The 66,518-nt window shown below is 43.6% G+C and overlaps 1 protein-coding gene, 3 long non-coding RNA genes, 35 other non-coding genes and 1 pseudogene across 39 annotated transcripts; 39 read left to right on the forward strand and 1 right to left on the reverse strand.

Moving 5' to 3' along the window:
- The first annotated feature begins 66 nt into the window (after positions 1–66).
- Positions 67–1,037, forward strand: LOC116365978 (uncharacterized). The gene is made up of 3 exons (XR_004208219.1): positions 67–215; positions 403–625; positions 913–1,037. It is a non-coding gene; the product is annotated as an uncharacterized LOC116365978 (long non-coding RNA).
- A 438-nt stretch (positions 1,038–1,475) lies between these two features.
- Positions 1,476–2,026, forward strand: LOC116365979 (uncharacterized). The gene is made up of 3 exons (XR_004208220.1): positions 1,476–1,528; positions 1,643–1,757; positions 1,968–2,026. It is a non-coding gene; the product is annotated as an uncharacterized LOC116365979 (long non-coding RNA).
- A 259-nt stretch (positions 2,027–2,285) lies between these two features.
- Positions 2,286–7,668, forward strand: LOC116365981 (zona pellucida sperm-binding protein 2-like). The gene is made up of 6 exons (XM_031818309.1): positions 2,286–2,330; positions 2,498–2,628; positions 2,958–3,147; positions 7,120–7,261; positions 7,373–7,469; positions 7,545–7,668. The coding sequence occupies exons 2-6, from the start codon at positions 2,604–2,606 to the stop codon at positions 7,616–7,618; spliced, it is 528 nt and encodes a 175-aa protein (XP_031674169.1). The 5' UTR covers positions 2,286–2,330; positions 2,498–2,603; the 3' UTR covers positions 7,619–7,668.
- A 7,036-nt stretch (positions 7,669–14,704) lies between these two features.
- trnaf-aaa (transfer RNA phenylalanine (anticodon AAA)) lies at positions 14,705–14,778 on the forward strand. Its single transcript has one exon. It is a non-coding gene; the product is annotated as a tRNA-Phe (tRNA).
- A 612-nt stretch (positions 14,779–15,390) lies between these two features.
- trnai-aau (transfer RNA isoleucine (anticodon AAU)) lies at positions 15,391–15,464 on the forward strand. Its single transcript has one exon. It is a non-coding gene; the product is annotated as a tRNA-Ile (tRNA).
- A 612-nt stretch (positions 15,465–16,076) lies between these two features.
- trnai-aau (transfer RNA isoleucine (anticodon AAU)) lies at positions 16,077–16,150 on the forward strand. Its single transcript has one exon. It is a non-coding gene; the product is annotated as a tRNA-Ile (tRNA).
- A 756-nt stretch (positions 16,151–16,906) lies between these two features.
- On the forward strand, positions 16,907–16,979 carry trnaf-gaa (transfer RNA phenylalanine (anticodon GAA)). Its single transcript has one exon. It is a non-coding gene; the product is annotated as a tRNA-Phe (tRNA).
- Positions 16,980–17,857: 878 nt separating this feature from the next.
- trnai-aau (transfer RNA isoleucine (anticodon AAU)) lies at positions 17,858–17,931 on the forward strand. Its single transcript has one exon. It is a non-coding gene; the product is annotated as a tRNA-Ile (tRNA).
- A 1,706-nt stretch (positions 17,932–19,637) lies between these two features.
- Positions 19,638–19,711, forward strand: trnai-aau (transfer RNA isoleucine (anticodon AAU)). Its single transcript has one exon. It is a non-coding gene; the product is annotated as a tRNA-Ile (tRNA).
- Positions 19,712–20,467: 756 nt separating this feature from the next.
- On the forward strand, positions 20,468–20,540 carry trnaf-gaa (transfer RNA phenylalanine (anticodon GAA)). The gene has a single exon. It is a non-coding gene; the product is annotated as a tRNA-Phe (tRNA).
- Positions 20,541–21,671: 1,131 nt separating this feature from the next.
- trnai-aau (transfer RNA isoleucine (anticodon AAU)) lies at positions 21,672–21,745 on the forward strand. The gene has a single exon. It is a non-coding gene; the product is annotated as a tRNA-Ile (tRNA).
- A 1,706-nt stretch (positions 21,746–23,451) lies between these two features.
- On the forward strand, positions 23,452–23,525 carry trnai-aau (transfer RNA isoleucine (anticodon AAU)). Its single transcript has one exon. It is a non-coding gene; the product is annotated as a tRNA-Ile (tRNA).
- A 1,033-nt stretch (positions 23,526–24,558) lies between these two features.
- trnai-aau (transfer RNA isoleucine (anticodon AAU)) lies at positions 24,559–24,632 on the forward strand. The gene has a single exon. It is a non-coding gene; the product is annotated as a tRNA-Ile (tRNA).
- An 82-nt stretch (positions 24,633–24,714) lies between these two features.
- Positions 24,715–24,787, forward strand: trnaf-gaa (transfer RNA phenylalanine (anticodon GAA)). The gene has a single exon. It is a non-coding gene; the product is annotated as a tRNA-Phe (tRNA).
- A 1,131-nt stretch (positions 24,788–25,918) lies between these two features.
- trnai-aau (transfer RNA isoleucine (anticodon AAU)) lies at positions 25,919–25,992 on the forward strand. The gene has a single exon. It is a non-coding gene; the product is annotated as a tRNA-Ile (tRNA).
- A 1,706-nt stretch (positions 25,993–27,698) lies between these two features.
- Positions 27,699–27,772, forward strand: trnai-aau (transfer RNA isoleucine (anticodon AAU)). Its single transcript has one exon. It is a non-coding gene; the product is annotated as a tRNA-Ile (tRNA).
- A 1,033-nt stretch (positions 27,773–28,805) lies between these two features.
- Positions 28,806–28,879, forward strand: trnai-aau (transfer RNA isoleucine (anticodon AAU)). The gene has a single exon. It is a non-coding gene; the product is annotated as a tRNA-Ile (tRNA).
- Positions 28,880–29,635: 756 nt separating this feature from the next.
- On the forward strand, positions 29,636–29,708 carry trnaf-gaa (transfer RNA phenylalanine (anticodon GAA)). The gene has a single exon. It is a non-coding gene; the product is annotated as a tRNA-Phe (tRNA).
- Positions 29,709–31,261: 1,553 nt separating this feature from the next.
- On the forward strand, positions 31,262–31,335 carry trnai-aau (transfer RNA isoleucine (anticodon AAU)). Its single transcript has one exon. It is a non-coding gene; the product is annotated as a tRNA-Ile (tRNA).
- Positions 31,336–31,417: 82 nt separating this feature from the next.
- trnaf-gaa (transfer RNA phenylalanine (anticodon GAA)) lies at positions 31,418–31,490 on the forward strand. The gene has a single exon. It is a non-coding gene; the product is annotated as a tRNA-Phe (tRNA).
- Positions 31,491–32,091: 601 nt separating this feature from the next.
- On the forward strand, positions 32,092–32,164 carry trnaf-gaa (transfer RNA phenylalanine (anticodon GAA)). Its single transcript has one exon. It is a non-coding gene; the product is annotated as a tRNA-Phe (tRNA).
- An 879-nt stretch (positions 32,165–33,043) lies between these two features.
- On the forward strand, positions 33,044–33,117 carry trnai-aau (transfer RNA isoleucine (anticodon AAU)). Its single transcript has one exon. It is a non-coding gene; the product is annotated as a tRNA-Ile (tRNA).
- Positions 33,118–33,199: 82 nt separating this feature from the next.
- Positions 33,200–33,272, forward strand: trnaf-gaa (transfer RNA phenylalanine (anticodon GAA)). Its single transcript has one exon. It is a non-coding gene; the product is annotated as a tRNA-Phe (tRNA).
- Positions 33,273–33,873: 601 nt separating this feature from the next.
- trnaf-gaa (transfer RNA phenylalanine (anticodon GAA)) lies at positions 33,874–33,946 on the forward strand. Its single transcript has one exon. It is a non-coding gene; the product is annotated as a tRNA-Phe (tRNA).
- Positions 33,947–34,391: 445 nt separating this feature from the next.
- Positions 34,392–34,465, forward strand: trnai-uau (transfer RNA isoleucine (anticodon UAU)). Its single transcript has one exon. It is a non-coding gene; the product is annotated as a tRNA-Ile (tRNA).
- Positions 34,466–35,065: 600 nt separating this feature from the next.
- On the forward strand, positions 35,066–35,139 carry trnai-uau (transfer RNA isoleucine (anticodon UAU)). The gene has a single exon. It is a non-coding gene; the product is annotated as a tRNA-Ile (tRNA).
- Positions 35,140–35,221: 82 nt separating this feature from the next.
- On the forward strand, positions 35,222–35,294 carry trnaf-gaa (transfer RNA phenylalanine (anticodon GAA)). Its single transcript has one exon. It is a non-coding gene; the product is annotated as a tRNA-Phe (tRNA).
- Positions 35,295–36,847: 1,553 nt separating this feature from the next.
- On the forward strand, positions 36,848–36,921 carry trnai-aau (transfer RNA isoleucine (anticodon AAU)). Its single transcript has one exon. It is a non-coding gene; the product is annotated as a tRNA-Ile (tRNA).
- An 82-nt stretch (positions 36,922–37,003) lies between these two features.
- On the forward strand, positions 37,004–37,076 carry trnaf-gaa (transfer RNA phenylalanine (anticodon GAA)). The gene has a single exon. It is a non-coding gene; the product is annotated as a tRNA-Phe (tRNA).
- Positions 37,077–37,677: 601 nt separating this feature from the next.
- Positions 37,678–37,750, forward strand: trnaf-gaa (transfer RNA phenylalanine (anticodon GAA)). The gene has a single exon. It is a non-coding gene; the product is annotated as a tRNA-Phe (tRNA).
- A 601-nt stretch (positions 37,751–38,351) lies between these two features.
- trnaf-gaa (transfer RNA phenylalanine (anticodon GAA)) lies at positions 38,352–38,424 on the forward strand. Its single transcript has one exon. It is a non-coding gene; the product is annotated as a tRNA-Phe (tRNA).
- Positions 38,425–39,977: 1,553 nt separating this feature from the next.
- On the forward strand, positions 39,978–40,051 carry trnai-aau (transfer RNA isoleucine (anticodon AAU)). Its single transcript has one exon. It is a non-coding gene; the product is annotated as a tRNA-Ile (tRNA).
- Positions 40,052–40,133: 82 nt separating this feature from the next.
- On the forward strand, positions 40,134–40,206 carry trnaf-gaa (transfer RNA phenylalanine (anticodon GAA)). Its single transcript has one exon. It is a non-coding gene; the product is annotated as a tRNA-Phe (tRNA).
- A 1,553-nt stretch (positions 40,207–41,759) lies between these two features.
- On the forward strand, positions 41,760–41,833 carry trnai-aau (transfer RNA isoleucine (anticodon AAU)). Its single transcript has one exon. It is a non-coding gene; the product is annotated as a tRNA-Ile (tRNA).
- Positions 41,834–45,078: 3,245 nt separating this feature from the next.
- Positions 45,079–45,152, forward strand: trnai-aau (transfer RNA isoleucine (anticodon AAU)). Its single transcript has one exon. It is a non-coding gene; the product is annotated as a tRNA-Ile (tRNA).
- Positions 45,153–46,631: 1,479 nt separating this feature from the next.
- trnai-aau (transfer RNA isoleucine (anticodon AAU)) lies at positions 46,632–46,705 on the forward strand. Its single transcript has one exon. It is a non-coding gene; the product is annotated as a tRNA-Ile (tRNA).
- Positions 46,706–47,738: 1,033 nt separating this feature from the next.
- On the forward strand, positions 47,739–47,812 carry trnai-aau (transfer RNA isoleucine (anticodon AAU)). Its single transcript has one exon. It is a non-coding gene; the product is annotated as a tRNA-Ile (tRNA).
- Positions 47,813–54,763: 6,951 nt separating this feature from the next.
- trnai-aau (transfer RNA isoleucine (anticodon AAU)) lies at positions 54,764–54,837 on the forward strand. Its single transcript has one exon. It is a non-coding gene; the product is annotated as a tRNA-Ile (tRNA).
- A 3,730-nt stretch (positions 54,838–58,567) lies between these two features.
- Positions 58,568–58,676, forward strand: LOC116365983 (uncharacterized; annotated as a pseudogene).
- A 2,042-nt stretch (positions 58,677–60,718) lies between these two features.
- On the reverse strand, positions 60,719–61,278 carry LOC116365982 (uncharacterized). The gene is made up of 3 exons (XR_004208222.1): positions 61,122–61,278; positions 60,920–61,016; positions 60,719–60,842 (listed from the first exon to the last, which is right to left on the reverse strand). It is a non-coding gene; the product is annotated as an uncharacterized LOC116365982 (long non-coding RNA).
- Positions 61,279–66,518: the final 5,240 nt, after the last annotated feature.

Genomic DNA, 66,518 nt, shown 5'->3' on the forward strand with positions numbered 1-66,518 from the left:
TTTGCACTCAAATTGTGTATTAAGACGCCTGACTGCATCACTCGTCTCCCTTACAGAGCCATATTCAGGATGACCATACTTTGTCACTTACACCACCATTGAGCCCATGCTTGAGTTGCTGTGGATCGAGGAGGTCGCACACGAGAACACCAGCTATAAAGTCCTCTTCCCTATCACAACACCTCCGATGGCCAGGCCTCCACAAGTTCGCAACTGTGAGTCTGGTTTAGTTAAATAGTGCCTATGGTAATTTGGGATGCCTGGGTTGTTCGTTAGGCACAAAACAGAAAATGTACTGAAACGGGGAGGCAATACCTGGACTTACCCAATAACAAATGTCAATTTTCAACTTCCATTGTACCGGCATTTCAAAATGGTTTCCTTTTGTTTGCCAATGAACAGACACGCCCATAGACACAGTTCCTTGAGCAGGCAGTGTTTTGTGCTTGAGTTGGGGACCTTCAACCTTGATGTGGAGCTGCTGAACATCACCTTTCCCACCATGGTGCTAACTGTTGCAGAGTGCAACGCCAGGGGCTTCAATGTTCAAGAGCAGAGATCCCGGACAACACCTTGAAGACCTTCAGGATGGAGGTGCCCTCTCAGACCGGTGGTCTTTAAGGAGGTGTGTTTCTGTTAAATGCAAAGCCACACGCAGTGATTTGTTCATGCCCTAATAAGTGGGCCACCAACAAAATATAAATAATGGCACAAATGTACTTTGTATCCCTCATTTACTCAAGTGTTTCCATTATTTTGGCAGTTGTATGCATTTGATTTAGAGGAATGAGGGCAACATTACTATAAGTATATAGTTTGTTTTAATAGTCCCCATATGTACTTAGTTGTCACTTGATGTTGAATAGAGTTCTGTTGCAACAATGCTGACCAATGCTTTTAACTTCACTACAGAGAAGGGGGGAACAAGGTGTCACAACCTTCACTCTTCAGCTGATCTACGGCCTGGTCATCTTTCCAGAGTACGCTCCTTTCTCTCACTCTGCCGTTGTGGACGCTGTACTGCTGGACATTGTATGCCTCTGGACTACGCCAAACTACTGTTGAATGGTTTCCTCTCGTTAATGATTGCCCTGAAGGGAAATTGGCAGTGAAAGACCAACTAGCCATACTGTAGGGTTTTCCTATGCGGTCTTTCTACAAAGAAAATGTTAAGCTTTAGAGTATTTGGACCCAGTTTCCCCTGTTTCCTGATTTGCCAGGATTGTGTTTATTCAGTCCCACCGTAGCAAAACATTTTGCAATCTAAACAAGGGTTTCTTCTTGGACCAGTTGTGCTTAAATAATGAACACAACCCTGTTTGTCCTTGCAGTGCCACCCTCAGTCACTGGCAACTGTGATCAGGAGAACTTCCACATCACTGTGGACTACAGGAACCAAGAGCCCTTTTTTGTGGTCTTGGTTGGCAAGCGGCTGCTTAATCATGAGTTTGCTCAACAGTATTTAACAGAGGGCGACACAGACTTCACCATCACGTTGCCCTTCTCTTCGCCGGACGCAGTGTTTGAGGTACGACGCTCTCCCAAAACATGTTAACCTAAATTGCTGCAGCTAGCCTTGCATTCCTTACCCTGTATATATGCATACAATATTGGACTAATGAACTCTCCCATTGGTTCCCAGTCGGTTCACTCGTCCTCTGTCAGGAGCAGACTGGATGTGGCTCTGTTGAATCCTTACAACAACATGACCATCAAATACTTTTCCCTGGCTTGCAGCTTCCTCAAAACGCTGACTGGTTGGTTCTCAAACAATTACTTACGATAAATTGTCGTTTAACATGGTTACCAAACCTGGGTTCCTTGCAAATACCGTGAGTCTAAATGGTAGTGCCAGATGGGCATGGTTTGCATTTTTGGTGCTATTCCATTGGTTCAAGCTCAATAAGTGTAACAAATACAGAACCCAGGTCTGATGGCTACCTGTCTTTTGCTCCCCCACCTCCAAGAGTGTTTCTCTAACGGAACGATGACTGCGCTGGCAGTGAAGGTGGAGTCTGCTCCCGGTCTGAACCCCGGTCAGCTGACCCTGAGCGACCCCGCCTGTGGTCCCACCTACAGTGACGATCGCTTCGCCTACTTCCACTTCACTGTGAACTCCTGTGGCACCACCAGGAAGGTAAAATGACTATTACCCTGAGGTGATGGGTACTGTGTATTTATGGACTGTTTGCTTCTGCAGGCTGTAATAAGCAATTCCCCTCTACTACATAGTTTATCAACAATGTCATGCTGTATGAGAACGAAATCTCCTTGCCAGATGAACTTGAGGTGAAGCTGAATGCCACGACGTCTTCAGAGGAGGAATATCAGTAAGTGCATTACGCATCACAATTGTAGCTATTAGCTTTCATAAGGTTTATTTTTCTTCATCCATTGCTCAATACTTTGTATACAGGGAAAATGTGCCTCTACTACCAGTGTCCACTCCACTGCTTGACGTTTCCCCTATTGAAGTTGCTCACATCCCTCTTTTTAGGTTAAAGGTTTCCTGCTACTATGTGGCCAACATCACTCGCACATTGGCCTTTCTGACCAGGCCGCGTGACAACGAGCCTTTTGCCGAGACTGGGACGGGTCGACTAATGGTCAGAATGAGACTCGCTCAGGGTAAGCGTGCACAAATTCAGAATTTCAACTTGACCCCTAGCCTCTAAAAGAATCTTGGAAGGTCTCCTTTACAAAACCATTCCCAAAAATGTAAGCTTGTGATATATTACTCTTGCGTTCTGAGATCTACAGGTGTGGCTATGTAGTAACGGTGAGGAGCTGATTTGGGAATTTGTCAGAAGCCTCTAGTGGGGGGTGGATAGTGTTGGCTATAAATGGCTTGTGTTCATTGGGGCACAACAGGATATGATAAATGAGCATTTCTTAATGGACAAGTTCAGATGGTGCCCACTGAACACGACCCCCGGTTGTCTTGTTCTGTGTTCCAGATGCCTCGTATAACACGTTCCACCAGGAGGAGGACTATCCAGTGGTGAGGTACCTTAGACAGCCTCTGCACTTTGAGGTGGAGCTGACCACGTCCTCTGATCCCAAGGTAGCGCTGGTGCTTGACCACTGCTGGGCCACCCTCAACGAGGACCGTGACTCCCGACCCCGGTGGAATCTCATCATTAATGGGTAACATGTTGTTTTTGGGCCTAAACAAATGTTATTCCACAGGTGTGGTTCCTGAGTAATTAGCAACCTATCATGCTTGGCAGGCCATTTACTTTAGCTACCGTGGCTATGCCCCCATCCATAGGTCGAGTGGTCACAATGCTTAAAAACGATGTGAGCCATGTGTGGTCTGTCACAGATCTCCACCCAATTTCACATGCTTGTTATCACTGAGTGGTCCCTGCAGCGTATCATTGGAACGGAACGTATGCTGCATCAAACGACTCTAAACCGCGTTGTCTGACATCATCTAAACGATGTTTTGTAGTGTTGAGAAATAAAGTTCTTCACAACTTTATTCCAGCTTTGCTTGTAAAATATATCAATGTTAACGTTATCATCTAGTCTAAATAACAGGTTGACTTGTTTTACAGTATGATGCGGTACAAGAGAGCCATGTAAGTCTAGTATAGAAAGTATGGCAGCCATGTTTGTCAAGCAAGAACTCCTAGAATGCTGTTCACTGCGCCCGTTGCCTGAGATCTTAACTTAGTTTGGCCACTTCAGCATGTGATAATGTTTGTACTTGTTACGGCGTACACATGACAAGTAGTTTACAGGTAACTATACAAAACGCCAATTGTTGTCACCTAGCACGAAAGCGAAACAGAGTTGCAAGATATAGCACAATCCATTATTGGGGGTTAAGTCCTTGGAAGGTATTGTGAAGAGGATGATGCAGGAAATATTACTAAGATCTGGGAATTTATCAACAATAAATGGTGAGGCAGACAGTTTTTCTAAGCTATATACCCCTGGAAAGGGAGGTCTGATCTGGCAACCCTGAGGTACCATAGTTTACACTCTGATGCCGTGTTCAAATCAACTGACGACTTCAGTGCATTCAAGACAATGGGGGTACTCCAGTTGAGATCACCATAAGTCTGACAGACGCTTACGTGATAACCCGACTGCATTGTATGGTGTTAGCTCATATTCAGTACCACCTTCAAGTGTTATACACATGTGTCCATTACAATCTAGGCAAGAATCAGAAAGCATGAATAAAACGCTAAGTACATTATACCAATGGTACGAAGCAGTAGAAACGACAACACGTGACACAGAAAATAAGGCACTTTGATAGGAATACACGCATGTCCACAGTTATTTGTAAGGAAGGCAATAAATGTTCAAGGACTGTATACTTGATCTGGGGAAGTGCTTGGGCTTTCTTTTGAAGGAAAGTTTGTCCGGCTCATTAAATTCTCAAATATAAATGGTCTGCAACAGTGAAATGGGCTACTTTTGTGAATGAATGAGGCAAAATTAGAAGTTGAAACGGCCTCTAGAAAATTAGCAGGTAGTGTGCCTTGGTCTGAGGTCAGCGCCGGTTAAATGTCCACATGTTGGAACGGTGAGTGCATTCTGACATCACGCGCATAAAATCAACTCCCACTGGGGTGACTGTTGAAGATATTTGGAACTCGTGTGTGTGTGTGTGAAAAGGTTAATGTTGGCATTACCTACACCTTTTTACTCAATGTTATCCTTTTGGTTTGCTACAGTACAGTGTTGTGCCAAGCTGATGGTCAGTCGAATGGAAATCAAGAGCGGCTGGCAAGCTTGGCTTGCCTTTCCGATTGGTTTCATACAACTGCTCTTAACACTGACTGAATAGTTGTTGGTTTTGGGTTGAATTCAGGCACAAGTGACCTCTTGTGTTTTAAAACAGTTATTGCACTAAACCTAAAGGATGGTTCAGATGCCTGTGCAGCATGGATGTTTGAAACTGAATAGGATCAGTTGACAGGATCCCCAGAAGTTGATGCCGCTTTCAATGGAATTTCCTGTCCTAGAGGAATGCGCTAATTGGAAGTTGCTAAACATGAACAAATACCACGGTCAAGTGTAGCAGCATCTTGCTAACCTTATTTAGCTAGCTAATGTTCATATTTAAAAAAAAAAAATGTTACTACATTTTTTTTATTTGGGTGAGCACTATGCCACAGATGGACATGCTGGCCTAATTTTTATCTCAAGAATTTAAATTGGGTTACTATAGAAAGATGACTTTATCCTACCTTGTAATGGGCTACAATGACTTTGCCCATGATTATGCACGCTGCAAATGACACTTTATTTTGCGGGTGCCTTTTCAGTATCTGGCTGCATGTTACACCAAGCAGTGTAGTGAAGCAACTTTATTTGTCAAAACCGTTCATTTGGGGGATCGGGTTTGCTTTGAAATCATGCAATTTTATGAATTGGTATCAACCTAAATTTGGCCATGTGGACACGGCGTAACTGTTTATTAAATCAGCAATGTCATAGCAGTTTAAAAAAAACAGGCTGAAATGTTTTGTATATCATAGGAAAAGACACAACATTCACATGGCTGTGCACAAAATGGGTTGTTCAGATTTGTCACTTCAGCTGCAACTATATCGTTGTGCAAAATCCTTACCATCGTCTGTCAGCTCAAGTGATTTGTACTGGTGTGGGTGTTTCTCTTAATGTAACGTCTTCAGATTTCACAAATTCCTTTTTGCTAATATCTGGCAGTTAAACCGTAAAGGATAAACCTCCCAAAGATGCAAATTAAAAAAGTAGGCCTAAACTGTCAATGCGTAGGTTACTTTGTATAGAGCTGCGCCCTTCACAGAAGTCCTCCATGTGGGTGTGGAATTTATTTTGTGACCAATTTTTCTCCAACAGCGGAAGAATTGCTCTGGCGCATTGCATGAAGTACTTGTGTTGCAAAATATGATTGCCTTGTTGATGATACTGACTGTCTATTCGGCAACTTTGGTTAAACCACGATCAATATTCTGGTCAGACTACAGGCGACCTTTCTGGATCATTTAGAATTTTAAGAACCATTTAGAGGGACATCTCACCTCATGTCAAACATGTATATTCTATTCCATTGACATCTGTCATTTAACAAGCCATTGCAGTAGACCAAAATAAATATTGTTGACGGAAAGCCCAATTTCTGTTAAAATAAAATAAAAACGTAGGATTTGGGGTGCCGAGGAAGCGGTTTTAAAGTTACCGTCTCCCGACTTAAACTCTAGACGGTAGAAATCTATTAAATTGATAGTCAACTTAACTTTACATCGTATCCTCCTTGCAGCTGCAAAAACCCCAGCCTTATGATTCAGTACTATACAAGTTGGTTTAATTGAATTACTAGCTAACTAAATAACACAGGCTAAACACACAGGTGACACAATGACAGCTTGTTACAAGGTTTCTCTTCACACCCCCCACCGTTCCGTAAGGGACGCTTATCATTGATACATTTTTGAACACAAGAACCGGCACCAGCTTGGAGTAAAAGCATGAATGTATTTGTGGAAAGGTAGGTGGTTGGTCTTCTCTCTGATTGGCTACATGAGGTTAATGTTGGTTGTCCGTGGCTCCAATGACTAGTCTTGAACAGAACTACAGGATGGATTTTCCTTTCACACGTTCTGGAAGATAGGCTAATCAACCCTGTCGCTGATTCCTCAGTGGGTGATGAGTAGGATGGTTTGGATGTGGTAGCAGAATGGTCTTTAAGTAAATTTTCTAGGTTAGGAAAGTTCCAAACGTCTAGCTTGCGCCTCACGGTTTTCTGGTCTAATGTTACTTTCTGTTACCATTCCTTTTATGCACTCAGAGATTAGCTATAGAAAATGAATGTCATATTGGTTTTTATTTTGTGATTTTTACTAGAAACGTGCTTACTCTACAGGTAGGACGTCTCTAGCCTTTACATTGTATATGAAATATGTTTTTTCAAGACAAAGGTGATTGTTGGGTAAAGCCTGTTAGCAAAAACATTCCTTTAGTTCATACTGGAGGGGGAGAACCCACTTCTGCTGTAAATTGATCTGATCCTCACAGGACATTCATGACACCACCACAAGACTTTGTACACAAGGCGGTTGGGGTTTGCAGCGTTTTCTTGTTCATAACTTAGTCCCTCTCTCTCTACACTGGCAGCTGTGAGAACCCCGAGGATCCATACCGTGTGGTCTTCCACCCGGTAGAAGTTGACGCCAGGGTCCACTTCCCCTCTCACGTCAAACGCTTTGAGGTCTATATGTTTTCCTTCGCCGAGGATGCGGTTGAGCAGAGTGGCCAGGTAACAAAGTTCACCCAACAATCTTTATTCTTTAATTTTTGTCAGTGGCAATCATCCCTTTAAATTTTTTTTTATTTAAATAACTGACACCATCAAATCTTTGATTCCTAGGTCTTTGTCCATTGTGATGTGGTCATCCGTGATGCCAGTAGTCCCACTGGCGGCCCCTGTAGTGGACAATGTGTGAATCAGGACAACCTGAAAAGAGGTAGGTCTTGTTTTATGCTTTTCAGACCCTGGCAGACCATTACTGAACTAATAGGTTCGCTCTCTCTCTCAACAGGTCAACGACATGTCAAAGACCTCTTTGAGGAGCGTCATGTATATGTTTCTTCTGGATACATTCTTTGGGTGTAATGTATTGTTCTAACATGACAAATAAAGTGTTCTATATAAAACAATCCTAACCGTTGGAGCTACCTTAACACCATGTCGTAGGCTTGTCATCTGACATGTATCAATCAACCCTTTTGTAAGCATGGAACTCAACCATCCACCGGAGGGAGATAAGTGTTGAACACTGTTGCAGTGTTGGTAATTTTCAACTGAAATTACAACTTTTCTTGATACCTCTCACTAGCTTGGTTTCCATCCAATATGGACATTTCTTCTTCAATGATATGCATGTCAATCTCTCATGGCTCAAATGGGAAGAGCATGACTTCATCGCTACTTGTTTGTGTAAGAAGTGTTGACAAGCTGAATGTACCGAGCTGTCTGTTTTAAACTCGCGCACAGCTCGGACACCCATGCATTCCCCACAAGACATCTCTTCACAATCTCCAAGTCCGAGCTACGAAGGTAGAGCCATGAATACATTGCAATCTATTCCGCATCAGGATAAGATTTCAACACACACCGTACGGAACAGCGGGGGCTGAAGACACTCCTTAAAGTTGCGAGCTTGCACCGTGGGACGGTTTCATTGCTCCAGACCACCACAAGGGGAGTTTGCGCAATCATTATGCATTTGGGTCCCAAAGACTAATTTTGACACGAGCCACACTTGCCTTGTGGCGCTCAGCGAAGATTGCTGACAAAACAGATGGAAGTTGTCTTAACGAGTCAAGCAAATGTACAATTTGAGAGGAATGTGATAATGTAGAGACGTGGCTATATATATATATATATATATATATATATATATATATATATATAAAAAAATATATATTTGTCACAGTTAAATTACAAAAATCTCTTAGCTTGTGTTAGGAGAATGAATTTGTCTTTCAGGGACTATTGAGAACCAACAAACCAGGATGTTGTCTTGTGAAACAGTGGCTGTAAAGCATCTAGCTGGCTAAAGCATTGACTGCACAAATGTAAGCTTGCCTTGCAATGCAGCTAAAGTAACATGGCTAGCTATTTACTTGCTTGAGTCGGATTAAAAATAACTGCCGCTCTGGGTATGGACCCTAAAACGTAGTTCTGAACTAATATTCATACCAATCAATGAACCTCAAGTCTGAATGGCATTAATGAAGCCTAGAGTAGAATATACCTTTTATTGTGCCAAGGATGCAAGACCTATATACACACATGTATTTTAGTTAATACCACGTATGAGATTCCCCTCTTGTAGCCTGTACATTGAATATATTCACCAATCATGTACTCTTCCTTGGCAAATAAAAGTGTGGTTCTGGTATGACAGACACTTTCAGTCATATCAAACGATGCGGTGTCTGCATGTATGTATTACAATTGTACACTTCAAAAGTGTTTACTGCTCCTGGGATATCAATGTTTACACATTGTAACTATACAATAGACTAAACATGATTGATTTGTAATTCATATATACAGGAAAAAAACGTATGCATATCTAACTCCATTAATCTGAGGACACAGGATAGTATTCCAACCAGTGGAGAATGTGAAACACTTTATTGAAAGAAGTGCATTTTATAATATTATACGAGTTCAATCTTGGGCGGGCAGGTGGGTAGAGCGTTGGACTAGTAACCAGAAGGTCGCAAGATCAAATCCCTGAGCCGAGAAGGTAAAAATCTGCCCCTGAACAAGGCAGTTCCTAGGCCGTCATTCTTATCTGACATGCCTAGTTAAAGGGTAACTACACCCCAAAATAGATATGTCTTAATTGGCTTCCTGCTATATTGGCACAGATACATAGATGAGTCTTATCTTCTTATGGCTTCTTATTATCTTCTTGTCCAGAGGTGCCCAGAGTAAAATGCCTGCTACTCAGTCCCAGAAGCTAAGATATGCATATATTAGTATATTTTGATAGAAAACCCTCTGAAGGTTCTAACACCGTTTGAATGATGTCTGTGAGTATAACAGAACACATATTGCAGGCAAAAACCTGAGAAAAAAATCCAACCAGGAAGTGGGAAATCTGAGGTTGTTCGTTTTTCAACTCATTCCCTATTGAAGACAGTGGGATATTGGTCATGTTGCACTTCCTAGATGTCAACAGGCTTTAGAACCTTGTTTGATGCTTCTACTGTGAGGTGAGGGCGAATGAGAGGGGAATGAGTCAGAGGTCTGGCAGAATGCCTTGAGCTCGTTCACATGAGAGCGAGCTCTGTTCCATCGCAATTCTACAGACAAAGGAATTCTCCGGTTGGAGCATTATTTAAGATTTATTTTAACAACATCCTAAAGATTGATTCTATACATTGTTTGACATGTTTCTACGGACTGTAATCAAACTTTTTGACATTTCGTCTGCTCCTAATGAACACGCTTCGTGAGATTGGATTTGTTTACAAAACTTCAACTTGCATTTCTTTGGGAGACCGCACAGCCCTCTGTGCTCGCCAGAGGTAGCCTGACTGCCATTAGGTACCGAGATGAGATCCTCAGACCCCTTGTGAGACCATATGCTGGTGTGGTTGGCCCTGGGTTCCTCCTAATGCAAGACAATGCTAGACCTCATGTGGCTGGAGTGTGTCAGCAGTTCCTGCAAGAGGAAGGCATTGATCCTATGGACTGGCCCGCGCATTCCCCAGACCTGAATCCAATTGAGCACATCTGGGACATCATGTCTCACTCAATCCACCACAGACTGTCCAGGAGTTGGCGGATGCTTTAGTCCAGGAGGAGATCCCTCAGGAGACCATCCGCCATCTCATCAGGAGCATGCCCAGGCGTTGTAGAGGTCATGGTTTTCCACTTTAATTTTGAGTGTGATTCCAAATCCAGACCTCCATGGGTTGATACATTTGATTTCCATTGATCATTTTTGTGTGATTATGTTGTCAGCACATTCAACTGTGTAAAGAAAAAAGTATTTAATAAGAACATTTCATTCATTCAGATCTAGGCTGTGTTATTTGTGTTCCCTTTTTTTTGAGCAGTGTATATTAGAAAGATTGAAAATGTATAGGGTGAAGTTGGCAATGATTATGTAGAGATATTAGAAACAGTGCAGCATTTTTTTAAAGGATTTATTTAAGAAAGGGGAGGTGGATGAGGGGTGTGTAAAGGAGATATTGGATAGTGTGGATGTGCAAATTGATGTAGAGGATAAACATGTGTGATGGGGAGATAACAGTGAATGAAGTTAAAAAGATGCGATCTAAGGGTTTACAATAAATAAGAGTCCTGGAGTAGATGGGATAATTGCAGAGTTTTATAAAATATATAAAAGTTTTTAGCACCTATATTATTGGAAGTTTATCAATGTTTCAGAATCTATGGTGACAGGGCTGATAATGATTTTATATAAAAATAAGGGGAGCAAATTGAAACTGGAGAATTATAGGCCAATTAGTTTATTAAATTCAGATTATAAGGTTTTAACTAAGATACTGGCAAATAGAATGAAGCAAGTTTTAAATGATATTATAGCACCTACACAGAATTATAGTGTGCCTGGTAGAGATATTGCTGATTTAATTGTATGTGATAAATAAAATAGTTAAGCATAGATTTAAATAAAGCTTTTGATAGGGTGGAACATGATTTTATGTTTAGGGTAATGGATAAATATGGTTTTGGTAATACAATAATAGGATGGATAAAATTATTTAAGGCGGCAAAAAGTAGGGAAATGTGTAATGGGGTTTTTACTGATTATTTTATTCTTGAGAGATCTGTGAGACAGGGGTGCCCTTTATCAGCTTTATTATTTGTTTTATCTTTTTCTGAAAAAAAGATCTTATAAATTGTGTACAGACTCCACAAGGAGGTTTTAGTTTGATTCATCAAGACGCAGATGATACCACAATAACAGTTAGAGATGAGGGAAGTGTAAAAAGGGTGATGGAGTGTTTTAAAGTATATGGACAAGCATCAGGTGCAAAGGTTAACATGGAGAAGTCAGTAGTAATGAGTAAGATTAATGAGGGGAAATGTACTTTTAAGGTGGTAAAAGATTATTAAGATGTTAGGAGTGAAGGAAATGGAAGCTAGGGATTTGACATGGAGTGGTGTAATAAAGTTAGGAAGGTGGTAAATATGTAGAGGTGGGTAGTCTTTGAAATTAAAAGGGAAAGTAATTGTAATAAATTCATTGATGTCAATTTTTATTTATGTAATGAACGTTTCGGATATGCCAGAATGGGTTTTATCTGAAATGAATAAGATTTTAGTAATTTTTTTATGGGATGGGAAGGGGGTGAAAAATCGCTTGAAGTTGGTAGATTTAAGTGTAAGGAAAACAGCAATTAGAGTAAAAATGGAAATGTTAGGTAATATACTTTTGTTTTATAGAGAAGTGTTTGAGGATTGGGGGCAGTTTTTACCAAATATTTATTATGAATGTACCATTTTAGAAAATATTTTAAATCAGCCTATATTTTTAAATCCTAAGTGTAATATGTTTTGTAAATATTTTATGAGGCCTGGGATGAGGCAGATATTAATTCCCGGGTTCCTTCCATTTCAGGCAATATATGATAATGTGTGAGTAGATGAGATAGTGGGGCAAAAATTATTTAGTCAGCCACCAATTGTGCAAATTCTCCCACTTAAGATGAGGCCTGTAATTTTCATCATAGGTACACTTTCAACTATGACCGACAAAATGAGAAAAAAAATCCAGATAATCACATTGTAGGATTTTTAATGAATTTATTTGCAAATTATGGTGGAAAATAATTATTTGGTCACCTACAAACAAGCAAGATTTCTGGCTCTCACAGACCTGTAACTTCTTTAAGAGGCTCCTCTGTCCTCCACTCGTTACCTGTATTAATGGCACCTGTTTGAACTTGTTATCAGTATAAAAGACACCTGTCCACAACCTCAAACAGTCACACTCCAAACTCCACTATGGCCAAGACCAAAGAGCTGTCAAAGGACACCAGACCTAGTGAATGACCTGCAGAAAGCTGGGACCAAAGTAACAAAGCCTACCATCAGTAACACACTACGCCGCCAGGGACGAAAATCCTGCAGTGCCAGACGTATCCCCCTGCTTAAGCCAGTACATGTCCAGGCCCGTCTGAAGTTTGCTAGAGAGCATTTGGATGATCCAGAAGAAGATTGGGAGAATGTCATATGGTCAGATGAAACCAAAATGTAACTTTTTGGTAAAAACTCAACTCGTCGTGTTTGGAGGACAAAGATGTGATTTTGGAGCATGCGGGCATCGATCCCACTACCTCATGAATGCAAAGTATTTGAGCTAATTCCCCAGCCGTTTGGAAATTCCGCAAGAAGCAACCAAGAGGGTCCAGTCTTGTCAGGCTATGCTGTTGGTTGACTTGTTAGTTTATGCGCCAGCACTTGCAGAGGCTCGGTGCATCTCAACAATTGCGCCCAATAGCTAGTGGCCGGTTAGCTCAGTTGGTTAGAGTGTGGTGCTAATAAAGCTAATAAAATTGAGTCACATGCATGTAAATTGTCATGGGTGCCACAGAATCTAAAGGTCCATGGTTCGATCCCGGGTTTCGGAATTTGTATTTGTTCTTTCTTCATGCTCTGCCTTCAAGGGAACTGTCCACAGCTTTGTTTGTGGGCCTCAATGGTGTGTGCTACGCTGCTCCTCTGAAAGTAAGTAATGTCTTGCATTTTCATCTGACATTGTGACATCAGTATTACATGAGAGTTGCTTGTCATTGTTACAGGAAAGTTGCTTGTCATTGTTACATGACAGTAGGTTGTCTTAGGACAAGGCTGCATGAAGTGTGAACTGGAGCTTTCTTGGATCCATAAAACAATGTGATTTTGGAGCATGCGGGCATCGATCCAACTACCTCACGAATGCAAAGCATTTGAGCTAATTCCCCAGCCGTTTGGAAATTCCACAAGAAGCAACCAAGAGGGTCCAGTCTTGTCAGGCTATGCTGTTGGTTGACTTGTTAGTTTACTCGCCAGCACTTGCAGAGGCTCGGTGCATCTCAACAATTGCGCCCAATTGATAGTTCCCGGTTAGCTCAGTTGGTTAGATCGTGGTGCTAATAACGCCAAGGTCATGTGTTCGATCCCCGTACTGGCTATGATGTACTTTTTGACTGTCAAAATTGTGAGTCACATGCATGTGAATTGTCAAGGTTGCCACAGGATTGAATTTACTGAATTGCCAAAATAGCTCAGTTGGGAGAGCGTTAGACTGAAGATCTAAAGGTCCCTGGTTCGATCCCGGGTTTCTGCATTTGTATTTGTTCTTTCTTTATGCTCTGCCTTCAAGGAAACTATCCACAGCTTTGTTTGTGGGCCTCAATGGCGTGTGCTACGGTGCTCCTCTGAAAGTAAGTAATGTCTTGCTTTTTCATCTGACATTTTGACATCAGTGTTACAGGAAAGTTGCTTGTCATTGTTACATGACAGTAGGTTGTCGTAAGACAAGGCTGCATGAAGTGTGAACTGGAGCTTTCTTGGATCCACAAAAAAATGTGTTTTTGGGGAATGCGGGCATCGATCCCAATACCTATAGCATGCTAAGCAAACACAATACCAATTGATCAAATTCCCCAGCTGTTTGGAATTGCCACAAGGAGCAACTAAGAGTGTCCAGTCTTGTCAGTCTATGCTGTTGGTGGACTTGTTAGTTTGCGCTCCAGCACTTGCAGAGGCTCGGTGCATCTCAACAATTGTGCTCTGTAGCCAGCGGCTGGTTAGCTCAGTTGGTTAGAGTGTGTGATACGCTGCTCTCTGAAAGTAAGTAATGTCTTCTTTCTCATCTGACATTGTGACATCAGTATTACATGAGAGTTGCTTGTCATTGTTACATGACAGTTTCTTGTCATTGTTTACATGACAGTAGGTTGTCATAAGACAAGGCTGGATGAAGTGTGAACTGGAGTTTTCTTGGATCCATAAAACAATGTGATTTTGGAGCATGCGGGCATCGATCCCACTACCTCACGCATGCAAAGTATTTGAGCTAATTCCCCAGCCGTTTGGAAATTCCACAAGAAGCAACCAAGAGGGTCCAGTCTTGTCAGGCTATGCTGTTGGTTGACTTGTTAGTTTACTCGCCAGCACTTGCAGAGGCTCGGTGCATCTCAACAATTGCGCCCAATTGATAGTTCCCGGTTAGCTCAGTTGGTTAGAGCGTGGTGCTAAAAACGCCAAGGTCATGTGTTCGATCCCCGTACTGGCTATGATGTACTTTTTGACTGTCAAAATTGTGAGTCACATGCATGTGAATTGTCAAGGTTGCCACAGAATTGAATTTAGTCAATTGCCAAAATAGCTCATTTGGGAGAGCGTTAGACTGAAGATCTAAAGGTCCCTGGTTCGATCCCGGGTTTCGGCATTTGTATTTGTTCTTTCTTTCTGCTCTGGCTTCAAGGAAACTATCCACAGCTTTGTTTGTGGGCCTCAATGGCGTGTGCTACGCTGCTCCTCTGAAAGTAAGTAATGTCTTGCTTTTTCATCTGACATTTTGACATCAGTGTTACAGGAAAGTTGCTTGTCATTGTTACATGACAGTAGGTTGTCGTAGGACAAGGCTGCATGAAGTGTGAACTGGAGCTTTCTTGGATCCACAAAAAAATGTGTTTTTGGGGAATGCGGGCATCGATCCCAATACTTATAGCATGCTAAGCAAACACAATACCAATTGATCAAATTCCCCAGCTGTTTGGAATTGCCACAAGGAGCAACTAAGAGTGTCCAGTCTTGTCAGTCTATGCTGTTGGTGGACTTGTTAGTTTGCGCTCCAGCACTTGCAGAGGCTCGGTGCATCTCAACAATTGCATCCAATAGCTAGTGGCCGGTTAGCTCAGTTGGTTAGAGCGTGGTGCTAATAACGCCAAGGTCATGAGTTCGATCCCCGTACTGGCTATGATGTACTTTTTGACTGTCAAAATTGTGAGTCACATGCATGTGAATTGTCAAGGTTGCCACAGAATTGAATTTAGTGAATTGCCGAAATAGCTCAGTTGGGATAGCGTTAGACTGAAGATCTAAAGGTTCCTGGTTCGATCCCGGGTTTCGTCATTTGTGTTTGTTCTTTCTTTCTGCTCTGGCTTCAAGGAAACTATCCACAGCTTTGTTTGTGGGCCTCAATGGCGTGTGCTACGCTGCTCCTCTGAAAGTAAGTAATGTCTTGCTTTTTCATCTGACATTTTGACATCAGTGTTACAGGAAAGTTGCTTGTCATTGTTACATGACAGTAGGTTGTCGTAGGACAAGGCTGCATGAAGTGTGAACTGGAGCTTTCTTGGATCCACAAAAAAATGTGTTTTTGGGGAATGCGGGCATCGATCCCAATACTTATAGCATGCTAAGCAAACACAATACCAATTGATCAAATTCCCCAGCTGTTTGGAATTGCCACAAGGAGCAACTAAGAGTGTCCAGTCTTGTCAGTCTATGCTGTTGGTGGACTTGTTAGTTTGCGCTCCAGCACTTGCAGAGGCTCGGTGCATCTCAACAATTGCATCCAATAGCTAGTGGCCGGTTAGCTCAGTTGGTTAGAGCGTGGTGCTAATAACGCCAAGGTCATGAGTTCGATCCCCGTACTGGCTATGATGTACTTTTTGACTGTCAAAATTGTGAGTCACATGCATGTGAATTGTCAAGGTTGCCACAGAATTGATTTTAGTGAATTGCCGAAATAGCTCAGTTGGGATAGCGTTAGACTGAAGATCTAAAGGTTCCTGGTTCGATCCCGGGTTTCGTCATTTGTGTTTGTTCTTTCTTTCTGCTCTGGCTTCAAGGAAACTATCCACAGCTTTGTTTGTGGGCCTCAATGGCGTGTGCTACGCTGCTCCTCTGAAAGTAAGTAATGTCTTGCTTTTTCATCTGACATTTTGACATCAGTGTTACAGGAAAGTTGCTTGTCATTGTTACATGACAGTAGGTTGTCGTAGGACAAGGCTGCATGAAGTGTGAACTGGAGCTTTCTTGGATCCATAAAACAATGTGATTTTGGAGCATGCGGGCATCGATCCCACTACCTCACGAATGCAAAGTATTTGAGCTAATTCCCCAGCCGTTTGGAAATTCCACAAGAAGCAACCAAGAGGGTCCAGTCTTGTCAGGCTATGCTGTTGGTTGACTTGTTAGTTTACTCGCCAGCACTTGCAGAGGCTCGGTGCATCTCAACAATTGCGTCCAATTGATAGTTCACGTTTAGCTCAGTTGGTTAGAGCGTGGTGCTAATAACGCCAAGGTCATGGGTTCGATCCCCGTACTGGCTATGATATACTTTTTGACTGTCAAAATTGTGAGTCACATGCATGTGAATTGTCAAGGGTGCCACAGAATTGAATTTAGTGAATTGCCAAAATAGCTCAGTTGGGAGAGCGTTAGACTGAAGATCTAAAGGTCCCTGGTTCGATCCCGGGTTTCGGCATTTGTATTTGTTCTTTCTTTCTGCTCTGGCTTCAAGGAAACTATCCACAGCTTTGTTTGTGGGCCTCAATGGCGTGTGCTACGCTGCTCCTCTGAAAGTAAGTAATGTCTTGCTTTTTCATCTGACATTTTGACATCAGTGTTACAGGAAAGTTGCTTGTCATTGTTACATGACAGTAGGTTGTCGTAGGACAAGGCTGCATGAAGTGTGAACTGGAGCTTTCTTGGATCCACAAAAAAATGTGTTTTTGGGGAATGCGGGCATCGATCCCAATACTTATAGCATGCTAAGCAAACACAATACCAATTGATCAAATTCCCCAGCTGTTTGGAATTGCCACAAGGAGCAACTAAGAGTGTCCAGTCTTGTCACTCTATGCTGTTGGTGGACTTGTTAGTTTGCGCTCCAGCACTTGCAGAGGCTCGGTGCATCTCAACAATTGTGCTCTGTAGCCAGCGGCTGGTTAGCTCAGTTGGTTAGAGTGTGTGATACGCTGCTCTCTGAAAGTAAGTAATGTCTTCTTTCTCATCTGACATTGTGACATCAGTATTACATGAGAGTTGCTTGTCATTGTTAAATGACAGTTTCTTGTCATTGTTTACATGACAGTAGGTTGTCGTAAGACAAGGCTGCATGAAGTGTGAACTGGAGTTTTCTTGGATCCATAAAACAATGTGATTTTGGAGCATGCGGGCATCGATCCCACTACCTCACGCATGCAAAGTATTTGAGCTAATTCCCCAGCCGTTTGGAAATTCCGCAAGAAGCAACCAAGAGGGTCCAGTCTTGTCAGGCTATGCTGTTGGTTGACTTGTTAGTTTACGCTCCAGCACTTGCAGAGGCTCGGTGCATCTCAACAATTGCATCCAATAGCTAGTGGCCGGTTAGCTCAGTTGGTTAGAGCGTGGTGCTAATAACGCCAAGGTCATGAGTTCGATCCCCGTACTGGCTATGATGTAATTTTTGACTGTCAAAATTGTGAGTCACATGCATGTGATTGTCAAGGTTGCCACAGAATTGAATTTAGTGAATTGCCGAAATAGCTCAGTTGGGAGAGCGTTAGACTGAAGATCTAAAGGTTCCTGGTTCGATCCCGGGTTTCGTCATTTGTGTTTGTTCTTTCTTTCTGCTCTGGCTTCAAGGAAACTATCCACAGCTTTGTTTGTGGGCCTCAATGGCGTGTGCTACGCTGCTCCTCTGAAAGTAAGTAATGTCTTGCTTTTTCATCGGACATTTTGACATCAGTGTTACAGGAAAGTTGCTTGTCATTGTTACATGACAGTAGGTTGTCGTAGGACAAGGCTGCATGAAGTGTGAACTGGAGCTTTCTTGGATCCATAAAACAATGTGATTTTGGAGCATGCGGGCATCGATCCCACTACCTCACGAATGCAAAGTATTTGAGCTAATTCCCCAGCCGTTTGGAAATTCCACAAGAAGCAACCAAGAGGGTCCAGTCTTGTCAGGCTATGCTGTTGGTTGACTTGTTAGTTTACTCGCCAGCACTTGCAGAGGCTCGGTGCATCTCAACAATTGCGCCCAATTGATAGTTCACGTTTAGCTCAGTTGGTTAGAGCGTGGTGCTAATAACGCCAAGGTCATGGGTTCGATACCCATACTGGCTATGATGTACTTTTTGACTGTCAAAATTGTGAGTCACATGCATGTGAATTGTCAAGGGTGCCACAGAATTTAATTTAGTGAATTGCCGAAATAGCTCATTTAGAAGAGCGTTAGACTGAAGATCTAAAGGTCCCTGGTTCGATCCCGGGTTTCGGCATTTGTATTTGTTCTTTCTTTCTGCTCTGGCTTCAAGGAAACTATCCACAGCTTTGTTTGTGGGCCTCAATGGCGTGTGCTACGCTGCTCCTCTGAAAGTAAGTAATGTCTTGCTTTTTCATCTGACATTTTGACATCAGTGTTACAGGAAAGTTGCTTGTCATTGTTACATGACAGTAGGTTGTCGTAGGACAAGGCTGCATGAAGTGTGAACTGGAGCTTTCTTGGATCCACAAAAAAATTTGTTTTTGGGGAATGCGGGCATCGATCCCAATACCTATAGCATGCTAAGCAAACACAATACCAATTGATCAAATTCCCCAGCTGTTTGGAATTGCCACAAGGAGCAACTAAGAGTGTCCAGTCTTGTCAGTCTATGCTGTTGGTGGACTTGTTAGTTTGCGCTCCAGCACTTGCAGAGGCTCGGTGCATCTCAACAATTGTGCTCTGTAGCCAGCGGCTGGTTAGCTCAGTTGGTTAGAGTGTGTGATACGCTGCTCTCTGAAAGTAAGTAATGTCTTCTTTCTCATCTGACATTGTGACATCAGTATTACATGAGAGTTGCTTGTCATTGTTAAATGACAGTTTCTTGTCATTGTTTACATGACAGTAGGTTGTCGTAAGACAAGGCTGCATGAAGTGTGAACTGGAGTTTTCTTGGATCCATAAAACAATGTGATTTTGGAGCATGCGGGCATCGATCCCACTACCTCACGCATGCAAAGTATTTGAGCTAATTCCCCAGCCGTTTGGAAATTCCGCAAGAAGCAACCAAGAGGGTCCAGTCTTGTCAGGCTATGCTGTTGGTTGACTTGTTAGTTTACGCTCCAGCACTTGCAGAGGCTCGGTGCATCTCAACAATTGCGTCTAATAGCTAGTGGCCGGTTAGCTCAGTTGGTTAGAGCGTGGTGCTAATAATGCCAAGGTCATGAGTTCGATCCCCGTACTGGCTATGATGTACTTTTTGACTGTCAAAATCGTGAGTCACATGCATGTGAATTGTCAAGGTTGCCACAGAATTGAATTTAGTGAATTGCCGAAATAGCTCAGTTGGGAGAGCGTTAGACTGAAGATCTAAAGGTCCCTGGTTCATTCCCGGGTTTCGGCATTTGTGTTTGTTCTTTCTTTCTGCTCTGGCTTCAAGGAAACTATCCACAGCTTTGTTTGTGGGCCTCAATGGCGTGTGCTACGCTGCTCCTCTGAAAGTAAGTAATGTCTTGCTTTTTCATCTGACATTTTGACATCAGTGTTACAGGAAAGTTGCTTGTCATTGTTACATGACAGTAGGTTGTCGTAGGACAAGGCTGCATGAAGTGTGAACTGGAGCTTTCTTGGATCCATAAAACAATGTGATTTTGGAGCATGCGGGCATCGATCCCACTACCTCACGAATGCAAAGTATTTGAGCTAATTCCCCAGCCGTTTGGAAATTCCACAAGAAGCAACCAAGAGGGTCCAGTCTTGTCAGGCTATGCTGTTGGTTGACTTGTTAGTTTACTCGCCAGCACTTGCAGAGGCTCGGTGCCTCTCAACAATTGCGCCCAATTGATAGTTCCCGTTTAGCTCAGTTGGTTAGAGCGTGGTGCTAATAACGCCAAGGTCATGGGTTCGATCCCCGTACTGGCTATGATGTACTTTTTGACTGTCAAAATTGTGAGTCACATGCATGTGAATTGTCAAGGGTGCCACAGAATTTAATTTAGTGAATTGCCGAAATAGCTCAGTTGGGAGAGCGTTAGACTGAAGATCTAAAGGTCCCTGGTTCGATCCCGGGTTTCGGCATTTGTATTTGTTCTTTCTTTCTGCTCTGGCTTCAAGGAAACTATCCACAGCTTTGTTTGTGGGCCTCAATGGCGTGTGCTACGCTGCTCCTCTGAAAGTAAGTAATGTCTTGCTTTTTCATCTGACATTTTGACATCAGTGTTACAGGAAAGTTGCTTGTCATTGTTACATGACAGTAGGTTGTCGTAGGACAAGGCTGCATGAAGTGTGAACTGGAGCTTTCTTGGATCCATAAAACAATGTGATTTTGGAGCATGCGGGCATCGATCCCACTACCTCACGAATGCAAAGTATTTGAGCTAATTCCCCAGCCGTTTGGAAATTCCACAAGAAGCAACCAAGAGGGTCCAGTCTTGTCAGGCTATGCTGTTGGTTGACTTGTTAGTTTACTCGCCAGCACTTGCAGAGGCTCGGTGCATCTCAACAATTGCACCCAATTGATAGTTCACGTTTAGCTCAGTTGGTTAGAGCGTCGTGCTAATAACGCCAAGGTCATGGGTTCGATCCCCGTACTGGCTATGATGTGCTTTTTGACTGTCAAAATTGTGAGTCACATGCATGTGAATTGTCAAGGGTGCCACAGAATTTAATTTAGTGAATTGCTGAAATAGCTCAGTTGGGAGAGCGTTCAACTGAAGATCTAAAGGTCCCTGGTTCGATCCCGGGTTTCGGCATTTGTATTTGTTCTTTCTTTCTGCTCTGGCTTCAAGGAAACTATCCACAGCTTTGTTTGTGGGCCTCAATGGCGTGTGCTACGCTGCTCCTCTGAAAGTAAGTAATGTCTTGCTTTTTCATCTGACATTTTGACATCAGTGTTACAGGAAAGTTGCTTGTCATTGTTACATGACAGTAGGTTGTCGTAGGACAAGGCTGCATGAAGTGTGAACTGGAGCTTTCTTGGATCCACAAAAAAAATTGTTTTTGGGGAATGCGGGCATCGATCCCAATACCTATAGCATGCTAAGCAAACACAATACCAATTGATCAAATTCCCCAGCTGTTTGGAATTGCCACAAGGAGCAACTAAGAGTGTCCAGTCTTGTCAGTATATGCTGTTGGTGGACTTGTTATTTTGCGCTCCAGCACTTGCAGAGGCTCGGTGCATCTCAACAATTGCATCCAATAGCTAGTGGCCGGTTAGCTCAGTTGGTTAGAGCGTGGTGCTAATAACGCCAAGGTCATGAGTTCGATCCCCGTACTGGCTATGATGTAATTTTTGACTGTCAAAATTGTGAGTCACATGCATGTGATTGTCAAGGTTGCCACAGAATTGAATTTAGTGAATTGCCGAAATAGCTCAGTTGGGACAGCGTTAGACTGAAGATCTAAAGGTTCCTGGTTCGATCCCGGGTTTCGTCATTTGTGTTTGTTCTTTCTTTCTGCTCTGGCTTCAAGGAAACTATCCACAGCTTTGTTTGTGGGCCTCAATGGCGTGTGCTACGCTGCTCCTCTGAAAGTAAGTAATGTCTTGCTTTTTTATCGGACATTTTGACATCAGTGTTACAGGAAAGTTGCTTGTCATTGTTACATGACAGTAGGTTGTCGTAGGACAAGGCTGCATGAAGTGTGAACTGGAGCTTTCTTGGATCCATAAAACAATGTGATTTTGGAGCATGCGGGCATCGATCCCACTACCTCACGAATGCAAAGTATTTGAGCTAATTCCCCAGCCGTTTGGAAATTCCACAAGAAGCAACCAAGAGGGTCCAGTCTTGTCAGGCTATGCTGTTGGTTGACTTGTTAGTTTACTCGCCAGCACTTGCAGAGGCTCGGTGCATCTCAACAATTGCGCCCAATTGATAGTTCACGTTTAGCTCAGTTGGTTAGAGCGTGGTGCTAATAACGCCAAGGTCATGGGTTCGATCCCCGTACTGGCTATGATGTACTTTTTGACTGTCAAAATTGTGAGTCACATGCATGTGAATTGTCAAGGGTGCCACAGAATTTAATTTAGTGAATTGCCGAAATAGCTCATTTAGAAGAGCGTTAGACTGAAGATCTAAAGGTCCCTGGTTCGATCCTGGGTTTCGGCATTTGTATTTGTTCTTTCTTTCTGCTCTGGCTTCAAGGAAACTATCCACAGCTTTGTTTGTGGGCCTCAATGGCGTGTGCTACGCTGCTCCTCTGAAAGTAAGTAATGTCTTGCTTTTTCATCTGACATTTTGACATCAGTGTTACAGGAAAGTTGCTTGTCATTGTTACATGACAGTAGGTTGTCGTAGGACAAGGCTGCATGAAGTGTGAACTGGAGCTTTCTTGGATCCACAAAAAAATGTGTTTTTGGGGAATGCGGGCATCGATCCCAATACCTATAGCATGCTAAGCAAACACAATACCAATTGATCAAATTCCCCAGCTGTTTGGAATTGCCACAAGGAGCAACTAAGAGTGTCCAGTCTTGTCAGTCTATGCTGTTGGTGGACTTGTTAGTTTGCGCTCCAGCACTTGCAGAGGCTCGGTGCATCTCAACAATTGTGCTCTGTAGCCAGCGGCTGGTTAGCTCAGTTGGTTAGAGTGTGTGATACGCTGCTCTCTGAAAGTAAGTAATGTCTTCTTTCTCATCTGACATTGTGACATCAGTATTACATGAGAGTTGCTTGTCATTGTTAAATGACAGTTTCTTGTCATTGTTTACATGACAGTAGGTTGTCGTAAGACAAGGCTGCATGAAGTGTGAACTGGAGTTTTCTTGGATCCATAAAACAATGTGATTTTGGAGCATGCGGGCATCGATCCCACTACCTCACGCATGCAAAGTATTTGAGCTAATTCCCCAGCCGTTTGGAAATTCCGCAAGAAGCAACCAAGAGGGTCCAGTCTTGTCAGGCTATGCTGTTGGTTGACTTGTTAGTTTACGCTCCAGCACTTGCAGAGGCTCGGTGCATCTCAACAATTGCGTCTAATAGCTAGTGGCCGGTTAGCTCAGTTGGTTAGAGCGTGGTGCTAATAATGCCAAGGTCATGAGTTCGATCCCCGTACTGGCTATGATGTACTTTTTGACTGTCAAAATCGTGAGTCACATGCATGTGAATTGTCAAGGTTGCCACAGAATTGAATTTAGTGAATTGCCAAAATAGCTCAGTTGGGAGAGCGTTAGACTGAAGATCTAAAGGTCCCTGGTTCAATCCCGCGTTTCGGCATTTGTATTTATTCTTTCTTTCTGCTCTGGCTTCAAGGAAACTATCCACAGCTTTGTTTGTGGGCCTCAATGGTGTGTGCTACGCTGCTCCTCTGAAAGTAAGTAATGTCTTGCTTTTTCATCTGACATTTTGACATCAGTGTTACAGGAAAGTTGCTTGTCATTGTTACATGACAGTAGGTTGTCGTAGGACAAGGCTGCATGAAGTGTGAACTGGAGCTTTCTTGGATCCACAAAAAAATGTGTTTTTGGGGAATGCGGGCATCGATCCCAATACCTATAGCATGCTAAGCAAACACAATACCAATTGATCAAATTCCCCAGCTCTCTGGAATTGCCACAAGGAGCAACCAAGAGTGTCCAGTCTTGTCAGTCTATGCTGTTGGTGGACTTGTTAGTTTGCGCTCCAGCACTTGCAGAGGCTCGGTGCATCTCAACAATTGTGCTCTGTAGCCAGCGGCTGGTTAGCTCAGTTGGTTAGAGTGTGTGATACGCTGCTCTCTGAAAGTAAGTAATGTCTTCTTTCTCATCTGACATTGTGACATCAGTATTACATGAGAGTTGCTTGTCATTGTTAAATGACAGTTTCTTGTCATTGTTTACATGACAGTAGGTTGTCGTAAGACAAGGCTGCATGAAGTGTGAACTGGAGTTTTCTTGGATCCATAAAACAATGTGATTTTGGAGCATGCGGGCATCGATCCCACTACCTCACGCATGCAAAGTATTTGAGCTAATTCCCCAGCCGTTTGGAAATTCCGCAAGAATCAACCAAGAGGGTCCAGTCTTGTCAGGCTATGCTGTTGGTTGACTTGTTAGTTTACGCTCCAGCACTTGCAGAGGCTCGGTGCATCTCAACAATTGCGTCCAATAGCTAGTGGCCGGTTAGCTCAGTTGGTTAGAGCGTGGTGCTAATAACGCCAAGGTCATGGGTTCGATCCCCGTACTGGCTATGATGTACTTTTTGACTGTCAAAATTGTGAGTCACATGCATGTGAATTGTCAAGGGTGCCACAGAATTTAATTTAGTGAATTGCCGAAATAGCTCAGTTGGGAGAGCGTTAGACTGAAGATCTAAAGGTCCCTGGTTCGATCCCGGGTTTCGGCATTTGTATTTGTTCTTTCTTTCTGCTCTGGCTTCAAGGAAACTATCCACAGCTTTGTTTGTGGGCCTCAATGGCGTGTGCTACGCTGCTCCTCTGAAAGTAAGTAATGTCTTGCTTTTTCATCTGACATTTTGACATCAGTGTTACAGGAAAGTTGCTTGTCATTGTTACATGACAGTAGGTTGTCGTAGGACAAGGCTGCATGAAGTGTGAACTGGAGCTTTCTTGGATCCATAAAACAATGTGATTTTGGAGCATGCGGGCATCGATCCCACTACCTCACGAATGCAAAGTATTTGAGCTAATTCCCCAGCCGTTTGGAAATTCCACAAGAAGCAACCAAGAGGGTCCAGTCTTGTCAGGCTATGCTGTTGGTTGACTTGTTAGTTTACTCGCCAGCACTTGCAGAGGCTCGGTGCATCTCAACAATTGCACCCAATTGATAGTTCACGTTTAGCTCAGTTGGTTAGAGCGTCGTGCTAATAACGCCAAGGTCATGGGTTCGATCCCCGTACTGGCTATGATGTGCTTTTTGACTGTCAAAATTGTGAGTCACATGCATGTGAATTGTCAAGGGTGCCACAGAATTTAATTTAGTGAATTGCTGAAATAGCTCAGTTGGGAGAGCGTTCAACTGAAGATCTAAAGGTCCCTGGTTCGATCCCGGGTTTCGGCATTTGTATTTGTTCTTTCTTTCTGCTCTGGCTTCAAGGAAACTATCCACAGCTTTGTTTGTGGGCCTCAATGGCGTGTGCTACGCTGCTCCTCTGAAAGTAAGTAATGTCTTGCTTTTTCATCTGACATTTTGACATCAGTGTTACAGGAAAGTTGCTTGTCATTGTTACATGACAGTAGGTTGTCGTAGGACAAGGCTGCATGAAGTGTGAACTGGAGCTTTCTTGGATCCACAAAAAAAATTGTTTTTGGGGAATGCGGGCATCGATCCCAATACCTATAGCATGCTAAGCAAACACAATACCAATTGATCAAATTCCCCAGCTGTTTGGAATTGCCACAAGGAGCAACTAAGAGTGTCCAGTCTTGTCAGTATATGCTGTTGGTGGACTTGTTATTTTGCGCTCCAGCACTTGCAGAGGCTCGGTGCATCTCAACAATTGCATCCAATAGCTAGTGGCCGGTTAGCTCAGTTGGTTAGAGCGTGGTGCTAATAACGCCAAGGTCATGAGTTCGATCCCCGTACTGGCTATGATGTAATTTTTGACTGTCAAAATTGTGAGTCACATGCATGTGATTGTCAAGGTTGCCACAGAATTGAATTTAGTGAATTGCCGAAATAGCTCAGTTGGGACAGCGTTAGACTGAAGATCTAAAGGTTCCTGGTTCGATCCCGGGTTTCGTCATTTGTGTTTGTTCTTTCTTTCTGCTCTGGCTTCAAGGAAACTATCCACAGCTTTGTTTGTGGGCCTCAATGGCGTGTGCTACGCTGCTCCTCTGAAAGTAAGTAATGTCTTGCTTTTTCATCGGACATTTTGACATCAGTGTTACAGGAAAGTTGCTTGTCATTGTTACATGACAGTAGGTTGTCGTAGGACAAGGCTGCATGAAGTGTGAACTGGAGCTTTCTTGGATCCATAAAACAATGTGATTTTGGAGCATGCGGGCATCGATCCCACTACCTCACGAATGCAAAGTATTTGAGCTAATTCCCCAGCCGTTTGGAAATTCCACAAGAAGCAACCAAGAGGGTCCAGTCTTGTCAGGCTATGCTGTTGGTTGACTTGTTAGTTTACTCGCCAGCACTTGCAGAGGCTCGGTGCATCTCAACAATTGCGCCCAATTGATAGTTCACGTTTAGCTCAGTTGGTTAGAGCGTGGTGCTAATAACGCCAAGGTCATGGGTTCGATCCCCGTACTGGCTATGATGTACTTTCTGACTGTCAAAATTGTGAGTCACATGCATGTGAATTGTCAAGGGTGCCACAGAATTTAATTTAGTGAATTGCCGAAATAGCTCATTTAGAAGAGCGTTAGACTGAAGATCTAAAGGTCCCTGGTTCGATCCTGGGTTTCGGCATTTGTATTTGTTCTTTCTTTCTGCTCTGGCTTCAAGGAAACTATCCACAGCTTTGTTTGTGGGCCTCAATGGCGTGTGCTACGCTGCTCCTCTGAAAGTAAGTAATGTCTTGCTTTTTCATCTGACATTTTGACATCAGTGTTACAGGAAAGTTGCTTGTCATTGTTACATGACAGTAGGTTGTCGTAGGACAAGGCTGCATGAAGTGTGAACTGGAGCTTTCTTGGATCCACAAAAAAATGTGTTTTTGGGGAATGCGGGCATCGATCCCAATACCTATAGCATGCTAAGCAAACACAATACCAATTGATCAAATTCCCCAGCTGTTTGGAATTGCCACAAGGAGCAACTAAGAGTGTCCAGTCTTGTCAGTCTATGCTGTTGGTGGACTTGTTAGTTTGCGCTCCAGCACTTGCAGAGGCTCGGTGCATCTCAACAATTGTGCTCTGTAGCCAGCGGCTGGTTAGCTCAGTTGGTTAGAGTGTGTGATACGCTGCTCTCTGAAAGTAAGTAATGTCTTCTTTCTCATCTGACATTGTGACATCAGTATTACATGAGAGTTGCTTGTCATTGTTAAATGACAGTTTCTTGTCATTGTTTACATGACAGTAGGTTGTCGTAAGACAAGGCTGCATGAAGTGTGAACTGGAGTTTTCTTGGATCCATAAAACAATGTGATTTTGGAGCATGCGGGCATCGATCCCACTACCTCACGCATGCAAAGTATTTGAGCTAATTCCCCAGCCGTTTGGAAATTCCGCAAGAAGCAACCAAGAGGGTCCAGTCTTGTCAGGCTATGCTGTTGGTTGACTTGTTAGTTTACGCTCCAGCACTTGCAGAGGCTCGGTGCATCTCAACAATTGCGTCTAATAGCTAGTGGCCGGTTAGCTCAGTTGGTTAGAGCGTGGTGCTAATAATGCCAAGGTCATGAGTTCGATCCCCGTACTGGCTATGATGTACTTTTTGACTGTCAAAATCGTGAGTCACATGCATGTGAATTGTCAAGGTTGCCACAGAATTGAATTTAGTGAATTGCCAAAATAGCTCAGTTGGGAGAGCGTTAGACTGAAGATCTAAAGGTCCCTGGTTCAATCCCGCGTTTCGGCATTTGTATTTATTCTTTCTTTCTGCTCTGGCTTCAAGGAAACTATCCACAGCTTTGTTTGTGGGCCTCAATGGTGTGTGCTACGCTGCTCCTCTGAAAGTAAGTAATGTCTTGCTTTTTCATCTGACATTTTGACATCAGTGTTACAGGAAAGTTGCTTGTCATTGTTACATGACAGTAGGTTGTCGTAGGACAAGGCTGCATGAAGTGTGAACTGGAGCTTTCTTGGATCCACAAAAAAATGTGTTTTTGGGGAATGCGGGCATCGATCCCAATACCTATAGCATGCTAAGCAAACACAATACCAATTGATCAAATTCCCCAGCTCTCTGGAATTGCCACAAGGAGCAACCAAGAGTGTCCAGTCTTGTCAGTCTATGCTGTTGGTGGACTTGTTAGTTTGCGCTCCAGCACTTGCAGAGGCTCGGTGCATCTCAACAATTGTGCTCTGTAGCCAGCGGCTGGTTAGCTCAGTTGGTTAGAGTGTGTGATACGCTGCTCTCTGAAAGTAAGTAATGTCTTCTTTCTCATCTGACATTGTGACATCAGTATTACATGAGAGTTGCTTGTCATTGTTAAATGACAGTTTCTTGTCATTGTTTACATGACAGTAGGTTGTCGTAAGACAAGGCTGCATGAAGTGTGAACTGGAGTTTTCTTGGATCCATAAAACAATGTGATTTTGGAGCATGCGGGCATCGATCCCACTACCTCACGCATGCAAAGTATTTGAGCTAATTCCCCAGCCGTTTGGAAATTCCGCAAGAATCAACCAAGAGGGTCCAGTCTTGTCAGGCTATGCTGTTGGTTGACTTGTTAGTTTACGCTCCAGCACTTGCAGAGGCTCGGTGCATCTCAACAATTGCGTCCAATAGCTAGTGGCCGGTTAGCTCAGTTGGTTAGAGCGTGGTGCTAATAACGCCAAGGTCATGAGTTCTATCCCCGTACTGGCTATGATGTACTTTTTGACTGTCAAAATTGTGAGTCACATGCATGTGAATTGTCAAGGTTGCCACAGAATTGAATTTAGTGAATTGCCGAAATAGCTCAGTTGGGAGAGCGTTAGACTGAAGATCTAAAGGTCCCTGGTTCGTTCCCGGGTTTCGGCATTTGTGTTTGTTCTTTCTTTCTGCTCTGGCTTCAAGGAAACTATCCACAGCTTTGTTTGTGGGCCTCAATGGCGTGTGCTACGCTGCTCCTCTGAAAGTAAGTAATGTCTTGCTTTTTCATCTGACATTTTGACATCAGTGTTACAGGAAAGTTGCTTGTCATTGTTACATGACAGTAGGTTGTCGTAGGACAAGGCTGCATGAAGTGTGAACTGGAGCTTTCTTGGATCCATAAAACAATGTGATTTTGGAATATGCGGGCATCGATCCCACTACCTCACGAATGCAAAGTATTTGAGCTAATTCCCCAGCCGTTTGGAAATTCCACAAGAAGCAACCAAGAGGGTCCAGTCTTGTCAGGCTATGCTGTTGGTTGACTTGTTAGTTTACTCGCCAGCACTTGCAGAGGCTCGGTGCATCTCAACAATTGCGCCCAATTGATAGTTCCCGTTTAGCTCAGTTGGTTAGAGCGTGGTGCTAATAACGCCACGGTCATGGGTTCGATCCCCGTACTGGCTATGATGTACTTTTTGACTGTCAAAATTGTGAGTCACATGCATGTGAATTGTCAAGGGTGCCACAGAATTTAATTTAGTGAATTGCCGAAATAGCTCAGTTGGGAGAGCGTTAGACTGAAGATCTAAAGGTCCCTGGTTCGATCCCGGGTTTCGGCATTTGTATTTGTTCTTTCTTTCTGCTCTGGCTTCAAGGAAACTATCCACAGCTTTGTTTGTGGGCCTCAATGGCGTGTGCTACGCTGCTCCTCTGAAAGTAAGTAATGTCTTGCTTTTTCATCTGACATTTTGACATCAGTGTTACAGGAAAGTTGCTTGTCATTGTTACATGACAGTAGGTTGTCGTAGGACAAGGCTGCATGAAGTGTGAACTGGAGCTTTCTTGGATCCATAAAACAATGTGATTTTGGAGCATGCGGGCATCGATCCCACTACCTCACGAATGCAAAGTATTTGAGCTAATTCCCCAGCCGTTTGGAAATTCCACAAGAAGCAACCAAGAGGGTCCAGTCTTGTCAGGCTATGCTGTTGGTTGACTTGTTAGTTTACTCGCCAGCACTTGCAGAGGCTCGGTGCATCTCAACAATTGCACCCAATTGATAGTTCACGTTTAGCTCAGTTGGTTAGAGCGTCGTGCTAATAACGCCAAGGTCATGGGTTCGATCCCCGTACTGGCTATGATCTGCTTTTTGACTGTCAAAATTGTGAGTCACATGCATGTGAATTGTCAAGGGTGCCACAGAATTTAATTTAGTGAATTGCTGAAATAGCTCAGTTGGGAGAGCGTTCAACTGAAGATCTAAAGGTCCCTGGTTCGATCCCGGGTTTCGGCATTTGTATTTGTTCTTTCTTTCTGCTCTGGCTTCAAGGAAACTATCCACAGCTTTGTTTGTGGGCCTCAATGGCGTGTGCTACGCTGCTCCTCTGAAAGTAAGTAATGTCTTGCTTTTTCATCTGACATTTTGACATCAGTGTTACAGGAAAGTTGCTTGTCATTGTTACATGACAGTAGGTTGTCGTAGGACAAGGCTGCATGAAGTGTGAACTGGAGCTTTCTTGGATCCACAAAAAAAATTGTTTTTGGGGAATGCGGGCATCGATCCCAATACCTATAGCATGCTAAGCAAACACAATACCAATTGATCAAATTCCCCAGCTGTTTGGAATTGCCACAAGGAGCAACTAAGAGTGTCCAGTCTTGTCAGTATATGCTGTTGGTGGACTTGTTATTTTGCGCTCCAGCACTTGCAGAGGCTCGGTGCATCTCAACAATTGTGCTCTGTAGCCAGCGGCTGGTTAGCTCAGTTGGTTAGAGTGTGTGATACGCTGCTCTCTGAAAGTAAGTAATGTCTTCTTTCTCATCTGACATTGTGACATCAGTATTACATGAGAGTTGCTTGTCATTGTTAAATGACAGTTTCTTGTCATTGTTTACATGACAGTAGGTTGTCGTAAGACAAGGCTGCATGAAGTGTGAACTGGAGTTTTCTTGGATCCATAAAACAATGTGATTTTGGAGCATGCGGGCATCGATCCCACTACCTCACGCATGCAAAGTATTTGAGCTAATTCCCCAGCCGTTTGGAAATTCCGCAAGAAGCAACCAAGTCTTGTCCAGTCTTGTCAGGCTATGCTGTTGGTTGACTTGTTAGTTTACGCTCCAGCACTTGCAGAGGCTCGGTGCATCTCAACAATTGCGTCCAATAGCTAGCGGCCGGTTAGCTCAGTTGGTTAGAGCGTGGTGCTAATAACGCCAAGGTCATGAGTTCGATCCCCGTACTGGCTATGATGTACTTTTTGACTGTCAAAATTGTGAGTCACATGCATGTGAATTGTCAAGGTTGCCACAGAATTGAATTTAGTGAATTGCCGAAATAGCTCAGTTGGGAGAGCGTTAGACTGAAGATCTAAAGGTCCCTGGTTCAATCCCGGGTTTCGGCATTTGTATTTGTTCTTTCTCTCTGCTCTGGCTTCAAGGAAACTATCCACAGCTTTGTTTGTGGGCCTCAATGGCGTGTGCTACGCTGCTCCTCTGAAAGTAAGTAATGTCTTGCTTTTTCATCTGACATTTTGACATCAGTGTTACAGGAAAGTTGCTTGTCATTGTTACATGACAGTAGGTTGTCATAGGACAAGGCTGCATGAAGTGTGAACTGGAGCTTTCTTGGATCCATAAAACAATGTGATTTTGGAGCATGCGGGCATCGATCCCACTACCTCACGAATGCAAAGTATTTGAGCTAATTCCCCAGCCGTTTGGAAATTCCACAAGAAGCAACCAAGAGGGTCCAGTCTTGTCAGGCTATGCTGTTGGTTGACTTGTTAGTTTACTCGCCAGCACTTGCAGAGGTTCGGTGCATCTCAACAATTGCGCCCAATTGATAGTTCCTGTTTAGCTCAGTTGGTTAGAGCGTGTTGCTAATAACGCCAAGGTCATGGGTTCGATCCCCGTACTGGCTATGATGTACTTTTTGACTGTCAAAATTGTGAGTCACATGCATGTGAATTGTCAAGGGTGCCACAGAATTTAATTTAGTTAATTGCCGAAATAGCTCAGTTGGGAGAGCGTTAGACTGAAGATCTAAAGGTCCCTGGTTCGATCCCGGGTTTCGGCGTTTGTATTTGTTCTTTCTTTATGCTCTGGCTTAAAGGAAACTATCCACAGCTTTGTTTGTGGGCCTCAATGGCGTGTTCTACGCTGCTCCTCTGAAAGTAAGTAATGTCTTGCTTTTTCATCTGACATTTTGACATCAGTGTTACAGGAAAGTTGCTTGTCATTGTTACATGACAGTAGGTTGTCGTAAGACAAGGCTGCATGAAGTGTGAACTGGAGCTTTCTTGGATCCACAAAAAAAATTGTTTTTGGGGAATGCGGGCATCGAATCCAATACCTATAGCATGCTAAGCAAACACAATACCAATTGATCAAATTCCCCAGCTGTTTGGAATTGCCACAAGGAGCAACTAAGAGTGTCCAGTCTTGTCAGTCTATGCTGTTGGTGGACTTGTTAGTTTGCGCTCCAGCACTTGCAGAGGCTCGGTGCATCTCAACAATTGTGCTCTGTAGCCAGCGGCTGGTTAGCTCAGTTGGTTAGAGTGTGTGATACGCTGCTCTCTGAAAGTAAGTAATGTCTTCTTTCTCATCTGACATTGTGACATCAGTATTACATGAGAGTTGCTTGTCATTGTTAAATGACAGTTTCTTGTCATTGTTTACATGACAGTAGGTTGTCGTAAGACAAGGCTGCATGAAGTGTGAACTGGAGTTTTCTTGGATCCATAAAACAATGTGATTTTGGAGCATGCGGGCATCGATCCCACTACCTCACTCATGCAAAGTATTTGAGCTAATTCCCCAGCCGTTTGGAAATTCCGCAAGAAGCAACCAAGTCTTGTCCAGTCTTGTCAGGCTATGCTGTTGGTTGACTTGTTAGTTTACGCTCCAGCACTTGCAGAGGCTCGGTGCATCTCAACAATTGCGTCCAATAGCTAGTGGCCGGTTAGCTCAGTTGGTTAGAGCGTGGTGCTAATAACGCCAAGGTCATGAGTTCGATCCCCGTACTGGCTATGATGTACTTTTTGACTGTCAGAATTGTGAGTCACATGCATGTGAATTGTCAAGGTTGCCACAGAATTGAATTTAGTGCATTACCGAAATAGCTCAGTTGGGAGAGCGTTAGACTGAAGATCTAAAGGTCCCTGGTTCGATCCCGGGTTTCGGCATTTGTATTTGTTCTTTCTTTCTGCTCTGGCTTCAAGGAAACTATCCACAGCTTTGTTTGTGGGCCTCAATGGCGTGTGCTACGCTGCTCTTCTGAAAGTAAGTAATGTCTTGCTTTTTCATCTGACATTTTGACATCAGTGTTACAGGAAAGTTGCTTGTCATTGTTACATGACAGTAGGTTGTCGTAGGACAAGGCTGCATGAAGTGTGAACTGGAGCTTTCTTGGATCCATAAAACAATGTGATTTTGGAGCATGCGGGCATCGATCCCACTACCTCACGAATGCAAAGTATTTGAGCTAATTCCCCAGCCGTTTGGAAATTCCACAAGAAGCAACCAAGAGGGTCCAGTCTTGTCAGGCTATGCTGTTGGTTGACTTGTTAGTTTACTCGCCAGCACTTGCAGAGGTTCGGTGCATCTCAACAATTGTGCCTAATTGATAGTTCCCGTTTAGCTCAGTTGGTTAGAGCGTGGTGCTAATAACGCCAAGGTCATGGGTTCGATCCCCGTACTGGCTATGATGTACTTTTTGACTGTCAAAATTGTGAGTCACATGCATGTGAATTGTCAAGGGTGCCACAGAATTTAATTTAGTTAATTGCCGAAATAGCTCAGTTGGGAGAGCGTTAGACTGAAGATCTAAAGGTCCCTGGTTCGATCCCGGGTTTCGGCATTTGTATTTGTTCTTTCTTTCTGCTCTGGCTTCAAGGAAACTATCCACAGCTTTGTTTGTGGGCCTCAATGGCGTGTGCTACGCTGCTCCTCTGAAAGTAAGTAATGTCTTGCTTTTTCATCTGACATTTTGACATCAGTGTTACAGGAAAGTTGCTTGTCATTGTTACATGACAGTAGGTTGTCGTAGGACAAGGCTGCATGAAGTGTGAACTGGAGCTTTCTTGGATCCATAAAACAATGTGATTTTGGAGCATGCGGGCATCGATCCCACTACCTCACGAATGCAAAGTATTTGAGCTAATTCCCCAGCCGTTTGGAAATTCCACAAGAAGCAACCAAGAGGGTCCAGTCTTGTCAGGCTATGCTGTTGGTTGACTTGTTAGTTTACTCGCCAGCACTTGCAGAGGTTCGGTGCATCTCAACAATTGCGCCTAATTGATAGTTCCCGTTTAGCTCAGTTGGTTAGAGCGTGGTGCTTATAACGCCAAGCTCATGGGTTCGATCCCCGTACTGGCTATGATGTACTTTTTGACTGTCAAAATTGTGAGTCACATGCATGTGAATTGTCAAGGGTGCCACAGAATTTAATTTAGTTAATTGACGAAATAGCTCAGTTGGGAGAGCGTTAGACTGAAGATCTAAAGGTCCCTGGTTCGATCCGGGGTTTCGGCATTTGTATTTGTTCTTTCTTTCTGCTCTGGCTTCAAGGAAACTATCCACAGCTTTGTTTGTGGGCCTCAATGGCGTGTGCTACGCTGCTCCTCTGAAAGTAAGTAATGTCTTGCTTTTTCATCTGACATTTTGACATCAGTGTTACAGGAAAGTTGCTTGTCATTGTTACATGACAGTAGGTTGTCGTAGGACAAGGCTGCATGAAGTGTGAACTGGAGCTTTCTTGGATCCATAAAACAATGTGATTTTGGAGCATGCGGGCATCGATCCCACTACCTCACGAATGCAAAGTATTTGAGCTAATTCCCCAGCCGTTTGGAAATTCCACAAGAAGCAACCAAGAGGGTCCAGTCTTGTCAGGCTATGCTGTTGGTTGACTTGTTAGTTTACTCGCCAGCACTTGCAGAGGTTCGGTGCATCTCAACAATTGCGCCTAATTGATAGTTCCCGTTTAGCTCAGTTGGTTAGAGCGTGGTGCTTATAACGCCAAGGTCATGGGTTCGATCCCCGTACTGGCTATGATGTACTTTTTGACTGTCAAAATTGTGAGTCACATGCATGTGAATTGTCAAGGGTGCCACAGAATTTAACTTAGTTAATTGCCGAAATAGCTCAGTTGGGAGAGCGTTAGACTGAAGATCTAAAGGTCCCTGGTTCGATCCCGGGTTTCGGCATTTGTATTTGTTCTTTCTTTCTGCTCTGGCTTCAAGGAAACTATCCACAGCTTTGTTTGTGGGCCTCAATGGCGTGTGCTACGCTGCTCCTCTGAAAGTAAGTAATGTCTTGCTTTTTCATCTGACATTTTGACATCAGTGTTACAGGAAAGTTGCTTGTCATTGTTACATGACAGTAGGTTGTCGTAGGACAAGGCTGCATGAAGTGTGAACTGGAGCTTTCTTGGATCCACAAAACAATGTGATTTTGGAGCATGCGGGCATCGATCCCACTACCTCACGAATGCAAAGTATTTGAGCTAATTCCCCAGCCGTTTGGAAATTCCACAAGAAGCAACCAAGAGGGTCCAGTCTTGTCAGGCTATGCTGTTGGTTGACTTGTTAGTTTACTCGCCAGCACTTGCAGAGGCTCGGTGCATCTCAACAATTGCGCCCAATTGATAGTTCCCGGTTAGCTCAGTTGGTTAGAGCGTGGTGCTAATAACGCCAAGTTCATGTGTTCGATCCCCGTACTGGCTATGATGTACTTTTTGACTGTCAAAATTGTGAGTCACATGCATGTGAATTGTCAAGGGTGCCACAGAATTTAATTTAGTAAATTGCCGAAATAGCTCAGTTGGGAGAGCGTTAGACTGAAGATCTAAAGGTCCCTGGTTCGATCGCGGGTTTCGGCGTTTGTATTTGTTCTTTCTTTATGCTCTGGCTTAAAGGAAACTATCCACAGCTTTGTTTGTGGGCCTCAATGGCGTGTTCTACGCTGCTCCTCTGAAAGTAAGTAATGTCTTGCTTTTTCATCTGACATTTTGACATCAGTGTTACAGGAAAGTTGCTTGTCATTGTTACATGACAGTAGGTTGTCGTAAGACAAGGCTGCATGAAGTGTGAACTGGAGCTTTCTTGGATCCACAAAAAAAATTGTTTTTGGGGAATGCGGGCATCGAATCCAATACCTATAGCATGCTAAGCAAACACAATACCAATTGATCAAATTCCCCAGCTGTTTGGAATTGCCACAAGGAGCAACTAAGAGTGTCCAGTCTTGTCAGTCTATGCTGTTGGTGGACTTGTTAGTTTGCGCTCCAGCACTTGCAGAGGCTCGGTGCATCTCAACAATTGTGCTCTGTAGCCAGCGGCTGGTTAGCTCAGTTGGTTAGAGTGTGTGATACGCTGCTCTCTGAAAGTAAGTAATGTCTTCTTTCTCATCTGACATTGTGACATCAGTATTACATGAGAGTTGCTTGTCATTGTTAAATGACAGTTTCTTGTCATTGTTTACATGACAGTAGGTTGTCGTAAGACAAGGCTGCATGAAGTGTGAACTGGAGTTTTCTTGGATCCATAAAACAATGTGATTTTGGAGCATGCGGGCATCGATCCCACTACCTCACGCATGCAAAGTATTTGAGCTAATTCCCCAGCCGTTTGGAAATTCCGCAAGAAGCAACCAAGTCTTGTCCAGTCTTGTCAGGCTATGCTGTTGGTTGACTTGTTAGTTTACGCTCCAGCACTTGCAGAGTCTCGGTGCATCTCAACAATTGCTTCCAATAGCTAGTGGCCGGTTAGCTCAGTTGGTTAGAGCGTGGTGCTAATAACGCCAAGGTCATGAGTTCGATCCCCGTACTGGCTATGATGTACTTTTTGACTGTCAGAATTGTGAGTCACATGCATGTGAATTGTCAAGGTTGCCACAGAATTGAATTTAGTGAATTGCCGAAATAGCTCAGTTGGGAGAGCGTTAGACTGAAGATCTAAAGGTCCCTGGTTCGATCCCGGGTTTAGGCATTTGTATTTGTTCTTTCTTTCTGCTCTGGCTTCAAGGAAACTATCCACAGCTTTGTTTGTGGGCCTCAATGGCGTGTGCTACGCTGCTCCTCTGAAAGTAAGTAATGTCTTGCTTTTTCATCTGACATTTTGACATCAGTGTTACAGGAAAGTTGCTTGTCATTGTTACATGACAGTAGGTTGTCATAGGACAAGGCTGAATGAAGTGTGAACTGGAGCTTTCTTGGATCCATAAAACAATGTGATTTTGGAGCATGCGGGCATCGATCCCACTACCTCACGAATGCAAAGTATTTGAGCTAATTCCCCAGCCGTTTGGAAATTCCACAAGAAGCAACCAAGAGGGTCCAGTCTTGACAGGCTATGCTGTTGGTTGACGTGTTAGTTTACTCGCCAGCACTTGCAGAGGCTCGGTGCATCTCAACAATTGCGCCCAATTGATAGTTCCCGTTTAGCTCAGTTGGTTAGAGCGTCGTGCTAATAACGCCAAGGTCATGGGTTCGATCCCCGTACTGGCTATGATGTACTTTTTGACTGTCAAAATTGTGAGTCACATGCATGTGAATTGTCAAGGGTGCCACAGAATTTAATTTAGTTAATTGCCGAAATAGCTCAGTTGGGAGAGCGTTAGACTGAAGATCTAAAGGTCCCTGGTTCGATCCCGGGTTTCGGCATTTGTATTTGTTCTTTCTTTCTGCTCTGGCTTCAAGGAAACTATCCACAGCTTTGTTTGTGGGCCTCAATGGCGTGTGCTACGCTGCTCCTCTGAAAGTAAGTAATGTCTTGCTTTTTCATCTGACATTTTGACATCAGTGTTACAGGAAAGTTGCTTGTCATTGTTACATGACAGTAGGTTGTCGTAGGACAAGGCTGCATGAAGTGTGAACTGGAGCTTTCTTGGATCCATAAAACAATGTGATTTTGGAGCATGCGGGCATCGATCCCACTACCTCACGAATGCAAAGTATTTGAGCTAATTCCCCAGCCGTTTGGAAATTCCACAAGAAGCAACCAAGAGGGTCCAGTCTTGTCAGGCTATGCTGTTGGTTGACTTGTTAGTTTACTCGCCAGCACTTGCAGAGGTTCGGTGCATCTCAACAATTGCGCCCAATTCATAGTTCCCGTTTAGCTCAGTTGGTTAGAGCGTGGTGCTAATAACGCCAAGGTCATGGGTTCGATCCCCGTACCTGCTATGATGTACTTTTTGACTGTCAAAATTGTGAGTCACATGCATGTGAATTGTCAAGGGTGCCACAGAATTTAATTTAGTTAATTGCCGAAATAGCTCAGTTGGGAGAGCGTTAGACTGAAGATCTAAAGGTCCCTGGTTCGATCCCGGGTTTCTGCATTTGTATTTGTTCTTTCTTTCTGCTCTGGCTTCAAGGAAACTATCCACAGCTTTGTTTGTGGGCCTCAATGGCGTGTGCTACGCTGCTCCTCTGAAAGTAAGTAATGTCTTGCTTTTTCATCTGACATTTTGACATCAGTGTTACAGGAAAGTTGCTTGTCATTGTTACATGACAGTAGGTTGTCGTAGGACAAGGCTGCATGAAGTGTGAACTGGAGCTTTCTTGGATCCACAAAACAATGTGATTTTGGAGCATGCGGGCATCGATCCCACTACCTCACGAATGCAAAGTATTTGAGCTAATTCCCCAGCCGTTTGGAAATTCCACAAGAAGCAACCAAGAGGGTCCAGTCTTGTCAGGCTATGCTGTTGGTTGACTTGTTAGTTTACTCGCCAGCACTTGCAGAGGCTCGGTGCATCTCAACAATTGCACCCAATTGATAGTTCACGTTTAGCTCAGTTGGTTAGAGCGTCGTGCTAATAACGCCAAGGTCATGGGTTCGATCCCCGTACTGGCTATGATGTGCTTTTTGACTGTCAAAATTGTGAGTCACATGCATGTGAATTGTCAAGGGTGCCACAGAATTTAATTTAGTGAATTGCTGAAATAGCTCAGTTGGGAGAGCGTTCAACTGAAGATCTAAAGGTCCCTGGTTCGATCCCGGGTTTCGGCATTTGTATTTGTTCTTTCTTTCTGCTCTGGCTTCAAGGAAACTATCCACAGCTTTGTTTGTGGGCCTCAATGGCGTGTGCTACGCTGCTCCTCTGAAAGTAAGTAATGTCTTGCTTTTTCATCTGACATTTTGACATCAGTGTTACAGGAAAGTTGCTTGTCATTGTTACATGACAGTAGGTTGTCGTAGGACAAGGCTGCATGAAGTGTGAACTGGAGCTTTCTTGGATCCACAAAAAAAATTGTTTTTGGGGAATGCGGGCATCGATCCCAATACCTATAGCATGCTAAGCAAACACAATACCAATTGATCAAATTCCCCAGCTGTTTGGAATTGCCACAAGGAGCAACTAAGAGTGTCCAGTCTTGTCAGTATATGCTGTTGGTGGACTTGTTATTTTGCGCTCCAGCACTTGCAGAGGCTCGGTGCATCTCAACAATTGTGCTCTGTAGCCAGCGGCTGGTTAGCTCAGTTGGTTAGAGTGTGTGATACGCTGCTCTCTGAAAGTAAGTAATGTCTTCTTTCTCATCTGACATTGTGACATCAGTATTACATGAGAGTTGCTTGTCATTGTTAAATGACAGTTTCTTGTCATTGTTTACATGACAGTAGGTTGTCGTAAGACAAGGCTGCATGAAGTGTGAACTGGAGTTTTCTTGGATCCATAAAACAATGTGATTTTGGAGCATGCGGGCATCGATCCCACTACCTCACGCATGCAAAGTATTTGAGCTAATTCCCCAGCCGTTTGGAAATTCCGCAAGAAGCAACCAAGTCTTGTCCAGTCTTGTCAGGCTATGCTGTTGGTTGACTTGTTAGTTTACGCTCCAGCACTTGCAGAGGCTCGGTGCATCTCAACAATTGCGTCCAATAGCTAGCGGCCGGTTAGCTCAGTTGGTTAGAGCGTGGTGCTAATAATGCCAAGGTCATGGGTTCAATCCCCGTACTGGCTATGATGTACTTTTTGACTGTCAAAATTGTGAGTCACATGCATGTGAATTGTCAAGGGTGCCACAGAATTTAATTTAGTTAATTGCCGAAATAGCTCAGTTGGGAGAGCGTTAGACTGAAGATCTAAAGGTCCCTGGTTCGATCCCGGGTTTCTGCATTTGTATTTGTTCTTTCTTTCTGCTCTGGCTTCAAGGAAACTATCCACAGCTTTGTTTGTGGGCCTCAATGGCGTGTGCTACGCTGCTCCTCTGAAAGTAAGTAATGTCTTGCTTTTTCATCTGACATTTTGACATCAGTGTTACAGGAAAGTTGCTTGTCATTGTTACATGACAGTAGGTTGTCGTAGGACAAGGCTGCATGAAGTGTGAACTGGAGCTTTCTTGGATCCACAAAACAATGTGATTTTGGAGCATGCGGGCATCGATCCCACTACCTCACGAATGCAAAGTATTTGAGCTAATTCCCCAGCCGTTTGGAAATTCCACAAGAAGCAACCAAGAGGGTCCAGTCTTGTCAGGCTATGCTGTTGGTTGACTTGTTAGTTTACTCGCCAGCACTTGCAGAGGCTCGGTGCATCTCAACAATTGCACCCAATTGATAGTTCACGTTTAGCTCAGTTGGTTAGAGCGTCGTGCTAATAACGCCAAGGTCATGGGTTCGATCCCCGTACTGGCTATGATGTGCTTTTTGACTGTCAAAATTGTGAGTCACATGCATGTGAATTGTCAAGGGTGCCACAGAATTTAATTTAGTGAATTGCTGAAATAGCTCAGTTGGGAGAGCGTTCAACTGAAGATCTAAAGGTCCCTGGTTCGATCCCGGGTTTCGGCATTTGTATTTGTTCTTTCTTTCTGCTCTGGCTTCAAGGAAACTATCCACAGCTTTGTTTGTGGGCCTCAATGGCGTGTGCTACGCTGCTCCTCTGAAAGTAATTAATGTCTTGCTTTTTCATCTGACATTTTGACATCAGTGTTACAGGAAAGTTGCTTGTCATTGTTACATGACAGTAGGTTGTCGTAGGACAAGGCTGCATGAAGTGTGAACTGGAGCTTTCTTGGATCCACAAAAAAAATTGTTTTTGGGGAATGCGGGCATCGATCCCAATACCTATAGCATGCTAAGCAAACACAATACCAATTGATCAAATTCCCCAGCTGTTTGGAATTGCCACAAGGAGCAACTAAGAGTGTCCAGTCTTGTCAGTATATGCTGTTGGTGGACTTGTTATTTTGCGCTCCAGCACTTGCAGAGGCTCGGTGCATCTCAACAATTGTGCTCTGTAGCCAGCGGCTGGTTAGCTCAGTTGGTTAGAGTGTGTGATACGCTGCTCTCTGAAAGTAAGTAATGTCTTCTTTCTCATCTGACATTGTGACATCAGTATTACATGAGAGTTGCTTGTCATTGTTAAATGACAGTTTCTTGTCATTGTTTACATGACAGTAGGTTGTCGTAAGACAAGGCTGCATGAAGTGTGAACTGGAGTTTTCTTGGATCCATAAAACAATGTGATTTTGGAGCATGCGGGCATCGATCCCACTACCTCACGCATGCAAAGTATTTGAGCTAATTCCCCAGCCGTTTGGAAATTCCGCAAGAAGCAACCAAGTCTTGTCCAGTCTTGTCAGGCTATGCTGTTGGTTGACTTGTTAGTTTACGCTCCAGCACTTGCAGAGGCTCGGTGCATCTCAACAATTGCGTCCAATAGCTAGCGGCCGGTTAGCTCAGTTGGTTAGAGCGTGGTGCTAATAACGCCAAGGTCATGAGTTCGATCCCCGTACTGGCTATGATGTACTTTTTGACTGTCAAAATTGTGAGTCACATGCATGTGAATTGTCAAGGGTGCCACAGAATTTAATTTAGTAAATTGCCGAAATAGCTCAGTTGGGTGGGCGTTAGACTGAAGATCTAAAGGTCCCTGGTTTGATCCTGGGTTTCGGCATTTGTATTTGTTCTTTCTTTCTGCTCTGGCTTCAAGGAAACTATCCACAGCTTTGTTTGTGGGCATCAATGGCGTGTGCTACGCTGCTCTTCTGAAAGTAAGTAACGTTTTGCTTTTTCATCTGACATTTTGACATCAGTGTTACAGGAAAGTTGCTTGTCATTGTTACATGACAGTAGGTTGTCGTAGGACAAGGCTGCATGAAGTGTGAACTGGAGCTTTCTTGGATCCATAAAACAATGTGATTTTGGAGCATGCGGGCATCGATCCAACTACCTCACGAATGCAAAGTATTTGAGCTAATTCCCCAGCCGTTTGGAAATTCCACAAGAAGCAACCAAGAGGGTCCAGTCTTGTCAGGCTATGCTGTTGGTTGACTTGTTTGTTTACTCGCCAGCACTTGCAGAGGCTCGGTGCATCTCAACAATTGCGCCCAATTGATAGTTCCCGGTTAGCTCAGTTGGTTAGAGCGTGGTGCTAATAATGCCAAGGTCATGGGTTCAATCCCCGTACTGGCTATGATGTACTTTTTGACTGTCAAAATTGTGAGTCACATGCATGTGAATTGTCAAGGGTGCCACAGAATTTTATTTAGTAAATTGCCGAAATACCTCAGTTGGGAGAGCGTTAGACTGAAGATCTAAAGGTCCCTGGTTCGATCCCGGGTTTCGGCCTTTGTATTTGTTCTTTCTTTATGCTCTGGCTTCAAGGAAACTATCCACAGCTTTGTTTGTGGGCCTCAATGGCGTGTGCTACGCTGCTCCTCTGAAATTAAGTAATGTCTTGCTTTTTCATCTGACACTTTGACATCAGTGTTACAGGAAAGTTGCTTGTCATTGTTACATGACAGTAGGTTGTCGTAAGACAAGGCTGCATGAAGTGTGAACTGGAGCTTTCTTGGATCCACAAAAAAATGTGTTTTTGGGGAATGCGGGCATCGATCCCAATACCTATAGCATGCTAAGCAAACACAATACCAATTGATCAAATTCCCCAGCTCTCTGGAATTGCCACAAGGAGCAACCAAGAGAGTCCAGTCTTGTCAGGCTATGCTGTTGGTGGACTTGTTAGTTTGCGCTCCAGCACTTGCAGAGGCTCGGTGCATCTCAACAATTGTGCTCTGTAGCCAGCGGCCGGTTAGCTCAGTTGGTTAGAGTGAGTGATACGCTGCTCTCTGAAAGTAAGCAATGTCTTCTTTTTCATCTGACATTGTGACATCATTATTACATGAGAATTGCTTGTCATTGTTAAATGACAGTTTCTTGTCATTGTTTACATGACAGTAGGTTGTCGTAAGACAAGGCTGCATGAAGTGTGAACTGGAGTTTTCTTGGATCCATAAAACAATATGATTTTGGAGCATGCGGGCATCGATCCCACTACCTCACGAATGAAAGTATTTGAGCTAATTCCCCAGCCGTTTGAAAATTCTGCAAGAAGCAACCAAGAGGGTCCAGTCTTGTCAGGCTATGCTGTTGGTTGACTTGTTAGTTTACTCGCCAGCAGTTGCAGAGGCTCGGTGCATCTCAACAATTGCGCCCAATTGATATTCCCCGGTTAGCTCAGTTGGTTAGAGTGTGGTTATAATAATGCCAAGGTCATGGGTTCGATCCCCGTACTGGCTATGATTTACAGTTTGAGTGTCAAAATTGTGAGTCACATGCATGTGAATTGTCAAGGTTGCCACAGAATTGAATTTAGTGAATTGCCGAAATAGCTCAGTTGGGAGAGCGTTATACTGAAGATCTAAAGGTCCCTGGTTCGATCCTGGGTTTCAGCATTTGTATTTGTTCTTTCTTTATGCTCTGCCTTCAAGGAAACTATCCACAGCTTTGTTTGTGGGCCTCAATGGTGTGTGCTACGCTGCTCCTCTGAAAGTAAGTAATGTCTTGCTTTTTCACCTGACATTTTGACATCAGTGTTACAGGAAAGTTGCTTGTCATTGTTACATGACAGTAGGTTGTCGTAGGACAAGGCTGCATGAAGTGTGAACTGGAGCTTTCTTGGATCCACAAAAAAAAATGTTTTTGGGGAATGCGGGCATCGATCCCACTACCTATAGCATCCTAAGCAAACACAATACCAATTGATCAAATTCCCCAGCTGTCTGGAATTGCCACAAGGAGCAACCAAGAGTGTCCAGTCTTGTCAGGCTATGCTGTTGGTGGACTTGTTAGTTTGCGCTCCAGCACTTGCAGAGGCTCGGTGCATCTCAACAATTGTGCTCTGTAGCCAGCGGCCGGTTAGCTCAATTGGTTAGAGTGTGTGATACGCTGCTCTCTGAAAGTAAGTAATGTCTTCTTTTTCATCTGACATCGTGACATCAGTATTACATGAGAGTTGCTTGTCATTGTTACATGACAGTATCTTGTCATTGTTTACATGACAGTAGGTTGTCGTAAGACAAGGCTGCATGAAGTGTGAACTGGAGTTTTCTTGGATCCACAAAAAAATGTGTTTTTGGGGAATGCGGGCATCGATCCCAATACCTATAGCATGCTAAGCAAACACAATACCAATTGATCAAATTCCCCAGCTGTTTGGAATTGCCACAAGGAGCAACTAAGAGTGTCCAGTCTTGTCAGTCTATGCTGTTGGTGGACTTGTTAGTTTGCGCTCCAGCACTTGCAGAGGCTCGGTGCATCTCAACAATTGTGCTCTGTAGCCAGCGGCCGGTTGCTCAGTTGGTTAGAGTGTGTGATACGCTGCTCTCTGAAAGTAAGTAATGTCTTCTTCCTCATCTGACATTGTGACATCAGTATTACATGAGAGTTGCTTGTCATTGTTAAATGACAGTTTCTTGTCATTGTTTACATGACAGTAGGTTGTCGTAAGACAAGGCTGCATGAAGTGTGAACTGGAGTTTTCTTGGATCCATAAAACAATGTGATTTTGGAGCATGCGGGCATCGATCCCACTACCTCACGCATGCAAAGTATTTCAGCTAATTCCCCAGCCGTTTGGAAATTCCGCAAGAAGCAACCAAGAGGGTCCAGTCTTGTCAGGCTATGCTGTTGGTTGACTTGTTAGTTTACGCTCCGGCACTTGCAGAGGCTCGGTGCATCTCAACAATTGCATCCAATAGCTAGTGGCCGGTTAGCTCAGTTGGTTATAGTGTGGTGCTAATAACGCCAAGGTCATGGGTTCGATCCCCGCACTGGCTATGATGTACTTTTTGACTGTCAAAATTGTGAGTCACATGCATGTGAATTGTCAAGGTTGCCACAGAATTGAATTGAGTGAATTGCCGAAATAGCTCAGTTGCGAGAGCTTTAGACTGAAGATCTAAAGGTCCCTGGTTTGATCCCGGGTTTTGGCATTTGTATTTGTTCTTTCTTCATGCTCTTCCTTCAAGGAAACTATCCACAGCTTTGTTTGTGGGCCTCAATGGTGTGTGCTACGCTGCTCCTATGACAGTCAGTAATGTCTTTCTTTTTCATCTGACATTTTGACATCAGTGTTACAGGAAAGTTGCTTGTCATTGTTACATGACAGTAGGTTGTCGTAGGACAAGGCTGCATGAAGTATGAACTGGAGCTTTCTTGGATCCACAAAAAAATGTGTTTTTGGGGAATGCGGGCATCGATCCCACTACCTATAGCATGCTAAGCAAACACAATACCAATTGATCAAATTCCCCAGCTGTCTGGTATTGCCACAAGGAGCAACCAAGAGTGTCCAGTCTTGTCAGGCTATGCTGTTGGTGGACTTGTTAGTTTGCGCTCCAGCACTTGCAGAGGCTCGGTGCATCTCAACAATTGTGCTCTGTAGCCAGCGGCCGGTTAGATCAGTTGGTTAGAGTGTGTGATACGCTGCTCTCTGAAAGTAAGTAATGTCTTCTTTTTCATCTGACATTGTGACATCAGTATTACATGAGAGTTGCTTGTCATTGTTACATGACAGTTTCTTGTCATTGTTTACATGACAGTAGGTTGTCGTAAGACAAGGCTGCATGAAGTGTGAACTGGAGTTTTCTTGGATCCATAAAACAATGTGATTTTGGAGCATGCGGGCATCAATCCCACTACCTCACGAATGCAAAGTATTTGAGCTAATTCCCCAGCCGTTTGGAAATTCCAAAAGAAGCAACCAAGAGGGTCCAGTCTTGTCAGGCTATGCTCTTGGTTGACTTGTTAGTTTACTCGCCAGCACTTGCAGAGGCTCGGTGCATCTCAACAATTGTGCTCTGTAGCCAGCGGCCGGTTTGCTCAGTTGGTTAGAGTGTGTGATACGCTGCTCTCTGAAAGTAAGTAATGTCTTCTTTCTCATCTGACATTGTGACATCATTATTACATGAGAGTTGCTTGTCATTGTTACATGACAGTTTCTTGTCATTTTTTACATGACAGTTTCTTGTCATTGTTTACATGACAGTAGGTTGTCGTAAGACAAGGCTGCATGAAGTGTGAACTGGAGTTTTCTTGGATCCATAAAACAATGTGATTTTGGAGCATGCGGGCATCGATCCCACTACCTCACGCATGCAAAGTATTTGAGCTAATTCCCCAGCCGTTTGGAAATTCCGCGAGAAGCAACCAAGAGGGTCCAGTCTTGTCAGGCTATGCTGTTGGTTGACTTGTTAGTTTACGCTCCAGCACTTGCAGAGGCTCGGTGCATCTCAACAATTGCGTCCAATAGCTAGTGGCCGGTTAGCTCAGTTGGTTATAGTGTGGTGCTAATAACGCCAAGGTCATGGGTTCGATCCCCGCACTGGCTATGATGTACTTTTTGACTGTCAAAATTGTGAGTCACATGCATGTGAATTGTCAATGTTGCCACAGAATTGAATTGAGTGAATTGCTGAAATAGCTCAGTTGGGAGAGCGTTAGACTGAAGATCTAAAGGTCCCTGTTTTGATCCCGGGTTTCGGCATTTGTATTTGTTCTTTCTTCATGCTCTTCCTTCAAGGAAACTATCCACAGCTTTGTTTGTGGGCCTCAATGGTGTGTGCTACGCTGCTCCTATGAAAGTAAGTAATGTCTTTCTTTTTCATCTGACATTTTGACATCAGTGTTACAGGAAAGTTGCTTGTCATTGTTACATGACAGTAGGTTGTCGTAGGACAAGGCTGCATGAAGTGTGAACTGGAGCTTTCTTGGATCCACAAAAAAATGTGTTTTTGGGGAATGCGGGCATCGATCCCACTACCTATAGCATGCTAAGCAAACACAATACCAATTGATCAAATTCCCCAGCTGTTTGGAATTGCCACAAGGAGCAACTAAGAGTGTCCAGTCTTGTCAGTCTATGCTGTTGGTGGACTTGTTAGTTTGCGCTCCAGCACTTGCAGAGGCTCGGTGCATCTCAACAATTGTGCTCTGTAGCCAGCGGCCGGTTAGCTCAGTTGGTTAGAGTGTGTGATACGCTGCTCTCTGAAAGTAAGTAATGTCTTCTTTCTCATCTGACATTGTGACATCAGTATTACATGAGAGTTGCTTGTCATTGTTAAATGACAGTTTCTTGTCATTGTTTACATGACAGTAGGTTGTCGTAAGACAAGGCTGCATGAAGTGTGAACTGGAGTTTTCTTGGATCCATAAAACAATGTGATTTTGGAGCATGCGGGCATCGATCCCACTACCTCACGCATGCAAAGTATTTGAGCTAATTCCCCAGCCGTTTGGAAATTCCGCAAGAAGCAACCAAGAGGGTCCAGTCTTGTCAGGCTATGCTGTTGGTTGACTTGTTAGTTTACGCTCCAGCACTTGCAGAGGCTCGGTGCATCTCAACAATTGCGTCCAATAGCTAGTGGCCGGTTAGCTCAGTTGGTTAGAGCGTGGTGCTAATAACGCCAAGGTCATGGGTTTGATGCCCGTACTGGCTATGATGTACTTTTTGACTGTCAAAATTTTGAGTCACATGCATGTGAATTGTCAAGGTTGCCACAGAATTGGATTTAGTGAATTGCAGAAATAGCTCAGTTGGGAGAGCGTTAGACTGAAGTTTTAAAGGTCCCTGGTTCGAGCCTGGGTTTCGGTATTTGTATTTGTTCTTTCTTCATGCTCTTCCTTCAAGGAAACTATCCACAGCTTTGTTTGTGGGCCTCAATGGTGTGTGCTACGCTGCTCCTCTGAAAGTAAGTAATGTCTTGCTTTTTCATCTGACATTTTGACATTTTATTTATTTATTTATTTTATTTTACCTTTATTTAACCAGGTAGGCAAGTTGAGAACAAGTTCTCATTTACAATTGCGACCTGGCCAAGATAAAGCAAAGCAGTTCGACAGATAAAACGACACAGAGTTACACATGGAGTAAAAACAAACATACAGTCAATAATGCAGTATAAACAAGTCTATATACAATGTGAGCAAATGAGGTGAGAAGGGAGGTAAAGGCAAAAAAGGCCATGATGGCAAAGTAAATACAATATAGCAAGTAAAATACTGGAATGGTAGTTTTGCAATGGAAGAATGTGCAAAGTAGAAATAAAAAATAATGGGGTTCAAAGGAGCAAAATAAATAAATAATTTAAAATTAAATACAGTTGGGAAAGAGGTAGTTGTTTGGGCTAAATTATAGGTGGGCTATGTACAGGTGCAGTAATCTGTGAGCTGCTCTGACAGTTGGTGCTTAAAGCTAGTGAGGGAGATAAGTGTTTCCAGTTTCAGAGATTTTTGTAGTTCGTTCCAGTCATTGGCAGCAGAGAACTGGAAGGAGAGGCGGCAAAGAAAGAATTGGTTTTGGGGGTGACTAGAGAGAAATACCTGCTGGAGCGTGTGCTACAGGTGGGAGATGCTATGGTGACCAGCGAGCTGAGATAAGGGGGGACTTTACCTAGCAGGGTCTTGTAGATGACATGGAGCCAGTGGGTTTGGCGACGAGTATGAAGCGAGGGCCAGCCAACGAGAGCGTACAGGTCACAATGGTGGGTAGTATATGGGGCTTTGGTGATAAAACGGATTGCACTGTGATAGACTGCATCCAATTTGTTGAGTAGGGTATTGGAGGCTATTTTGTAAATGACATCGCCAAAGTCGAGGATTGGTAGGATGGTCAGTTTTACAAGGGTATGTTTGGCAGCATGAGTGAAGGATGCTTTGTTGCGAAATAGGAAGCCAATTCTAGATTTAACTTTGGATTGGAGATGTTTGATATGGGTCTGGAAGGAGAGTTTACAGTCTAACCAGACACCTAAGTATTTGTAGTTGTCCACGTATTCTAAGTCAGAGCCGTCCAGAGTAGTGATGTTGGACAGGCGGGTAGGTGCAGGTAGCGATCGGTTGAAGAGCATGCATTTAGTTTTACTTGTATTTAAGAGCAATTGGAGGCCACGGAAGGAGAGTTGTATGGCATTGAAGCTTGCCTGGAGGGTTGTTAACACAGTGTCCAAAGAAGGGCCGGAAGTATACAGAATGGTGTCGTCTGCGTAGAGGTGGATCAGGGACTCACCAGCAGCAAGAGCGACCTCATTGATGTATACAGAGAAGAGAGTCGGTCCAAGAATTGAACCCTGTGGCACCCCCATAGAGACTGCCAGAGGTCCGGACAGCAGACCCTCCGATTTGACACACTGAACTCTATCAGAGAAGTAGTTGGTGAACCAGGCGAGGCAATCATTTGAGAAACCAAGGCTGTCGAGTCTGCCGATGAGGATATGGTGATTGACAGAGTCGAAAGCCTTGGCCAGATCAATGAATACGGCTGCACAGTAATGTTTCTTATCGATGGCGGTTAAGACATCGTTTAGGACCTTGAGCGTGGCTGAGGTGCACCCATGACCAGCTCTGAAACCGGATTGCATAGCAGAGAAGGTATGGTGAGATTCGAAATGGTCGGTAATCTGTTTGTTGACTTGGCTTTCGAAGACCTTAGAAAGGCACGGTAGGATAGATATAGGTCTGTAGCAGTTTGGGTCAAGAGTGTCCCCCCCTTTGAAGAGGGGGATGACCGCAGCTGCTTTCCAATCTTTGGGAATCTCAGACGACACGAAAGAGAGGTTGAACAGGCTAGTAATAGGGGTGGCAACAATTTCGGCAGATAATTTTAGAAAGAAAGGGTCCAGATTGTCTAGCCCGGCTGATTTGTAGGGGTCCAGATTTTGCAGCTCTTTCAGAACATCAGCTGAATGGATTTGGGAGAAGGAGAAATGGGGAAGGCTTGGGCGAGTTGCTGTTGGGGGTGCAGTGCTGTTGTCCGGGGTAGGAGTAGCCAGGTGGAAAGCATGGCCAGCCGTAGAAAAATGCTTATTGAAATTCTCAATTATGGTGGATTTATCAGTGGTGACAGTGTTTCCTATCTTCAGTGCAGTGGGCAGCTGGGAGGAGGTGTTCTTATTCTCCATGGACTTTACAGTGTCCCAGAACTTTTTTGAGTTAGTGTTGCAGGAAGCAAATTTCTGCTTGAAAAAGCTAGCCTTGGCTTTTCTAACTGCCTGTGTATAATGATTTCTAGCTTCCCTGAACAGCTGCATATCACGGGAGCTGTTCGATGCTAATGCAGAACGCCATAGGATGTTTTTGTGTTGGTTAAGGGCAGTCAGGTCTGGGGAGAACCAAGGGCTATATCTGTTCCTGGTTCTAAATTTCTTAAATGGGGCATGTTTATTTAAGATGGTTAGGAAGGCATTTAAAAAAAATATCCAGGCATCCTCTACTGACGGGATGAGATCAATATCCTTCCAGGATACCCCGGCCAGGTCGATTAGAAAGGCCTGCTCGCAGAAGTGTTTCAGGGAGCGTTTTACAGTGATGAGTGGAGGTCGTTTGACCGCTGACCCATTACGGATGCAGGCAATGAGGCAGTGATCGCTGAGATCTTGGTTGAAGACAGCAGAGGTGTATTTAGAGGGGAAGTTGGTTAGGATGATATCTATGAGGGTGCCCGTGTTTAAGGTTTTGGGGAGGTACCTGGTAGGTTCATTGATTATTTGTGTGAGATTGAGGGCATCAAGTTTAGATTGTAGGATGGCTGGGGTGTTAAGCATGTTCCAGTTTAGGTCGCCTAGCAGCACGAACTCTGAAGATAGATGGGGGGCAATCAGTTCACATATGGTGTCCAGAGCACAGCTGGGGGCAGAGGGTGGTCTATAGCAGGCGGCAACGGTGAGAGACTTGTTTTTAGAGAGGTGGATTTTTAAAAGTAGAAGTTCAAATTGTTTGGGTACAGACCTGGATAGTAGGACAGAACTCTGCAGGCTATCTTTGCAGTAGATTGCAACACCGCCCCCTTTGGCAGTTCTATCTTGTCTGAAAATGTTGTAGTTTGGAATTAAAATGTCTGAGTTTTTGGTGGTCTTCCTAAGCCAGGATTCAGACACAGCTAGAACATCCGGGTTGGCAGAGTGTGCTAAAGCAGTGAATAGAACAAACTTAGGAAGGAGGCTTCTAATGTTAACATGCATGAAACCAAGGCTATTACGGTTACAGAAGTCGTCAAAAGAGAGCGCCTGGGGAATAGGAGTGGAGCTAGGCACTGCAGGGCCTGGATTCACCTCTACATCGCCAGAGGAACATAGGAGGAGTAGAATAAGGGTACGGCTAAAAGCTATGAGAATTGGTCGTCTAGAACGTCTGGAACATAGAGTAAAAGGAGGTTTCTGGGGGCGATAAAATAGCATCAAGGTATAATGTACAGACAAATGTATGGTAGGATGTGAATACAGTGGAGGTAAACCTAGGTATTGAGTGATGAAGAGAGAGATATTGTCTCTAGAAACATCGTTGAAACCAGGAGATGTCATTGCATGTGTGGGTGGTGGAACTAATAGGTTGGATAAGGTATAGTGAGCAGGACTAGAGGCTCTACAGTGAAATAAGCCAATAAACACTAACCAGAACAGAAATGGACAAGACATATTGACATTAAGGAGAGGCATGCTTAGTCGAGTGATCAAAAGGGTCCGGTGAGTGGAGAGGTTGGTTGGTGATTTAGACAGCTAGCCAGGGCATCGGTAGCAAGCTAGCATAGGATGGAGGTCTGTTGTTAGCCACCTCCTGCGCTCCGTCAGTAGATTAGTGGGGTTCCGTGTGGTAGAGGGGATCAATCCAAATCACACAACAACAACAAAAATAAAAACAATAGATATAGTTATAGAGGCCCAAGAAGAAAACATAATAATAATAATAAAAAAATATAAAAAAATTGTCCGATTGTCTATTCAGATAGCAGCCGGTAAGACAGCTAACGGTTAGCAGGCCGCAGATGGGCGTTCAGGTAAAGTCGCGACGGAGGAGCCAGCCGAATAACTCCTTCGGGTAGATAACGTCGGCAGTCCAGTTGTGAAGGCCCGGTGGGGCTCCGCGAAGGCAGCAAAACGGGTCCGGATAGGCGACTGCAGCCCAGGTGCGATTGATGGAACTCAGGAGTGATTGACGGAGCTTGCTAGCTCCGGAACAATTGATGTTTGCTCCGGAATCGACGAAGGCCGATAGTCACACGGATAGCAGCTAGCTAGCTGTGAGATCCGGGCATGAATGTCCAGAGAGCAGTCGAAATCCAGGGACATGGAGAGAAAAATTGGTCCGGTATGCTCCGCTCCGAGCCGCGCTGCGCCGTACAGAACTGGCGATAGACTTTCGAGCCAAAGGATAGCCGATGACCACAAACCGTGGTTAGCTGAACACCAACGACTTGCCAGTAAAGGAGCCAACTAGCTTCTGAACTAGCTTCTGGATTAGCTACTGGCTAGTTTCAGGCCAGCCTCCTGGAGTTTCTGGCTAGCTTCTTGGAGGATTACAGATCTGAGGTAAATAATACTTTTTTATAAATATACATTGGTGAGGCGGGTTGCAGGAGAGTGTTTTGAAGATGAGTTGATGGAAAATAAAAATAAAATGTATGTGAAAAAGTTGTAAATATATATATATACAGGACACGACAAGACGAGGACAAAAGACGTCTGAACTGCTATGCCACCTTGGAGAAGAATGACAAGCAACTTTCCTGTAACACATCAGTGTTACAGGAAAGTTGCTTGTCATTGTTACATGACAGTAGGTTGTCGTAGGACAAGGCTGCATGAAGTGTGAACTGGAGCTTTCTTGGATCCACAAAAAAATGTGTTTTTGGGGAATGCGGGCATCGATCCCACTACCTGTAGCATGCTAAGCAAACACAATACCAATTGATCAAATTCCCCAGCTCTCTTGAATTGCCACAAGGAGCAACCAAGAGAGTCCAGTCTTGTCAGGCTATGCTGTTGGTGGACTTGTTAGTTTGCGCTCCAGCACTTGCAGAGGCTCGGTGCATCTCAACAATTGTGCTCTGTAGCCAGCGGCCGGTTAGCTCAGTTGGTTAGAGTGAGTGATACGCTGCTCTCTGAAAGTAAGCAATGTCTTCTTTTTCATCTGACATTGTGACATCAGTATTACATGAGAATTGCTTGTCATTGTTACATGACAGTTTCTTGTCATTGTTTACATGACAGTTTCTTGTCATTGTTTACATGACAGTAGGTTGTCGTAAGACAAGGCTGCATGAAGTGTGAACTGGAGTTTTCTTGGATCCATAAAACAATGTGATTTTGGAGCATGCAGGCATCGATCCCACTACCTCACGAATGCAAAGTATTTGAGCTAATTCCCCAGCTGTTTGGAAAATCCGCAAGAAGCAACCAAGAGTGTCCAGTCTTGTCAGGCTATGCTGTTGGTTGACTTGTTAGTTTACGCTCCAGCACTTGCAGAGGCTCGGTGCATCTCAACAATTGCGTCTAATAGCTATTGGCCGGTTAGCTCAGTTGGTTAGAGTGTGGTGCTAATAACTCCAAGGTCATGGGTTCGATCCCGGTGCTGGCTATGATGTACTTTTTGACTGTCAAAATTGTGAGTCACATGCATGTGAATTGTCAAGGTTGCCACAGAATTGAAATGAGTGAATTCCCGAAATAGCTCAGTTGGGAGAGAGTTAGACTGAAGATCTAAATGTCCCTGGTTCGATCCCGGGTTTCAGCATTTGTATTTGTTCTTTCTTTATGCTCTGGCTTCAAGGAAACTATCCACAGCTTTGTTTGTGGGCCTCAATTGTGTGTGCTACGCTGCTCCTCTGAAAGTAAGTAATGTCTTGCTTTTTCATCTGACATTTTGACATCAGTGTTATAGGAAAGTTGCTTGTCGTTGTTACATGACAGTAGGTTATCGTAGGACAAGGCTGCATGAAGTGTGAACTGGAGCTTTCTTGGATCCACCAAAAAAATGTGTTTTTGGGGAATGCGGGAATCGATCCCACTACCTATAGCATGCTAAGCAAACACAATACCAATTGATCAAATTCCCCAGCTGTCTGGAATTGCCACAAGGAGCAACCAAGAGTGTCCATTCTTGTCAGGCTATGCTGTTGGTGGACTTGTTAGTTTGCACTCCAGCACTTGCAGAGGCTCGGTGCATCTCAACAATTGTGCTCTGTAGCCAGCGGCCGGTTAGCTCAGTTGGTTAGAGTGTGTGATACGCTGCTCTCTGAAAGTACGTAATGTCTTCTTTTTCATCTGACATTGTGACATCAGTATTACATGAGAGTTGCTTGTCATTGTTACATGAGAGTTGCTTGTCATTGTTACATGACAGTAGGTTGTCGTAAGACAAGGTTGCATGAAGTGTGAATTGGAGCTTTCATGGATCCACAAAAAAAAATGTTTTTGGGGAATGTGGGCATCGATCCCAATAGCATGCTAAGCAAACACAATACCAATTGATCAAATTCCCCAGCTGTTTGGAATTGCCACAAGGAGCAACCAAGAGTGTCCAGTCTTGTCAGTCTATGCTGTTGGTGGAATTGTTAGTTTGCGCTCCAGCACTTGCAGAGGCTCGGTGAATCTCAACAATTGCACCCAAAAGCTGGTGGCCGGTTAGCTCAGTTGGTTAGAGTGTGGTGCTAATAACACCAAGGTCATGGGTTCGATCCCTGTACTGGCTATGATGTACATTTTGAGTGTCAAAATTGTGAGTCACATGCATGTGAATTTTCAAGGGTGCCAAATAAGTACGTCTAGTAAATTGCCGAAATAGCTCAGTTGGGAGTGTGTCAGACAAAATGTCCCTGCTTCAATCCTGGGTTTCGGTATTTTGTATTTTTTGGCCAGTTGGCTCAGTTTGTTAGAGTGTGGTGCTAATAACTCCAAGGTCATGGGTTCGATCCCCGTACTAGCTATGAAGTACATATGAGTGCTATGAGTCTCAATGACAATGTGAGTTACATGCATGAGAATTGTCAAGGGTGACGACCATACCGGCCTGAGTATAAAGAAATAAGTACGAAATAACCTTGTCGCATGCAAAGGGAAAAGAAAGAGTAATAGACAGGCTAAAAATAAAGAGCTGTCAAGTCATGGCGAAAGAACTCGGGAACGATGAACTTGTGGTGTCCTTTTTGAACTTGCCGGCATATATTACGGATGATGAAATACAGTGCCTTGCGAAAGTATTCGGCCCCCTTGAACTTTGCGACCTTTTGCCACATTTCAGGCTTCAAACATAAAGATATAAAACTGTATTTTTTGGTGAAGAATCAACAACAAGTGGGACACAATCATGAAGTGGAACGACATTTATTGGATATTTCAAACTTTAACAAATCAAAAACTGAAAAATTGGGCGTGCAAAATTATTCAGCCCCCTTAAGTTAATACTTTGTAGCGCCACCTTTTGCTGCGATTACAGCTGTAATTCGCTTGGGGTATGTCTCTATCAGTTTTGCACATCGAGAGACTGAAATTTTTTCCCATTCCTCCTTGCAAAACAGCTCGAGCTCAGTGAGGTTGGATGGAGAGCATTTGTGAACAGCAGTTTTCAGTTCTTTCCACAGATTCTCGATTGGATTCAGGTCTGGACTTTGACTTGGCCATTCTAACACCTGGATATGTTTATTTTTGAACCATTCCATTGTAGATTTTGCTTTATGTTTTGGATCATTGTCTTGTTGGAAGACAAATCTCCGTCCCAGTCTCAGGTCTTTTGCAGACTCCATCAGGTTTTCTTCCAGAATGGTCCTGTATTTGGCTCCATCCATCTTCCCATCAATTTTAACCATCTTCCCTGTCCCTGCTGAAGAAAAGCAGGCCCAAACCATGATGCTGCCACCACCATGTTTGACAGTGGGGATGGTGTGTTCAGGGTGATGAGCTGTGTTGCTTTTACGCCAAACATAACGTTTTGCATTGTTGCCAATAAGTTAAATTTTGGTTTCATCTGACCAGAGCACCTTCTTCCACATGTTTGGTGTGTCTCCCAGGTGGCTTGTGGCAAATTTTAAACAAAACTTTTTATGGATATCTTTAAGAAATGGCTTTCTTCTTGCCACTCTTCCATAAAGGCCAGATTTGTGCAATATACAACTGATTGTTGTCCTATGGACAGAGTCTCCCACCTCAGCTGTAGATCTCTGCAGTTCATCCAGAGTGATCATGGGCCTCTTGTCTGCATCTCTGATCCGTCTTCTCCTTGTATGAGCTGAAAGTTTAGAGGGACGGCCAGGTCTTGGTAGATTTGCAGTGGTCTGATACTCCTTCCATTTCAATATTATCGCTTGCACAGTGCTCCTTGGGATGTTTAAAGCTTGGGAAATCTTTTTGTATCCAAATCCGGCTTTAAACTTCTTCACAACAGTATCTCGGACCTGCCTGGTGTGTTCCTTGTTCTTCATGATGCTCTCTGCGCTTTTAACAGACCTCTGAGACTATCACAGTGCAGGTGCATTTATACGGAGACTTGATTACACACAGGTGGATTGTATTTATCATCATTAGTCATTTAGGTCAACATTGGATCATTCAGAGATCCTCATTGAACTTCTGGAGAGAGTTTGCTGCACTGAAAGTAGGGGCTGAATAATTTTGCACGCCCAATTTTTCAGTTTTTGATTTGTTAAAAAAGTTTGAAATATCCAATAAATGTCGTTCCACTTCATGATTGTGTCCCACTTGTTGTTGATTCTTCACAAAAAAATACAGTTTTATATCTTTATGTTTGAAGCCTGAAATGTGGCAAAAGGTCGCAAAGTTCAAGGGGGCCGAATACTTTCGCAAGGCACTGTATATGAGAAATTACAAGGATGGAAAGTGAACGCGACAACACCAATCAAGAGGAGGATGTGGCCAGGAACGGAGATTGTGGACGGGACGAGATTTTGTAAGGTGAAGTTTACGGACAGTGTGCAATCATTGCCTTACTCAACAAAGTTCAATACAGTCGAAGGATTTGAATATTTCCGAGTGATCCACGATAACCAAGTTAAGGTATGTAGACTATGTATTCAACCGGGACACATACTTAAAGAATGTCCAGAATTTATATGTCATAAATGTGGTGAACAAGGGCATTATGCCAGGGAATGTTCGAACATCGGTGATATGTGTAGAAGGTGTGACAGACCTAAGGACAGATGTAAATGTAAGAAGGGGAGTGATGTCTTATTTCTGCAAACAATGGACCTCATTATTGAAGAAGATGAGGGGAGTGTGGCTATGGAGAGAGAGGAAGAGAGTGATATGGAAAGTGTGTCGCAGGTGATTCCAGAGACAGCTATAGATGTGCTTGGAGAGTATGCAATTCCTTCTGGCAGTATTCGAGACGCAGTCTTGGTCTCTGCTGCTGACAAGGTGGAGCAGCAGCACAGGATTGGTGAATTAGACACACAGGTAAAGATGGTGCAAGGTCCTTCTCAGGTGTCTGAACCAGCTTTAAGCCTGTGTGAAAATGACATCAAGGAGAGGGCTGGGTCCACTGGAGTTGATGGCACGGTTAAAGCGCATTTTACAAAAGGCTTGAATGTTGCTCCCCTCATAAGTCCAAGTCATGAGTCGGACGAAGAAATAGAGAGTGAGGATTTTCAGCTGTTTGCTAGAAATAAGAGATCATTGACGAAAGCTTGGGAGGTGATGGGATCTGGTAAAAAGAAAAAGTCTATTTTGAAATGACATGTTTGTCTTTGACTATATTTCTGCATACATTAACAATGATTAAAGTTGCATCACTAAATGGGAACAGTCTGAGAAATATGAACAAATTGGAGCAGGTTTTGGTGTCTGTGAAAGCTGACATGTGGTGTTTTCAAGAGACTAATTGGACAGACTCAAATTAAGAGCAAATGGTCTGAGCTAATGTTTTGTAGTCACGGAAGTGAAAAAACATGTGGAGTAGCTATTTTGGTAAAAAATGATGTGGTTCAAAATGTCAAGCAGGTATATGCAGATAACAGGGCAGACTTATTGTTATTGAGTTTGAAGTGCAAAATGTCATTTTTCGTCTAATGTTTATGCTTCAAATATTGGAAAGGAGAGATATGTTTATTAACCTGAGATCACTGTGTTCAGAAAATTGTATACTGGTAGGAGATTTGAACGTGAAGTGTACTAGAATGGATGTCTCGAGATGTGATAGTTTCAGACATGATTCGTCTAGAAATGCCTTGTGGAATTAACTCTTTGTCCGTTTTTTCCCACAAGGCTGAAATATGTGCCCTCGCTTTGAAATAAGTAAGCAAGGTTAGTTTGTATTTCATCCAACAATCTGTGCTACAAATTATGGCTACAGTATATGCAATTTCTTCCACTTTGAGTGACACAAAGATGCTTATCTAAATGGTGAAAATGCAACAGCTATTAATCAGACTCACTTTGACTTTACATAGTGCACCGAGAGAGTTTTTTGCTTATGACCACACCGGCCTGAGTACGCCTGATCTCGGAAGCTAAGCAGGGTCGGGCCTGATTAGTACTTGGATGGGAGACCACCTGGGAATACCAGGTGCTGTAAGCGTTTTGCTCCAGCAGAGGGTTCTCGTGTCATGCGTGGAGCAACTGCCTTTTATTTATCACCCTAATGTTATCTTTTTATTGGACTAAATGCAGTTTGTTAGTGCTTCCCTGCCCTGATCAAATAATGGACAGTGTTTCCCTCAAAATCTAGGCAGTGCATTCAGCATTTGTTTTTAGGCTAGGAGACTGTCAATGTCTGTAGTCCATTAGGGCCCTGTAAATTTCCTTCAATGTTTCTCCATTTACATTTCCCCATTGACCGTTTGTCCCTGCATCTATAGGTTTTCGCTCTCTAAAATGTACACCTTTTTAATAGAAATATAACATGATTGAATGTTCTGTCCACGACAACGTTTAAAACCCTAGCAGGAAACCAATTAAGACATATCGATTTTGGGGTGTAGTTACCCTTTAACTAGGCATGTCAGATAAGAATGACGGCCTAAGAACTGCCTTGTTCAGGGGCAGATTTTTACCTTCTCGGCTCAGGGATTTGATCTTGCAACCTTCTGGTTACTAGTCCAACGCTCTACCCACCTGCCCGCCCAAGATTGAGCTCGTATAATATTATAAAATGCACTTCTTTCAATAAAGTGTTTCACATTCTCCACTGGTTGAAATACTATCCTGTGTCCTCAGATTAATGGAGTTAGATATGCATACGTTTTTTTCCTGTATATATGAATTACAAATCAATCATGTTTAGTCTATTGTATAGTTACAATGTGTAATCATTGATATCCCAGGAGCAGTAAACACTTTTGAAGTGTACAATTGTAATACATACATGCAGACACCGCATCGTTTGATATGACTGAAAGTGTCTGTCATACCAGAACCACACCTTTATTTGCCCAGGAAGAGTACATGATTGGTGAATATATTCAATGTACAGGCTACAAGATGGGAATCTCATACGTGGTATTAACTAAAATACATGTGTATATAGGTCTTGCATCCTTGGCACAATAAAGGTATATTCTACTCTAGGCTTCATTAATGCCATTCAGACTTGAGGTTCATTGATTGGTATGAATATTAGTTCAGAACTACGTTTTAGGGTCCATACCCAGAGCGGCAACAGTTATTTTTAATCCGACTCAAGCAAGTAAATAGCTAGCCATGTTACTTTAGCTGCAGTGCAAGGCAAGCTTACAATTGTGCAGTCAATGCTTTAGCCAGCTAGATGCTTTACAGCCACTGTTTCACAAGACAACATCCTGGTTTGTTGGTTCTCAATAGTCCCTGAAAGACAAATTAATTCTCCTAACACAAGCTATAGAGATTTTCGTAATTTAACTTTGACAAATATTTTTTAAATATATATATATATATATAGCCACGTCTCTACATTATCACATTCCTCTCAAATTTTACATTTGCTTGACTCGTTGAGACAACTTCCATCTGTTTTGTCAGCAATCTTCGTTGAGCGCCACAAGGCAAGTGTGGCTCGTGTCAAAATTAGTCTTTGGGACCCAAATGCATTATGATTGCGCAAACTCCCCTTGTGGTGGTCTGGAGCAATGAAACCGTCCCACGGTGCAAGCTCGCAACTTTAAGGAGTGTCTTCAGTCCCCGCTGTTCCGTACGGTGTGTTGAAATCTTATCCTGATGCGGAATAGATTGCAACGTATTCATGGCTCTACCTTCGTAGATCGGACTTGGAGATTGTGAAGAGATGTCTTGTGGGGAATGCATGGGTGTCCGAGCTGTGCGCGAGTTTAAAACAGAAAGCTCGGTACATTCAGCTTGTCAACACTTCTTACACAAACAAGTAGCGATGAAGTCATGCTCTTCCCATTTGAGCCATGAGAGATTGACATGCATATCATTGAAGAAGAAATGTCCATATTGGATGGAAACCAAGCTAGTGAGAGGTATCAAGAAAAGTTGTAATTTCAGTTGAAAATTACCAACACTGCAACAGTGTTCAACACTTATCTCCCTCCGGTGGATGGTTGAGTTCCATGCTTACAAAAGGGTTGATTGATACATGTCAGATGACAAGCCTACGACATGGTGTTAAGGTAGCTCCAACGGTTAGGATTGTTTTATATAGAACACTTTATTTGTCATGTTAGAACAATACATTACACCCAAAGAATGTATCCAGAAGAAACATATACATGACGCTCCTCAAAGAGGTCTTTGACATGTCGTTGACCTGTTGAGAGAGAGAGAGCGAACCTATTAGTTCAGTTATGGTCTGCCAGGGTCTGAAAAGCATAAAACAAGACCTACCTCTTTTCAGGTTGTCCTGATTCACACATTGTCCACTACAGGGGCCGCCAGTGGGACTACTGGCATCACAGATGACCACATCACAATGGACAAAGACCTAGGAATCAAAGATTTGATGGTGTCAGTTATTTCAATTTTTTTTTAAAGGGATGATTGACACTCACAAATTAAAGAATAAATATTGTTGGGTGAACTTTGTTACCTGGCCACTCTGCTCAACCGCATCCTCGGCGAAGGAAAACATATGGACCTCAAAGCGTTTGACGTGAGAGGGGAAGTGGACCCTGGCGTCAACTTCTACCGGGTGGAAGACCACACGGTATGGATCCTCGGGGTTCTCACAGCTGCCAGTGTAGAGAGAGAGGGACTAAGTTATGAACAAGAAAACGCTGCAAACCCCAACCACCTTGTGTACAAAGTCTTATGGCGTCATGACTGTCCTGTGAGGATCAGATCAATTTACAGCAGAAGTGGGTTCTTTCTCCCCCTCCAGTATGAACTAAAGGAATGTTTTTGCTAACAGGCTTTACCCAACAATCACCTTTGTCTTGAAAAAACATCTCATATACAATGTAAAGGCTAGAGACGTCCTACCTGTAGAGTAAGCACGTTTCTAGTAAAAATCACAAATAAAACCAATATGACATTCATTTTCTATAGCTAATCTCTGAGTGCATAAAAGGAATGGTAACAGAAAGTAACATTAGACCAGAAAACCGTGAGGCGCAAGCTAGACGTTTGGAACTTTCCTAACCTAGAAAATTAACTTAAAGACCATTCTGCTACCACATCCAAACCATCCTACTCATCACCCACTGAGGAATCAGCGACAGGGTTTGATTAGCCCATCTTCCAGAACGTGTGAAAGGAAAATCCCTCCTGTAGTTCTGTTCAAGACTAGTCATTGGAGCCACGGACAACCAACAACATTGACCTCATGTAGCCAATCAGAGAGAAGACCAACCACCTACCTTTCCACAAATACATTCATGCCTGTACTCCAAGCTGGTGCCGGTTCGTGTGTTCAAAATGTATCAATGATAACGGTGGGGGGTGTGAAGAGAAACCTTGTAACAAGCTGTCATTGTGTCACCTGTGTGTTTAGCCTGTGTTATTAGTTAGCTAGTAATTCAATTAAACCAACTTGTATAGTACTGAATCATAAGGCTGGGGTTTTTGCAGCTGCAAGGAGGATACGATGTAAAGTTAAGTTGACTATCAATTTAATAGATTTCTACCGTCTAGAGTTTAAGTCGGGAGACGGTAACTTTAAAACCGCTTCCTCGGCACCCCAAATCCTACGTTTTTATTTTATTTTAACAGAAATTGGGCTTTCCGTCAACAATATTTATTTTGGTCTACTGCAATGGCTTGTTAAATGACAGATGTCAATGGAATAGAATATACATGTTTGACATGAGGTGAGATGTCCCTCTAAATGGTTCTTAAAATTCTAAATGATCCAGAAAGGTCGCCTGTAGTCTGACCAGAATATTGATCGTGGTTTAACCAAAGTTGCCGAATAGACAGTCAGTATCATCAACAAGGCAATCATATTTTGCAACACAAGTACTTCATTTTAAACAAGAATTTCATGCAATGCGCCAGAGCAATTCTTCCGCTGTTGGAGAAAAATTGGTCACAAAATAAATTCCACACCCACGGCATCGGAGTCACATGGAGGACTTCTGTGAAGGGCGCAGCTCTACTATACAAAGTAACCTACGCATTGACAGTTTAGGCCTACTTTTTTAATTTGCATCTTTGGGAGGTTTATCCTTTACGGTTTAACTGCCAGATATTAGCAAAAAGGAATGTGAAATCTGAAGACGTTACATTAAGAGAAACACCCACACCAGTACAAATCAAACAGTCCATAAAGCACCCAGGACGGCCCTGAGTGAAAGAGGGCCGTAGTAGGGTGCTCCTATAGCGGGCATTAAAATCAGAATGACCGTTAAATGCATTTATGACCATATTTGTGTTTTTGGGTTACCAGATGCACGGTTTCAATCACCAGGTGCACGGCTCTATTTCCTCCTCCAGCACTTGTCAAACAGTCCATAAAGCACCCAGGACGGCCCTGAGTGAAAGAGGGCCGTAGTAGGGTGCTCCTATAGCGGGCATTAAAATCAGAATGACCGTTAAATGCATTTATGACCATATTTGTGTTTTTGGGTTACCGCTTGTATAGCAATCAGTATCCATCGTGAAATTTCAAAGTGTCCATAATGCACTCAGGTCGCCCCCGACAGAGAGAGGGCCGTAGTAGGGTGTTTCCATAGCGGGCATTAATATCAGAATGACCCTTAAATGCATTTAGGACATATTTGAATTTTTGGGTTACCAGATGCACGTTTTCAATCACCAGGTGCACGGTTTCAATCACCAGGTGCACGGCTCTATTTCCTCCTCCAGCACTTGTCAAACAGTCCATAAAGCACCCAGGACGGCCCTGAGTGAAAGAGGGCCGTAGTAGGGTGCTCCTATAGCGGGCATTAAAATCAGAATGACCGTTAAATGCATTTATGACCATATTTGTGTTTTTGGGTTACCAGATGCACGGTTTCAATCACCAGGTGCACGGCTCTATTTCCTCCTCCAGCACTTGTCAAACAGTCCATAAAGCACCCAGGACGGCCCTGAGTGAAAGAGGGCCGTAGTAGGGTGCTCCTATAGCGGGCATTAAAATCAGAATGACCGTTAAATGCATTTATGACCATATTTGTGTTTTTGGGTTACCAGATGCACGGTTTCAATCACCAGGTGCACGGCTCTATTTCCTCCTCCAGCACTTGTCAAACAGTCCATAAAGCACCCAGGACGGCCCTGAGTGAAAGAGGGCCGTAGTAGGGTGCTCCTATAGCGGGCATTAAAATCAGAATGACCGTTAAATGCATTTATGACCATATTTGTGTTTTTGGGTTACCGCTTGTATAGCAATCAGTATCCATCGTGAAATTTCAAAGTGTCCATAATGCACTCAGGTCGCCCCCGACAGAGAGAGGGCCGTAGTAGGGTGTTTCCATAGCGGGCATTAATATCAGAATGACCCTTAAATGCATTTAGGACCATATTTGAATTTTTGGGTTACCAGATGCACGTTTTCAATCACCAGGTGCACGGTTTCAATCACCAGGTGCACGGCTCTATTTCCTCCTCCAGCACTTGTCAAACAGTCCATAAAGCACCCAGGACGGCCCTGAGTGAAAGAGGGCCGTAGTAGGGTGCTCCTATAGCGGGCATTAAAATCAGAATGACCGTTAAATGCATTTATGACCATATTTGTGTTTTTGGGTTACCAGATGCACGGTTTCAATCACCAGGTGCACGGCTCTATTTCCTCCTCCAGCACTTGTCAAACAGTCCATAAAGCACCCAGGACGGCCTGAGTGAAAGAGGGCCGTAGTAGGGTGCTCCTATAGCGGGCATTAAAATCAGAATGACCGTTAAATGCATTTATGACCATATTTGTGTTTTTGGGTTACCGCTTGTATAGCAATCAGTATCCATCGTGAAATTTCAAAGTGTCCATAATGCACTCAGGTCGCCCCCGACAGAGAGAGGGCCGTAGTAGGGTGTTTCCATAGCGGGCATTAATATCAGAATGACCCTTAAATGCATTTAGGACCATATTTGAATTTTTGGGTTACCAGATGCACGTTTTCAATCACCAGGTGCACGGTTTCAATCACCAGGTGCACGGCTCTATTTCCTCCTCCAGCACTTGTCAAACAGTCCATAAAGCACCCAGGACGGCCCTGAGTGAAAGAGGGCCGTAGTAGGGTGCTCCTATAGCGGGCATTAAAATCAGAATGACCGTTAAATGCATTTATGACCATATTTGTGTTTTTGGGTTACCAGATGCACGGTTTCAATCACCAGGTGCACGGCTCTATTTCCTCCTCCAGCACTTGTCAAACAGTCCATAAAGCACCCAGGACGGCCCTGAGTGAAAGAGGGCCGTAGTAGGGTGCTCCTATAGCGGGCATTAAAATCAGAATGACCGTTAAATGCATTTATGACCATATTTGTGTTTTTGGGTTACCGCTTGTATAGCAATCAGTATCCATCGTGAAATTTCAAAGTGTCCATAATGCACTCAGGTCGCCCCCGACAGAGAGAGGGCCGTAGTAGGGTGTTTCCATAGCGGGCATTAATATCAGAATGACCCTTAAATGCATTTAGGACCATATTTGAATTTTTGGGTTACCAGATGCACGTTTTCAATCACCAGGTGCACGGTTTCAATCACCAGGTGCACGGCTCTATTTCCTCCTCCAGCACTTGTCAAACAGTCCATAAAGCACCCAGGACGGCCCTGAGTGAAAGAGGGCCGTAGTAGGGTGCTCCTATAGCGGGCATTAAAATCAGAATGACCGTTAAATGCATTTATGACCATATTTGTGTTTTTGGGTTACCAGATGCACGGTTTCAATCACCAGGTGCACGGCTCTATTTCCTCCTCCAGCACTTGTCAAACAGTCCATAAAGCACCCAGGACGGCCCTGAGTGAAAGAGGGCCGTAGTAGGGTGCTCCTATAGCGGGCATTAAAATCAGAATGACCGTTAAATGCATTTATGACCATATTTGTGTTTTTGGGTTACCGCTTGTATAGCAATCAGTATCCATCGTGAAATTTCAAAGTGTCCATAATGCACTCAGGTCGCCCCCGACAGAGAGAGGGCCGTAGTAGGGTGTTTCCATAGCGGGCATTAATATCAGAATGACCCTTAAATGCATTTAGGACCATATTTGAATTTTTGGGTTACCAGATGCACGTTTTCAATCACCAGGTGCACGGTTTCAATCACCAGGTGCACGGCTCTATTTCCTCCTCCAGCACTTGTCAAACAGTCCATAAAGCACCCAGGACGGCCCTGAGTGAAAGAGGGCCGTAGTAGGGTGCTCCTATAGCGGGCATTAAAATCAGAATGACCGTTAAATGCATTTATGACCATATTTGTGTTTTTGGGTTACCGCTTGTATAGCAATCAGTATCCATCCTCCAATTGTCAAACAGTCCATAAAGCACCCAGGACGGCCCTGAGTGAAAGAGGGCCGTAGTAGGGTGCTCCTATAGCGGGCATTAAATCAGAATGACCGTTAAATGCATTTATGACCATATTTGTGTTTTTGGGTTACCAGATGCACGTTTTCAATCACCAGTGCACGGTTCATCACAGGTGCACGGCTCTATTTCCTCCTCCAGCACTTGTCAAACAGTCCATAAAGCACCCAGGACGGCCCTGAGTGAAAGAGGGCCGTAGTAGGGTGCTCCTATAGCGGGCATTAAAATCAGAATGACCGTTAAATGCATTTATGACCATATTTGTGTTTTTGGTTACCGCTTGTATAGCAATCAGTATCCATCGTGAAATTTCAAAGTGTCCATAATGCACTCAGGTCGCCCCGACAGAGAGAGGGCCGTAGTAGGGTGTTTCCATAGCGGGCATTAATATCAGAATGACCCTTAAATGCATTTAGGACCATATTTGAATTTTTGGGTTACCAGATGCACGTTTTCAATCACCAGGTGCACGGTTTCAATCACCAGGTGCACGGCTCTATTTCCTCCTCCAGCACTTGTCAAACAGT

The sequence above is a fragment of the Oncorhynchus kisutch genome, unplaced genomic scaffold (genome assembly GCF_002021735.2).
Source record: "Oncorhynchus kisutch isolate 150728-3 unplaced genomic scaffold, Okis_V2 scaffold1329, whole genome shotgun sequence".
NCBI classification, from domain to species: Eukaryota; Metazoa; Chordata; class Actinopteri; order Salmoniformes; family Salmonidae; genus Oncorhynchus; species Oncorhynchus kisutch.

What these genes read in the sequence shown, in the direction of transcription:
- LOC116365981 (XM_031818309.1), top strand. Translation starts at nt 2,604, where the DNA reads ATGGTCAGAATGAGACTCGCTCAGG. An exon ending in TGGAATCTCATCATTAATGG is followed by an intron (nt 3,148 to 7,119) that starts GTAACATGTTGT and finishes CTACACTGGCAG; the next exon opens with CTGTGAGAACCCCGAGGATC. An exon ending in TCAGGACAACCTGAAAAGAG is followed by an intron (nt 7,470 to 7,544) that starts GTAGGTCTTGTT and finishes CTCTCTCAACAG; the next exon opens with GTCAACGACATGTCAAAGAC.